A 72,089-nucleotide genomic window follows, 5' to 3' on the forward strand; every position below is an offset into this window, starting at 1 on the left:
ACAGTCATGCTATGGATTTTCCATTTTAGAATCTCCATCTATTTCTTCTCAGAAAAATCAGGCTTGTTGCCTTGTGTGCCATCAAGTTGATTCTGACTCATAGTGACCCTGTATGACAGAGTAGAACTGCCCCATAGGTTTCCTAGGCTGTAATCTTTACAGGTTCAATTTTTTTTGCCTACAGAATCCTTCAATATTACAACTCAAGTCTTAATTTTTTTCTTCTATTCTTTCAGCTTGAAAAATGCTGAGTGTGTTCTTCCCCTCTGGTTTCCTAGAAAGCAAAGATGTCACTTTGAGGACTAAGGTACACCTGACCCAAGCCTTGGTATTTTCAATCGCCTCATATGCTTGCGAAAGCAATGCAGTGAAGAGGGAAGACTGAAGACAAATAGATGCATTTGAATTATGGTATTGGCAAAGAATAATGAATATGCCATGGACTGCCAGAAGAACAAACAGATCTGTCTGGGAAGAAGTACAGCCAGGGTGCTTCTTAGAAGCAAGGATGGTGAGACTTCATCTCACTTACTTTGGACATATTATCAGAAAAGATCAATCCCTGGACAAGAACATGAGGATTGGTAAAGTAGAGGGTCAGCAAAAAAGAGGAAGACCCTCAACAAGATGGATTGGCAACAGTGGCTGCAACGATGGGCTTAAACACAGCAACAGTTGTGAGGATGGTGCAGGACTGGGCAGTGTTTTGTTCTGTTGTACCTAGGGTTACTATGAGTCAAAACTGTCTCGATGGTACTTAAAAAAGAACAGCCTTTATGAGAGCAGATCGCCAGGTCTCCCAAAGCATGGCTGGTGGGTTCAAACCACTGATCTTTTGGTTAGCAGCCGAGCGTTTAATCATTGCACCACCAGGGCTGCTTAAATCATTACCGTTTGGGGGAAGATGGCTCATCTCCCTCCCCACCCCTGCACCCCCCCATTTTTCTTTCTGTTGCCCTGGATTCAATTTGTGTCAGAGTAGAACTGTGCTTCATAGGGTTTCTAATGGCTAGTATTTTTCAGAAGTAGATAGCCAGGCCTTTCTCCCAAGATAAACTTAAGCCTCCAAACTTCTGGTTAGCAGCTGAGCATGTTAACCATTTCCACTGTTTGTACCACCCAAGGACACCCACTTAATACTCTCCTATATCATTTCATCTTCTTCCATGAATTCTATTTACACCCAAATGCTGATATTCACCACGTCCATAGTTCCAGTCCAGATCTTTCTCCTAAACTTTAGACCCATGTATTCAACCACACACAGGACATCTCAATTGGATATTCAAATGTAACATCTGGAGTTAAATTTCACTACCCGTGAGCCTTACCCCTTTACCCCTTTTCCTCCTGAGTTCACTATTTCAAAGAACGACACCTCCCTCCATCTAGCTGACAGCACCAGATACCTGAGAGGCACCTTTGACATTTCTTTCATTTTCACCCCCACCCCACATTCAATCAATTAGCAAGTTGAAGCTAGGTCCTAAATGCATCTTCTATCTTCATAGACATTATGCAAATTCAGACCAAGAGCTCTTGACGGTAAGCAGCCTCCTTCCTATCTGGCATTTCAGTCCTTTCTCCATATTGCCGTCAAGTGATATTTAGAAAGCTCAGATCTGAGCCTGGGACTCAACTGCCTAATATCTTTTTCAGGTTCTCTTTATTCTCAGAGTAAATTCCAAATTCTTAAATGTGCCTTATGCAGCTTCTTTTTCTGTTTGACCTCACCTTTACTCTCTGGAGCACTTTTTTTTTTTAATCATCTCCCCGTTATTCTATAAACTACTTGAATTTCCCTTCCCATGCTATGCTCCTAGCCTCTCACCCTCTTGCATACCCGGTCCCTCTGTCCAGATCACTCCTTGCCCCCCTTCTGCCAAAGCCATTTGCATCTCAATGTAGGCACTCCTTCTTTGGAGAAAGTTTCCCTGTCTTGCTTCAGCTGTCCCTCCAATGCACTCCCAGAATACCCAGAGGGTATGCCATTGGTTACTGTGGCTCTACAGCTTTTTAAGTAATATTTAAATTTCTACATTACCATATTCCATACCAGCTATGTGATGTTAATTGTTGTTGTCTTGTGCTGTTAGTTGATTCTGAATAATGGCGATCCTGTGTGTTACAGAGTAGAACTGAGCTCCATAGGGTTTTCTTGGCTGTAATCCTTTTTTCGAGGGCACTGGGACTGGTTTTAATCTGTTTTTTGTTTTTTTTTTTCTTTTTGGTCTAATGACTCTGTGAATTCTTTTTTTTTAATTGTACTTTAGATGAAAGTTTACAGAACAAACTAGTTTCTCACTAAACAGTACACATATTGTTTTATAACATTGGCTAACAACCCCATGACATGTCAGCATGCTCCCTTCTCAACCCTGGGGTCCCGATTACCAGCTTTCCTGTCCCCTTCTGCTTTCTAGTCCTTGCCCCAGGGCTGGTGTGCCCTTTTAGTCTCTTTTTGTTTTATGGGTTTGTCCAATTTTTGGCTGAAGGGTGAACCTCAGGAGTGACCTCATTACTGAGCTGAAAGGGTGTCCAGGGGCCATACTCTCAGGGTTTCTCCAGTCTCTGTCAGGCCAGCAAGTCTGGTCTTTCTTTTTCAGTTAGAGTTTTGTTCTACATTTTTCTCCAGCTCTGTCTGGGACCATCTATCGTGATCCCTATCAGAGCAGTCGGTGGTGGTAGGCAGGCACCATCTAGCTGTACTGGACTCAGTCTGGTGGAGGCCCTGGTAGATGTAGTCCATTAATCCTTTGGACTAATCTTTCCCTCGTATCTTTAGTTTTCTTCATCCTTCCTTGCTCCTGAAGGGGTGAGACCAGTGGAGTATCCTAGATGGCTGCTCACAGGCTTTTAAGACCCCAGATGCTACTCACCAAAGTAGAATGTAGAACATTTTCTTTATAAACCATGTTATGCCTACTGAGCTAGATGTTCCCTGAGACCATGGTCCCCACAACCATCAGCCCAGCAGTTTGGTCCCTCAGGGAGTTTGGATGGATCAGTGGAGCTTCCATGACATTGCCTTGTACAAGATGGCTGTAATCTCCATGGAAGCAAGTTGCCAGGCCTTTTCTCCTGTAGTACCACTGGGTGGATTTGAACTGCCAACTTTTCAGTTACCACCTTTCAGCACCCAGGCAGCTTCATGTTAATTAAGCCACTTAAATTTGCATTACCTCAGTTTCTCAATCTGTAAGATAGGAGCCGATAAAAACTTTCTCATATGACTTCCATTTATAAGGCCACTGGATAAGCTGTCACTCTGTGTCCCCTCTTATGATCTGCTAACTGATTCCCATGACTAGCTGAATACCAGAGGTTACTGGCTGTTCCCTAGTACACCCTTTGCAAGTGTGCTTCTACCAGTCATGTGCTGATCCATGGTGGTGACAGACCTGTTTTTCCTATAATTACACAACTGAATTAAATATTGTGTAAACCAAAGAAATGCCAAGTGCAATGCAAAAATAACTTCATTTCCGTGCTAATGAATTTGAAGCTTGGGGAAGATGCTCTAAAGGTAGTCACTAAAATTCAATACTCTCAAATTAGATGAGCCCTAGTGGAGCAAGCAGTTAAGTGCCCAGCTGCTAACCAAAATGTCGGCGGTTCAAACCCACCCAGAGGCTCCACAGTAGAAAGACCTGATGATCTGCTTCCATAAAGAGTATAGACGAGAAAACCCTATGGGCAGTTCTACTCTGTCACATGGGGTCTCTGTGAGTCAAAGTTGATTCAACGGCACCTAACAACGAGGTAATTGTAAAACACTGGGGGGTGGGGGAGGATTATAAATATCTAGGTGATTTCTACACACAGATTACTCTGCAAGCATCTTTAAGTTCTTATTCCACTTTAAAGTTATCGTAACTGGTAATCAGTTGGCATAGGATGCATTATAGGTGTGGCTTATGCTTGCTCAGAACTTTACGTAGTTGTTAAGAGAACAAAGTACAAAGACATGGAAAGAATGTAGTACAAATTAAATATGCTTATTCTCCAACTCAATATGTCCTCAGCCATGCAGTCAATAGAAAGAGGAAGTTAGTCCTACACAGGACATTGTCAATCAATGTAATGTCTTCACACTTTTTTGCTTGAAAAGTCCACTTGAGCCAGCAACCAGAGTTTCAGTCTAGAAAATCTGCCTCCTCCAGTTCCCTAGCTATGAACCACAGGGCCAGAAGAAAACCCCCATCGGGAGTCTACTGTAGTAACCAGTTGTCGTGGAGTCGGTTCTGATTCATGGTGAACCCATGTCCATCTGAGTTGAACTGTGCACCAAACGGTTTTCAATGGCTGATTTTTGGAAGTGGATCTCCAGGCCCGTCTTTCAAGGCAGCTCTGAGTGAACTCAAAATTCCAACCTTTTGGTTAGCAGCCAGCGTGTTAACCATTGCAACACCCAGGGACTCCAAGTCTGTAGTTGTTGTCGTTAGTTGCTGCTGTCAAAGTAGAACTGGGACAAAGTAGAACTGCCCCATAGAGTATCCTAGGAGCCCTGGTGGCACAGTGGTTAAGCATTCAACTGCTCACCAAAAGGTCCACAGTTGAAATACATCGCCTGCTCCTTGGAAATCCTATAGGGTCACTGTGAGTTGGAATTTACTCAACAGCAATGGCTTTGGTGGTTTTTTGGGGGAATCTTTACAGGAGCAGATCACCAGATCTTTTTTCCTGCGGAGCCACTGGTGGGTTTGAACCACTTCCCTTTTAGTCAGAAGACGAGCTCTTAGCCATTGCACCACCAGAGCTCCTTTCGTCTGAAGTTATGGGACGAAAAGAACATAAAATCCTGTTTAATCTCCCCCAAATTTTTTAACGGATATCAGTGAATTCAACAATGACCCAGAAACAACCTTGATGTGTCACAGAATTTTCTGATACACATACACACACACACACGTGCACACGCGTACACACACACACACACACACAGAGTACAGTAGTATTGAATGTTGATTCTCAGTTCTTGTGGCTACTGTCCCATGCATAAGAATTTAGTGTGAGGTAGTTAAATGCCTTCTGACTAGAGATCTCTTGACAGTTGAATTAAAATTAGGCAAGGTGTTGAATTTTTACAGTCCTTCAGAGGTTTATACTGGTTAACCAGGTAGTTGAAAATGTGCTTTCCTTTGGAAGACACCGAAATTGCGCCAGTTTCTCATTTATAACCCTGTCCCAGTGAATGGCATGTCCCCTACATTTTCAGAACAGCCTCCTACCACCCATTTGTTGGTTAGTGTAGCTCAGCCCCAGTGTTCTTTTCAGTTTTTCTGTTTTTTTCTCCCTTCTGGCAAGTGTGAGACTTTCTTATCTTGAGTGCTAGCAAGGGCAATGACTCACAGATAAAAAGTAATAGAGGTGCTAAGCTGTCAGTTTTAACATCCAAGGACAAGCATGAAAGCTAAACACTCAGTACTTGCTTTATCATTACAATGAATGGCACAGTTTGTGTAAGTGTGAACTGTGAAAAGGGAAAAGAGATAAGGCAAAGGCGCAAGAAAAGCATGAAAAATCCCCAGATAATGTTGCCAAAAGCAAATGTTATTGTACTCAGTAACCTAACCATATCTTTTCCCATTCATGAAGGTATTTTAGAAGAAACAGATAACCCCTTTTACTCACACACACACACACACACACACACACACACACAAATTGCAAAGCAATTGGAGAGCAAGAGAGCAGACTCTGACTTTACAAAACTCCTGCTATGACACATGCCTTAACTCGTCAGAAAATATTTAGAAAAATGAAGATAGCCACCCATCTGTTTCTCTCATGTTGGCCAACTATAAGATATGGCTTCAATTGAAACAAACATTGTTATCTGAAATTCACTTAACCAAAAATTAAACATATGCTATCTCGTATTTCACTCATTTTTTAAGCCACTCTCTAGCAATAATTTAGGCTCTGAGGAAAACTTATACTCTGGAAAAACCTGGATACCTTAGAAATTACCTTGGTGTCCTGGAGGTGGCAGTGAGGGATGAGTGAAGGCTAAGGGTGACTGTGACCTCCCCCAGATTCTCCTCTGTGTTGAACATCCTTCCCTAGCAGTCGATCCTTCCAATGGTCTTCAGTTTCTCCACTCTTTTGAGGACCTCAGACCACGTTCTCCTCTTCTTCCAATCCCACTTCCGCCTTTTTCTGTAGCCAACAGCAATACTATGACCCCACCGGGAACCTTAGCACATCAAAAATGGCCCACTTTTTCAGGAAACAGAAATCCTGATGTTCAAGAATTTGTTTTAGAGGAAACGGGGTGGTCAGCATTTTGACAGTGAGACCAGAAGGCCTAGCTTGACCAGCTCTGTAACTTTGACTTATTTAACAACTCTATGCTCCATTTTCTTCATCTGTAAAGTGAGATTAAGAACGATACATTGCCACACAGACGTGTTTTGTAAGCAGCTGAGCACTTAAGCTTTTGTGCCACCAGGGCTCCTTATTCTTCTGCATACATATTTTCCGATAGAGAATGAAGATGAATTTTGGTTGTAGGGGATCAGTTTCAACATAATGTTGTGCTCCTATCATGGTAAAAATAGTACAAGTGCTTTCTGGCTAAAGTATTAAAATTGTAGCCCAAAGCTTTACACACTTTGTTATGTCTATCCACTGATACAAACAGATTTCCACTAAAATCCTGCCATAGAGCACGAAGCTTTAGAGGGCACCATGCCCATTCACTTGCCCCAGGCATGACTATGTCTGTAGCAGGCGGCCTGCTCCATTCCCATGGCAGGTATTTCAGACTGGAACAACTTTTTCAGTCAGAACATTCGTCTTCACAGCCCATACAAATAAATCCCTCCTCATGCTCTCCTGCGGCTATTTAGGCTATTCTCCTTTCCTAGGCAGAACAGAGACTATCACTGGCAATATATTTCATAGCAGTTTTCTTGAAAATCAATAATTCCTTAGCCATCTCTTTGCAAATTAAGTATATATGTATATATATTTTTTAATTTCTCACCCATAAAAAACTCATTGCTGTTGAGTTGATTCCAACTCATAGCAACCCTATAGGGCAGAGCAGAACTGCCCCATGGGGTTTCCAAGACTGCCATGTCTTTCTCCTGAGGAGTGGCTGGTGAGTTTGAACCGTGAACCTTTCAGTTAGCAGCCAAGTGCTTAACCACTGTGCCACCAGGGCTCTTAAATTTCTCACAAGCACTATTTTCCTCTATCTAACACCCTCATGAGAATCAGGAATATCTCTTTTCTGTTTATGTGCCCTGTGTAGATAGATGTGTGTGAAGAAGTGGAGGTTAGAAACCCTAAAAATCAAATAGCCTGTTGCCATTGAGTGAATCTGGAATCGTGGAGACCCCACGTGTTATACCCTGCTCCACAGGGTTTTCTTGGCTGTAATCTTTACTGAAGCAGATTGCCAGCCTTTGTTAGTAGTTAAGCACAAGCTTTGTGCTGTCCAGGGAAACCTCACAGCTTCACAAATGAAGATACTCAACATTTCTTGAGCTCTTACTTGTACTACTATTCTCTAAGTGTTTCATATGCATTAGTTCACTTATTTCTTATAATAACCCCATAAAACATCATTCCATTTTACCAGATAAGGAAACTGAGGTACAGGGGTGCTAAGGAGTTTGTCTGTGGTTCCATGATTAATGGATGGTTGAGTTGAAATTCAAGCCCAGTCACTCTGACTCCACGGTGTACACTCTTAGCCACATGCTATACTGCTTCCCACTAGAGTGAGAAGCAAGAGTTTCCAAAGTCTTCCCTATCTGTTGAGAAGAGGTCTTTAGCCAGTAGATCAGAATCCATTAAGAAAAGAAAACATGGACCTTGTCTGGGAAATCTTATAGGTAGTTGATTACAGTCATCCCCTCTCCTTATTTCCTCCCTCTCCCCGCCTTTCTTCATTGACCCAAGTTTAAGGGAAAAAAAAAAAGATTTGTCTTATGCAGATGTATAAATCAGTCCCACCACCGGTCTTTCAGTGTGTTGTACTATGGTGGCTTAAGTGTTGCTATGATGCTGGAAACTATGCCACTCGTGTTTCAAATACCAGCAGGGTCTCCCATGGTGGGCAGGTTTCAACGGAGCGTTGAAACTAAGACAGACTAGGAAGAAAGACCTGACAATCTACCTCTGAAAATTAGCCAGTGAAAACTATACGGGTCACCACAGAATATTGTCTGATGCAGTGCTGGAAGATGAGTCCCTAGGTTGGAAGGCACTTAAATTACACAGTGGCTGCAACGACGGACTACCAACACTGATGAAGCTGGCACAGGACTGGGCAACATTCCATTCGGTTATATACAGGGTCACCATGAGTTGGAGCCAACCTGATGGTAATTAACAACATGAATCAACCACTTTATGGCCTTCTTTGTAGTGCTTGAAATATAAACATTAGAAATTAACTCTTTGGGCTCAGCCATTTCTGTCTCAGTATAGTTCTTTTTTGCAGTAATACACCCCCCTACCTCCAGGAGTGTTGCGTCAGATGGCTTTGCAATTTTAGGGTTACATGAGGTATAAGTCAGGGTCAACTTGACGGCAATGGGTTTGGTTTGGCTTTTTGGTGGGTATAAAACCTCATATGACTTGTAGGAGAATTTAGGTGGTTGGCAATCAGAAGAGGAAAAGGAGGCAGAAAGGAAAACAGGCTTTACTTTCTTTACAATTCTGTCTAGGGCTCTGCCTAATTAGAGGGATCATGAATGGGATACATCTGATCCAAGAAGTCCAGAGAAATGAAATATTAATGCTAGAGATTGTATTTCAACTGTTGAGATACTTTACATTTGGTAACAGAATTTTCTTTTTGCTTATGGACTAAGGTTAACATTTATGCTTTTGTAAAAGTATTAGGAATAACTCCCACAGAAAAATGTGTCCCAAATGGGCTGTACTTAAATTATAGATACCCAAGCAGTATTTTTAAAGACTACCTTTCAAATCCATCGCCCCAGGAACATCTGGGAGGCTTTCCTTCTTTAGGATAGTCTACCAAAGCCCGCTCCCTGATGCTTGAACTAGAGCCTTTCCCCAAATGCAAAGACCCAATCCAAGTTATAAAATAGTTTAACTTTTACTATAGAAACCCTGGTGGTGTAGTGGTTAAGTGCTATGAGGTCTGCAGTCACATCTGCCTAGGCACTCCTTGGTTCTACTCTGTCCTATAGGGTTGCTATGAGTCAGAATCAACTCGATGGCAGTGGGTTTGGTCTGGATATTTATGCATAATTATTAAGCCATTCAGCACCATGACAAATAATTTCTGCTCTGAATAATATAATAAACTACAAAAAATAATATAATAGACATAAGAAAAATAAACTGAAAAAAATTTACAGTTTTTAATATTATAAGAAAAAAGCTCTAGAGATGCATCCTACCCTGTGTTAAAGTTGTGAATTCATTTTTGAATTTTCGAGATTCAAAATGTGGTGCAGTGGTTAAGAGCTCAGGCTGCTAACCAAAAGATCAGCAGTTCAAATCCACCAGCTGCTGCTTGGAAACCCTATGGGGCAGTTCTACTCTATCTTATGGGGTTGCTATGAGTCAGAATTGACTCGATGGCAATGGGTTTGTTTGTTCGTTTTTACTTGGTTTTTAATATCAAGAGCTCTCATTTATGATTTTATGAGCCTGCCACAAAAGTAGTTCATATAAGAGTGTATTTCATTTTTTTTTTAGATATTTCTTAAATATTATAAAGCCAGTTTATGATATTTGGCCAGTTTGCCTTAGAACGTTCAATTATTTAACGTAACGGTGATATTTCAAAAAGCCAAAACCTACCTTAAAAACAGGATTTCTGACAAAACCTTTATTTCACCTAATGAAGGTAAACTGTGGGAAGTTAATAGAAATATGAATAATTAATTACTTTACATGCTGATGGGGCTGTTCCAAAAGGATTCTGATCACATGAAAAGTTGATGAGCATTTTCCTGAAGTTTGTGATTACTCATTGAAATTGATATGCTTGCGAAAGAAACAATAAAACGTACTGTGCTTTTTTTTTTCCCCATAACCTTGGATCTTTTCCTATGGTGTTAATGAGAGTACAAGCAAAATGTCTCAAGGTGAGGGTAGAATTCTCCATTTTGTTAGTAATTATACTTGACTTTTCATGATCCAAGACGGGAATGGTGGAAACAAAATTATGCATAATTTGAACGTACTGATTGCAGCCACAAAAGCTCTTTCTAAAAGTTTTGCCCTAGGCAAAATTTTTTGTTTTAAAATCAGCTTTTATAAAATCACTCAAATGGAGCATGCTTGCCTCCATTAAAATAACTTACATATCCTAAGGCAAATTTGGTTACATCTTTAAGATGGGTTCTCTAAGTGACTGGATCTGAAATTAAGAGCAATCAGCTCCTTAAACCTATGAGTAAAGGTCAGAGGATCCTTAAAATAGCTTTTATCTTTCATAATTCTTAGTTCCAAACATTTTATATTGGATATGACTCTTGTATGTACAGTTTAGAAGGCATAGTATAAAACTAACATATAAATGACAGTGTTTCTCCGGGAGTGATCAGTGTAACTCTAGTCTCAGACACAGGGGAAGATTATTAAACATTAAAGATCACTTGGCCCCTTTCCCAAATTACCAAATCGGAAATTCTGTAGATGGGTTCTGGGCATCCGCATTCTAACACGCTCTCTAAAATTTGAGAATCTGCATGTTGCTACTCTGGAATTGGGGAAGACTAATTCTTCTATCCACCACTTGTCTATGAGTTTGTCATACTGTGGTGGCTTGCATGGAAGCTATGCCACCAGTATTTCAAATAGCAGCAGGGTCACCCATGGTGGACAGGTTTCATCAGAGCTTCCAGATTAAGAAAGACTAGGAAGAAAGGCCTGGCAATCTGTTTCCAAAAAGTAGCCAGTGAACACCCTGTGGATTGTAGAATACTGTCTGAGACTTCAACTTGCTTACTTTGGATGTGTCATCAGGAGGGACTGATCACTGGAGAAGGATATGTTTGGTAAAGAGGATGGCCAGTGAGGATAAAAGAGACCCTCAGTGAGATGGATTGACACAATGGCCACAACAATGGACTGGAAGGTACCAATGATCATGAAGATGGTGCAGGACCAGGCAACGTTGGTTCTGTTATACATGGGGTCACCATGAGTCAGAGCCAACCCAAACGACAACTAACACCACCAGTTCTCCTATAACCATGTAGATCTGCTTATGGTTTCTTTCCATGGGCTGATGAACCCTTACTGTGGGTGGGAAACTCCTCTTTCCCCACCCTGTTCTGTCAAAAAATATAGATGAATGTTAAGGAGTCCAGAAAAAGGCGCTGTGATTCTATCTTGAACAGCCATGGTAGCCTCGGACCAGCATAGAAATTTTGAAGAAAAGGGAGGATACTTTCCTGCATATTTACATGAACAAGAAGTATACCCCCTGTGGCATGAAGAACTGGTATTTATATGGTGCATAACTATAAAGGATATGCTGTTGTACAAACTAATGTGTACAGTCAGCCTGTTTATATAACCTGGAGAAATGGTGCGAGAACTGAAATACAAGATATTCTAACAGGCCACACTATTTAGTTGTCTATTCATAGGAAGGGCAAAAGGGGAAGCACTGAAGTAAAAATTATGGAAAATCCAGTGATCAGGAAATTCCTGTGTATATTTCTGTTAAAGCATGTTTCACACATAGTGTGTGTATGTGTGTGTGTATGTGGGTGGGTGTGCATTTGTTGGCTTCTTCAGACTGGTATGAGTTCCTTGAGGCCAGGGACTGTCTTAATTATCTATGAATGCCCATCTCAGCTAGTTGCACTACCTTTCAGCTAGTCGTTTGGCCTGAACTCCTAAGAGTCATCCTTGACTCTCCTCTTTTTCCTTCACTTTACAACCTACCTCCCACACCAATAAGTCCTGTCTTTCAAAATATATGTTAATTCCGACCATGTCTCAATACTTCTGTGACCACCACCCTATTCCAACTTCCATTGTCTTTCTCCTGGACTAAATATAAAAGTGTTTTAACTGATGTCTCTGATGCCATTCTTGAATTCCCATAATCAGCACTGCACAAAGGGACCCAGATATTCATTTTAAACATAAACCAGATTCCTCTATTCTTCCACTCACACTTGGAATGAAATCTAAGGTTTTTGCCGTGGTCTCCAAGGCCCCACAAGATCTGCCCACTCCCTCAACCTTACCTCTCACCACCCTCCCCTGATTTCTCCCTCTGCAACAACACACTTGCTTCTTTCCTTTTTTTTTTTTTTTTAACCCAGGTTACTCTCACCTAAGGATGGTTCCATTTGCTGTTCCCTCTGCCTTTTCTACCCGGAGCTTGCTTTTCTGATCATTCTCAGGGCTCATTCTTGTCTTCTTAACTCTCTGCTCAAATTTTATCTCCCAGAGACACTGATTTTTTTTTTTTTTTAACCACATCCACTTAATAGCCTCCTTCCCCTCCCTGCCCCCAGGCAGTCTCTAATCTTTACTCTATTTTTCTTCTTCGTACATGGGATCGTGTTATGGATTGAATTGTGTCCCCCCAAAAGACACAATCCTAACCCCTATATTTGTGGCTAAAATCCCATTTGGGAATGGATTTTTTTGGTTATGTTAATGAGACAGGATTAGTGTAGGGTGTGTCCTAAATCAATCTCTTTTGAGATATAAAAGAGGTTAAACAAGTAAGCAAGAGACAGAGAGAGAGGGCAAGCCACATGAAGATCCACCAGGAACAGAAGCTCAAAGGAACAAGGGCCTTCCTCCAGAGATGATACAGACAGAAAGCCTTTTCCAGAGCCAGCATCCTGAATTGCTTATGTCCTCCACTAGAATGTAAGCCTCCTCAGAGTGGGAACTTGTTCCCATTTTACCACTGAATTCCACTCCTAGAATAATACCTGGCACGGCATAGTAATCAGTACACCTTTCCTGAATGTCTGAATCCTGAGCAATACACATAATCAAAACTTTACAAGATTTGTTTCTCCAGTTGCAAATATTCCCTTGAGCAGAAAGTGGCCCTTGTTGGCTGGTACCCTTACCTAGTCCTCTTTACCTCCTTGACCATATTCACCCATCAGAACAGATTTATTTTCATGTGTTTACCTGAAGGATGTCAAGGAGAAGGCAGGACAGAAGAAGGCTAGTTCTTAATAACTCAAAAGCAGTTTGGGGCTTATTTAATCCTGTAAAAGAATCGTAAAATTAGTTTTACTTGATTACGAAAGATATAAGCTGACATTTAAGTTATTATGAAGCAAGTTAATATCAGAGACGTACTAATGGGCCTTCTCCACTTGTTTCTATAGAGCAATCCACCTGTCACTGGTATGCCTCCCATTACAATTTCCGATTCCTCATCAGATTCCCAGAGAACGCTGATGTAGATTTTAGGTACTAAACGCTTCACGGTCACATTGCTGAACAGAAAGCCTTTCTTTATGGAGCAAAAGCTCCTCAAGAGAATGTGTAATTGAAAAAGTTAAGGAATCTTTTGGGAGTACATTGGTCTTACGAAAAGGTGTCTTCCTGTTACTGCCTTAAGAAGTGCCTTAAAAATATCATCTGCTGTCAAGAGAGAACCATGGCCTCTGATAATATTATTCAAAATGTTTTAGAAAAAGACACTAACGATGAATGCAAATAGAATTATCAATTACTTTGTGTTATAGTTTTCTCCCCTTTAGACTCAGTTTGAGAATAATTTCAGATTTGTAGAGTGCTGCTTCCCACATGTGAATTATATTTCAATTATACCGATGATGTCATTGACGTGGAATTAAAAGTGCTGCGATTTTAGTGATGGCTATTTCACCGCGGCTGTGAGCAACGTGTTCCGTAAAGACTGGTATAATTCTCCCAGGAGCCATGTCAGAGCCTCACTCTTGCAACTCTTTTATGCTTAGAGATGGATGCAAATGATTTTTATCCACAAGGTCAATATTTTACATGTTTCTTAGTTAATAAGTTAAAAAAAAACTCATATTATTATACACATTCTATATTAGGCTAAAGTCCAGCACATGCTTTGTTAAATAAGCAAGTCTGCAAATTAAAATGAGAGGATGATCAAATATAATAAGTGTGATTTTCTGGTTTGAAATTAAGAGTGTAAGCACATGGTGCCTTTGACCTTTAAGTATTTCAAGAAAAATAGCCAGGTTCAGAGTCAGAACTAGATTTTTCTTTAAAAGCTGTAAGATTGCCTGGCTTAATTTTGCTTGGATTAAAGCACATTGTTAGCCTTACTGTAACGGGGTCAGTGCTGCCCTTGCGGGGGGGATGGCTGTGTGCCCAGCTGACCCGCTCTGCCAGGATCTGCCATGGTGGCCCTCTCCACAGGTGTCCTCCACAGAGGGCAGTTCTCTCCTTGTGGGGTCTCAATGATTCACTACTGAGTTTTCTTTGAAGATAGAAAATTTCCCAAAATGGGAAAAGGAAAGCAACACCGGGTACCTAAAAACAAGCAGTTGTATTTAGTGTAGAGAAAGTGAGATCACATCTTCTGTTTGTAATCCTTTACCTGTATGTCCCAGAGCCAACGTGATGAGACTCTTAGCAGATCGCAACCTCTGTTCAAAATATCCCTCTGGGTCCTGCTGGGCCATATTTTCCAGAAGGACTGTTTATTGGGGTCATTGACAAAGTAAAGACTCCCAGCTTGGGGTTGTATGTGAAAGGGTCATTATCTAGGGTGGCTGAAGGCTGAAAAGTGAATCTTGATAGTGCTCTTATTGTCTGTGTTCCCTGCTATCTATGAGCTCTGTAAAGGCAGAAATTATTTCTAAATTATTTATCACCGTATCCTTAAAACCTAGCAAAGTGCCTGCTGGCTAAGATATTGTATGCATTCAAAGAATTTTTTTTTTTTTTTTTTGGTTTTTTGCATTTATTGTTGTTTGGGGAAGGGGGATGAATAAAAGGGAAAAGAAGAAAATTAAAGCGGGAAAAGTGAAATTTTTGCTGCATATCAGGTCCAAAAAATGATGTGTGGCTATTTTTAGAGAATTACAGACAGCCCCAGGCCAAAAAAAAAAAAAAAAACTAGGCTGTCGAACAGAGGACAAGTCAGTATGGATATTCAGGGCTAGGACTGCAAACTCTGTGAGGATATCAGGTGCCATATAAAAGGTCCCCACAGTATAGAAGCAAGGCTGGCCTCATAGTTTACAGAAACTGTTCATGACAGCCACAAACTCTCCAGTGGACACATTTTCTCCCATGGTAAGTCCTGCTCAGTAACACCTACCTCACTGCCTAGTACAGGTCTTCCTTGCAGTATCTCCTCCTTCTACCTTCCCTACTAGCATGTACATAAATCTTAAAAGCACCCTGGATTAGCCTATAGGCCTGGAAGACATAGTATGGTTTCCAAAGACACTTAATTTGCAATCAGGATGTAGGTCAGACATTAAGCTATTTTGGTTAAATTAAGAAAAAAGATCTTTGACAGCTACAAGTGGAAAGTTCTTGGGATGGGACAGCCTTTAATAGCCTCAGACTTGGCAACGTTCAGAAGAAATGCTGCCAGTTCTTAATTTAAAAACTAGGGCTATATTTATGCAACACCAAAACAACTGGTTAATTCAGTGAAACTATTGCCCTGATTTAATTTGATGTCATGTAGATGAACAGACTTTTTATTATCTCATTCACCTTCCAACCAGTTGTCAAGATGTTGCAAAAGTGGGCTGATTTCTCTTACACACAGGTAAGATTTATGCTATCATTAAAGAGCTAAGGTTAAATGACTTTAAGCTATGCTTTAATTATGATTTAAAATAATGTCTTACATCAATCATGGTGGGTATGATGGTTAAGGTTGTGTGTCAACTTGGCTGGGCCATGATCTCAGTGGTTTGGCAGTTACGATATAGATTGGCAGTTATGTAATGATGTAATCAGCCCCATGATGTAAACACCTACGTGATGAGATCTGCTATGAGCAGCCAATCAGTTGAAAGAGAGTTTTCTTGGGGGTATGGTCTGCATCCAATATATATGGACTTTTGACAAAGTTCACTGGCTTTTGCTCACTCTGGATCCTACATCCAGCTCATCATCATCTGACCTCAAGTTCTCATCAACTTCCTTAGCCTGTGAGTTAGCAGCCTGTCATCTGACCTGCCAGTCTCGGGTTTATCAGCCCCTGCAGCTACGTGAGTCAAGAGAAGCTTCCAGCCTGATGCCTGGCCCCACGGACGTGGGACTTACCAGCCTCTACAACTGCGTGAGCCATTTCCTTGATGTAAATCTCTCTCTTTCTGCATATATATAACTCATTGCTGTTGAATCAATTCTGACTTATAGTGACTTACAGAGTATCTTATACTCTGTAAGATAGAGTAGAACTGCCTCACAGAGTTTCCAAGGAGCACCTGGTGGATTAGAACTGCCGACCTTTTGGTTAGCAGCTGTAGCTCATAACCACTACGCCACCAGGGTTTCCTGCACACACACACACACACACACACACACACACACATCACTGGTTTTGCTTCTCTAGAGAACCAAGCCTAATACAGTGGGGGTATGAAGATTTGCTTTCAAACTCAGTATGACATTTTTGGCTTTTATTTTACTGATGTATTTATGAAGGGCAAGTATGTGCCAAGAGCTCAGATGCACCTTCGGTCATACTTTTATCTTCTCGTTATGAATGAATGTTTGATTTTATCAAACTTTTTAACTGTATTTATTAATACGAAAACCACAGTAGCCTCTTTTTTTTGTATCTTACAATATTAATCTCTTTCTTCTAATTTATCTTCTACTACTAAGGAAATCTCCTTAAATATTATTTCATAATGTAATTTTCCTCCTTGAAAAATTTCAATCCTTCATATGTGTACAAATCTCATTACACCCAATCAAATTAAATACATGGAAAATAATGTAAATATGGGCAGGTTACACCAAGGTGATGACCATGAAATATGACATAGTTGAGATTATAAGTATTGAGAACTCAATAACAAAAATATTATATACAAAAAACTCGTGGGTTGAAACTAAAGCCAATTTTGGAATTAATTTTATATCCTTTAATGCTTTCCTTATACAAGAATTCTCAAAACCGATGAGCTAGACAGTTTATCCTAGGAAATACAAGGTTTGTTTACTAGTAGAAAACCAATTAATAAAATTTAGTAATTAGTATGTTAAAGGGGAAAAGGTAGTTAGTCATAGTAATAAATATAGCTTAAAAAGTCTGATAAAATTCAAAATTCATCCAAAATAAGTGGTCTTAGCAAGGTAGGAATAAAATGGAACTTCCTTAACTTGCAAAAGGTTGTTTACAAAAGCATACAGCAAAGGTCATACTCAATGTTGAAACGTTAGCATTCTCTTTATAATCCAGAACAAGCTAAGATGCTCACTATCATCACTCTGACCAGTGTGAAATCAATAAGAGTTTTGCAAGTTTATTGGATTCCAAAATCAATACACAAAACTCAATTCTGTATCTATGTACCTGCAGCAATCAATTACAAGATGTAATTAAAATAAACAAATGACTTTCTTCCTAATATCTCCAAAACCATCATAACCACAACTACCCGGGAATAAATCTATCAAAAGACACATGTCCTTTTAAGGAAAAGAATATGAAATTTGAATGTAAGACATTAAATAAGACCAAGATAATAGATTACTCTGTTCTTGAGGACCAGTATTATGAAGTGAATTCTCCCCTATTTGATCTAAAAACTTGAAGTAATTCCAACAGGTTTTTTCATGAAATTGGACAAACTAATGCTTAAAACTGTATGGAACAGCAGAGATGATCACTGTGGGGCTACTTGCCCAACCAGATAGTGTCACATAATGAAGGACAATTAGACCACTGGGACCAAATAAAGAACCTAGACACTGACCTTTTCTACTTGGAATTACAGTCATTGTAAATCAGGGGAAAGAAAAGAATAACTTAACAAATGGTGCAGGGAAAAGTGATGATCCTTGTGGGGGGAAAAAAAATTGGAACCTTATACACAAAAATCAATCCCAGGTGGATTAAAGACTTAAGTGTAGAATGCAATATTTTTAAAAAAGGTACTTGGAGAAGAAGGTATAATAGAATATCCTTATGGTGCTGGGGTATGGAAACCTTTCTTAAAATATTTAACCTGCATATAAGTAAAGAACTTCTGTTCAGCAATAAATATCAAAAACAAACAACAACACCAACAAAAAGTAAAAGATCAGTCAGGAAATAGGACATTTCCAAGACATGCCATTGAAAAAGGAATGCTGACCAGAACGTATCAAGAACTCCTATGGCTCGAAAAGAAAACAAAGTGAAACCTAACAGAAATACTCAGGCCGGCGGCGGGGCCGGGACCATCCCAGGTTGTAGGGCAGGTCCAGTTTCCGCCCCGGGGTGGTGCTGCAAGGCCAAGATGGCGGTCTCCAGCTGGGCAGGCGTGGCCGTGCTCCTGCTTTCTCCTCTGACCTTCTGTTACTGAGGCTGCTACCACCTTGGGTTTGCACCACTGCGCACCCGGCTGGAGCACCCAGTGAGGCTACCGTCGCCCCAAAGAAGGATATTCGCATTTACAGTGATGCGGGCATGACGGGGTTCCTGGAACAGTGGGAGAACGATGATCACATGAAAGGAGACCTTCCAAATCACAAAAGACCTTCAGCACCTATCGACTTCTCACAAATCAATCTGGGCAAGCCTGAAAGCACACTGAAAATTATTAAAATAGGCAAGACTGATGATGTTTGTTACCGTCTCAGGAAGCCCCACTGAGAAGGAGATGAAGGAAATCACCAGCCTGTGACAAGGCAGTTTTTCAGGGCCAACTACAACGTCCAGAGTTTATTGTGGGATTTGACTGTGCCATTTTCATGGTGGGTGAGCAAAGACTTCTTGGTCAGTAACACGGGTGTGCCGATTTAACTCTGGAGGGACAGGTATGCACTGTCAAAGGAGAAGGAGGTAAAGAGAAAAAGCCAAGCAAGAGGGAAAAGAAAGGGGAAGATCCGAAGTCTCGGGCTTCAAAGGGAGACAGTGGGGCTGGGAATAAAAGAGAAGACCTAGAATGGGGCAACCATGGTGCCCTGTGGGTGAGCAGTAGGACACAGAGAGCTGGGCATGGGCTGGTGAGAGTGGAGGCAGGCTTGGGAAACAGTGTACTGGATGAAATTCTAGTTTCTTCTAGAAGAGTCTGCCACATGACCAGTTTGCGCTCAATATAAGAATTACCATTTAAAAGGCTTCAAGTGGGAAGACAGAAATTTTCTAATTAACGTTGGACACTGACAAATTAATGTTTGCCTCAAAATCACTTTAAATGGAAACTTGAGTGTGTTGCTTTTCCCCGCTTAAATTTGGCAAGTCATTAATTTTACTGTGGACTTCCCGCCCTGTGAACACAGCATTAGGACCCCTCCCTCTTCGTTGTACCTGCCCTGATTGGATGACCTGCTGGGTCAGGGCTTCATATTTTATATTAAGCAAAAGGATACCAGATTCTAATCAGACAAGCTTTTAAAACTCCTAACATAAGTGAATCAGACTCATCATGCTACCAACATCGTTTTCACGACTATCTGATGTAGAGAGCATGTCTAGGTGTGGAATTAGAACATGCCATCAGAGCACTGCAGGGAGCCCTAAAATCTAAGTATACAATCAGGATGTGTAAATTCAAAATCTATGTGGAAAGTGCAGAGAACAAAAAATAATACAACTTGGAAATCTTAAGTATTTACTTTGAATTTTGTTGACTTGAATCCCTCTCGCCAGTTAAAGAGAACTCTTGGTACCTGGCAGGTTTTACGTGGTCTGTAAAGTTCAGGCTTGGTTCTGGTCTGTTTCCTCAAGTTAGGAAAAAATAATGGTGGTGCCGAGGGTTCAGATGTTCCATTTAATGTGACAATTTTAAAGTGTAAATTGCGAATCAGCAGAGTTCTTTCAGGGTGTGGCAGAGGACTGGATGACCTCATTTATTTCTAAACATTTTTCTTTGTTAAAGTGCCTAAAACCATATCATTTTGTATGGTGCTAACGTGATGTGCTACCTTTAATGTCTTGTTTTGCTGTGGACGAGTTGGAGTCTACTCTGAATAAATGTCATAGAATTTATATACAGGAGCCATTTTAAAACTGAATTGTTTGAAAAAATTCAGTTGTGATTTACAAAAAACTTAAAAGTAACACATGTACCTGGGTAGACAATTGAATGGTAAAAAATGGTAGAAAGTGGAAAATACATGCCAACTTGTCCCCACTCCTTTGTCCGTTGGAAGCCACTGTTAACAATTTCTTTTTTTTAATAATGTACATTTACCGGCTTCAAAAAAAGAAAGAAAAGAAATATTGGCAAAAGGCACGAATAGATGTTTCACAGAAGAGGAAATAGGGAAAGGTGATAAACAAATCAAGAGATGATCATCATCATTAGTAATCAAATCAAATCCAATTTAGTCTATTTGCATGTAAAACCACAAGATATTTCCTATCCACCATATTGACAAAGATTTTAAACATCAGAACATACTGAGTGTTTGAAATAATGCAGGCCAGCCCTGGTGGAGCAGTGGCTAAGAGCTCAGGCTGCTAACAAAAAGACTGGCAGTTCGAATCCACCAGGAGATTCTTGGAAATCCTACAGGGCATTTCTGTTCTGTCCTATAGGGTCGCTATGAGTTGGAATCAACTCAATGGCAAGAGGTTTTTGGTTTAGGAGTTGGTAAATTTTTTCTGTAAAAGACCAGTGTCTTAGTTTTCTAGTGCTGCTATAACAGAAATACCACAAGAGGATGGATTTAACAAAGAGAAATTAATTTTCTCACAGTAAAGTAGGCTAGAAGTTCAAATTCAGGGTGTGAGCTCCAGGGGATGGCTTTCTCTCTGTGTCAGCTCTGGAGGAAGGTCTTTCTCATCAATCTTCCTCTGGGCTAGGATCTTCTCTGTGCAGGGACCCTGTGTCCAAAGGACAGGCTCTGCTCCTGGTGCTGCTTTCTTGGTGTCCCCCTCTCTCTGCTCGCTTCCCTTTCTTTTCATCTCTTGTAAGATAAAAGATGGTACAGGCTACACCCCAGGGAAAGTTTCTTTACATTGGATCAGGGATGTGACCTGAGTAAGGGTGTTACATCCCATCTTAATCTTCTTTAACATTATCTAATCCTGCCTCATGAACCACCGGCAGAGATTAAGATTTACAACACGTAGGAAAATTACAATCACAAAATGGAGGACAACCACACAATACTGGGAATCATGGCTTAACATGACGACTAGATAGTAAATCCATGACAACTAGATAGTAAATAGTTCAAGCTTTGCAGGCCATAAAAACTCTTATAACTACTCAGCTGTGCAATGGTAGCGCAAAAGCAGCCGTAGACAATACGTAACCAAATGAATGTGGCTGTGTTCCAATAAACCTTTATTTACAAAAATAGGGAGCATATTGGATTTGGCCTTCATGTTGTCATTCGCTGAACTCTAATGTAGAGGACAAAAACCTAGTGGTGTAGTGGTTAAGAGCTACAGCTGCTAACTAAAAGGTCAGCAGTTTGAATCCACCAGCTGATCCTTGCAAACCCTATGGGGGCAGTTCTACTTTGTCCTATAGGGTTGCTGCGAGTTGGAATTGGACTATGTGAAGAACATGGCATCAGGATTAGAGGAAGACACATTAACAATCTATGATACAGAGATGACACAACCTTGCTTATTGAAAGTGAAGAGGACTTGAAGCACTTACTGATGAAGATCAAAGACCACAGCCTTCAGTATGGATTACATCACAACATAAAGAAAACAAAAATCCTCACAACTGAACCAATAAGCCACATCATGATAAACTGAGAAAAGGTTGAAGTTGTCAAGGATTTCATTTTACTTGGATCCACAATCAAAACCCACGGAAGCGGCAGTCAAGAAAACAAATGTCGTATTGCCATTGGACAAATCTGCTGTGAAAGACCTCTTTAAAATGTTAAAATGCAAAGATGTCGCTTTGAGGACTAAAGTATGCCTGAGCCAAGCCATGCTATTTTCAATCACCTGATGTGCATGTGAAAGCTATACAATGAGTAAGGAAGACTAAAGAAGAATTGATGCGTTCGAATTAGGGTGTTGACAAAGAATATTGAATATTCCATGGACTGCCAGAGAACGAACAAATCTGTCTTTGGAGATGTACAGCCAGAATGCTCCCTAGAAGCAGGGATGGCGAGACTTTGTCTCATGTACTTTGGACATGTTATGAGGAGGGTTCAGTCCCTGGAGGAGGACATCATACTTGGTAAAGTAAAGGGTCAGCAAAAAAGAGGAAGACCCTCAACAAGAGGGACTGACAGACACAGTGGCTGCAGCAAAAGGCTTAAACATAGCAACGATTGTGAGGATGGTGCAGAACCAGGCAGTGTTTTTGTTCTCTTGTGCCTAGGGTTGATATGAGTTGGAACCGACTCAACACCACATAATAACAACAACATACTCTTGGATATGTGATATTGATGTATTTTGTGATAGATTATCAATTCAACTACAGTGTATGGTCAAGGTAAGTAATGATTTAGGAAGATCTTTCCAGCTAACCAGAAGAGGAGGAAAGTAATAACAGAATAGTTAGGAGATTACAGTACTCCATTATTAAGGAGCAGTGGTCAGGTAATTGGAGAGAAGAGTAAATTTAAGAGACTTTCTGAGGGAAGGATGTAAAGATCTTGGGTAGAAATGATGGGATGAATGGATAAGCCTAGGGAATTTTTGTTGTTGTCAACGGTTTAGTCTTTTTTGTATTTTTCTGAGTACTTCTTGAAAATATTTAAGAAAATGAGGAAAACACTAACGTAAGTACTTTTTGAGTGATATGGCCAAGTAATTTTGCCTGCAGAGAAGCCTAAATGAAATATTTACTGGAATGAACAAAATAGCAAAAAAAAAAAAAAAAAAATTTGTTATAGATATCTCTAAGAAATGTTGAACAGCATTTATTTTGATGTAAAATAGTGAAAAATAGTTCATATTAATATTATTTTATCAATAATGACTGAATGCCTGTCACCAAGCAAATAGTAGCTGACCAGAACACGAAAAGATTCTACTTACCTTTTTTTATTTTATAGATGGCAGAGAATAAAAACTTGCAAGTGGTAGACAACAAAAATACAATGATAAAAGAAAAATGAGGAACAACTATATCTTAAAAAAAAAACAAACTACTAAATTTTTTCTCTAACGTTATCTTGGCCTGTTTATAATGTTTCCTGCTTTGCTCTGCTGGTGGTGTTCTCTTCCTCTGTCACTTTAGAGGCACAGTGGATAATATAGTTGAACTTATTTTCACTCATACTTTGATAGATCTATTTTCTCTGAATCACTTTTGAGGGGAACAAATTTGCTTAGTAAGGCTAGTTGTGCTTTCACAGAATACATCTCACACTTGTATGATTTGGGGTGTTTCTTGAGAGAAAATACAAGCTGAGCACACATACTTTACTCTTAGCCATTTGCAAGGGATAAATGGGTAAAAGCTGTATTTACATGCATTTGAATTCTGAATCCCAAGCTTCTCTTTCCTGTGAGTTATTTTTATAACTTGAAAATAGAATGGGTGAGAGGAAGGAGAGTGAAGGCCGTTGCAAATGAAGGAAGAATGTCTCTGGGTAAATAATTTAAACCAACTGCCTATAAAGCCCAAATCAAGCTGTTAATGGCTGAATTTCCTGATTTTTTTTTTTATAGGGTACATTCAACCTTTAATGGTTCAAAAAACATTTTTTTCCATTTAATAATAAGAATGATAAAGTCATGTCTTAACTATATGAATGGGGGTTACTTGAGAATTTTTAAAATATGCATTGCCTTGGGAGAAAAATACATAGAACCTTTAAGGTGAAACTTGAAATATTACCTTTGAATTATTTATTATTTTTATGGAGATACTGTTTCAATCTTAATTGACTTTTGAGTTACATTGTTTAAAGCTTGAGGCCATATAGAGCTGTAAGAGGTTAACTTTAGAAATATTTTAAAAGACTACAAAGACAAATAAATTGAAAAGTTTGCTTCTCTATAAAAACCTGAAAAATATCTCTAGTTATTTTCTCCAACTGATCAAGCAGGTGATCAGTTAATTGCCATATTTGTAATATTTTAATGGTAAATTACTAATCATCAACATAGCATGTATATAGGGCTTTATTTGCAAATGGTTTTGCTGTTTTACAAAAGTTAAAAAGTAAAGTTTTCCTAAGAATATTGCTAACCTTTTAAAACTGGGGGTAGGTTGAACACTTCTAATTATATTTTGTTTTTATTCACTTGTAACCTGACAGTCAAAGGTCTGCTTGGCGCGGCTGTGAAGAAACAGGGAGCTGATGAAAGCCAAAGAAGCTTTATTTAGCTTGCACAGTAAAGGAGAACACCGGAACTCGGGACTTGGGTTGCCAAAGTGTCTCCCTGAACAATAGCCCAAGGGGTTTATACGGTTAAAGTAAATCGGGCCTGGGGTCCTCAGGAGCACCCCAGGGTGGGGCCAGCTTGCTGATTGGTTTGACATGAAAGGGCATTCTTGGGACTATCCAGTCTTCTATGCCTGTTCAGTCTGAAAGGGGTGCTACAAAGATGGCATTTTGCCCACGTCCGGAGTGTAAACGGGGGTGTGTTTTTTGTCCTCTGAGGTCAATAAGTTGTCTGAGGAGCAATCATCAGGATTACACAGTTCAGGAGGCCTGAGCTGGTCCAAGACCGGTTTTAGCTGGACTGAAGACCCGAATCTCTTGTTTTCTTTAGCTGAGTGGGAACTGGAAGTATGCCTAAATAAGGAGATACTCTAAAAGCAGAGGTTAGTTCCTGCTTTGCCTAATATATCCACGCTGGGAGTTAGTTAACTGCCTCTGTTACTGAAGATGGCAGTCTTGGCCCTTTGGCACAGCCCCTTGTTTATTCAACATGGCTGGTGTACTGCCAGCCTCATACTTGCTCTTACGTAGATTTTCATATGTCAACATAAGTACATAATGAGAAGAGAAAAAGATCATGAAAATACACATGGAATATTGGATATTCTTGCCTAGGAACTTGTTTACTAGAAAAATTTAGCAAGAAGATGTCACCACTTCATTCAAAACTAGGGGAAAATAACTGGTGACTGAAGCCATGTTTGCGTGAGATTAAAAGCACTGATACATTCAATCTCAGCAACTTAAAAAAAAGTCCGGTTTGGTAAAATACAGTCAAAGCAACTTCTTGTCATCTCATAAACAAAATAAATGATCTAAATGCATGTTCTGCCTGTCAAGAGATATGTAGAGAGGAGCGAACCTCAGCATCAGTTTGGTGGACTATGGTACCATTGTAAAAGTGAATCAAATTGTTAGATGCCTGCAGCTCTCTCTAAAGAGTGACACAAGTTAGGGTCAGTGGTGGAATGAGTTGGAATCATTATCCATTCAGACTATTTGCTACCTCTCAATGATGAATGAAGGATAGAGGATTGTGACAGGCAGGCTTATTAACTTCATAGCAATAAGAACATCAATGACAGAGTCCAAAATGTACTCGCCAGGATTGAGAATTGATGTTAATGTCCAGTACTTTTCAGTGCTAGCTGTCCTAGACACTTGATTAAGAACTTCCTATGTGGTTTTTGGTATGTCTTATTACCATCTCTTGATTCTCTTAACATTATATAGTAATTGCTATTATTATTGCCATTTTATAGATGAGGAAACTGAGGTAAAAAAAAAGCTGAATAAATTGACCCAAAGTCACCAGCTAGGTAAATGAAGAACGTGCATTTTGAACTTAGATCTCTGATTCTGGAGCCCGTATTTTAAACTGCATTCTGTGGTTCTTGGGTGAAAGAGGACTTTAAATGGCTTCCAGTGTAGGAGATTCTACTGAGAGACCAAGATAAAGTGAGAATTTGTGTTAACATACTAACATTCTTGGTCAGTTTGATTTGAGAATCTGTTAACAATACTTACGTTCCCTGACTGACCAATGTAAATATAAAAAACCTGATAAATATTTCCTGGTATAACTGATTGTTTTTGTTAGGTGCCGTCAAGTCAGTTCTGACTCATAGCAACCCTATGCACAACAGAATGAAACACTGCCCGGTCCTGCACCATCCTCACAATTGTTGCTATTCTTGAGCCCATAGTTGTAGTCACTGTGTCAATCCCTCATTGACAGTCTTCCTCTTTTTTGCTGACCCTCTACTTTACTAAGCATGATGCACTTCTGCAGGGACTGATCCCGCCTGATAATATGTCCAAAGTATGTGAGATGTAGTCTCGTCATCCTTGCTTCTAAGGAGCGTTTTGGTTGTACTTCTTCTCAGACAGATTGTTCTTTTGGCAGTCCATGGTATAGTCAGTATTTTTCACCAACACCACAATTCAAAGGCATCAATTCTTCTTGAGCCTTCCTTATTCATTATTCAGCTTTTGCATGCAGATATAACTTAGATAAGTTTAAAATATTCTTCAAAAGATCCATCTGTTTGCTAGACATTTCCTTATGAATATCTTTCAAATTTCCAACTGCCTATGGAAGTTTAGCAAGCACATCAGACTAAAGGTGTCCCAAAATAATTAATTTTAGGGAAGCTGTAAAATACATATAGAACATGCAGGAGGTAAATTATCGCAGCATATGTAGTAACAAGAAACCCTAGAGGTGTAGTGGTTAAGTGCTACAGCTGCTAACCAAAAGGTCAGCAGTTCGAATCCGTGAGGCGCTCATTGGAAACTCTAAGGGGCAGTTCTACTCTGCCCTACGGGGTCTCTGTGAGTCGGAATCGACTCGATAGCAGCGGGTTTGGTTTTTTTATGTAGCATCATGAAAAAAATGATAAAAATATTAATTGGCATATGCAGAATGTAAGTTGCATGTGCATTATAATTATGATTATATTTTTAAAAGATCAGAAAGAAATACACCAGAATGCTAACAAATGGCTTTGTCAGGTTGGTGAGATTTTTTTCCTTTTTCTAATTATGGATCTTACATAAAAAACAAAAAACCAAACCCAGTGCCATCGAGTTGATTCTGACTCATAGCAACCCTATAGGACAGAGTAGAACTGCCCCATAGAGTTTCCAAGGAGTGCCTGGCGGATTCGAACTGCTGACCCTTCAGTTAGCAGCTGTAGCACTTAACCACTATGCCACCAGGGTTTCCAGTTAAATCACTTTCATAGTAGAAAAGAACGAATAAATAGGCAACTGAAAGAAAAAAGCAAGAATGTAGTTGAGGGAAACATTTAAGGGTTGTAATCAACAGTGTCTCGCCCCGTGATGTGGCTGATGATCATGAAGGAGGGGCTGAGGATGATTCTTTTCCACAGAGTCAAATGCATTCTCCAAGATAAGAGGAGGAGCAGGTTTGGGGAGGAAGATAATTCAATTCAGTTTAGAACATGTCGAGTGTTGCAATTAACCCAAATGAAGAATGTAAAAGGAGGAGGAGATTTTTAGAGACGAAAATTTGTTGAGTTTGGTAAATACTGAATATCCAGCAGACAGCTGGTAATTTTACACTAATGTCTGAAGCAGAAGTTGGGGCTAGTGATTATTAGTAGGGAAACTACTTTGTGATGTGTAATCACTGCAACTCTAAAAGTGTATGGAATCTCCAGGAAAAGATCCCAAAGTGAAAACAGAGCCAAGGCTAGAACCTTGAGAAACTTGGGTAGAAAAAATGGGCTTGAGTGGGTGAGACTGGGGACGTGGAATCTACTTCAGAGACTAATACTATATGTCTTCTGTGAGCTATTGAGGACATTGGGAATGGAGTTAGACACGGAAAGTAAAAACTATTTAGGGTTCAACTGAGTTTGAAGGAAAGAAAGAGAATGACTCCCAGGGAACTACTGGTTTGAGTGACTGTGTGAATGGTGGTGTCACCAACTGATTATTGGAGCAAAGATAACAAGCAGGTTTAGGGAAAGATCATGGGTATAGATTTTGTATCTCAGATGTCTTTGTTACATCCAGAGCAAAATAATCAATCACCAGATAAATCTTCTGATGGGACCTCATAAGTGATATCAGGCCAGTGATAAAGATCAATGTGGAGGTGGTGGTGAAAACCATGGTGGTGGGTACAATATCCCAAAAAGAGTAGGTCAAGTAGCATCAAATGCTGCAGTGAGGCCAGGACAAGGACTGAGAGGTAGCCACTGTTTCGGCTTTTGGGAGGGTCATTGGTACTTTGGTAGAAGGATAGGACTAAAAGTTCAATTGTGGTAAGTTGAGTAGTGGAGTGGTGAATGGGAGATGAGTCTGCAGTAACCACAAATATAGACCTCCCTTTCAAGGACTTTAGTAGATATAAGGTGTAGCGTCTTTTAGACAGGGAAGAGATACATAGCATGCTTTCAGAGAGTAAAAAAGGAGCTAGAGAAGAAGAAATGATTGGAAACACATGAGTATAAGATGTGGATAAAGAGGTCCTCAAGAAAATCTAGGAGTCCTTGGATGGTGCAAACAATGTACTTGGCTGCTAACTGAAAGATTGGAAGTTTGAGTCTATTCAGAGATTCCTTACAGGAAAGGTCTGGCAACTTACTGAAAAACCCAGCCATTGAAAACCTTATGCAGCACAGTTCTAGTCCGACACACATGGGGTTGCCATGAGTTGGCATCGACACCATGGCAACTGGTACTGGTACTAGAGAATGTCTTGGGGTGGGGGTGGAGTTACATGGAATGAATAGTTTTATGGACTGAATTGTGTCCCCCCCAAAAAATGTGTGTCAACTTGGTTAGTCCACGATTCCCAGTATTGTGTGATTGTCCATCATTTTGTCATCTACCATGATTTTCCTATGTGTTGTAAATCTTACCTCTGTGATGTTAATGAGATGGGATTAGAGACAGTTATTTTAATGAGGCAGAACTCAATCTGCAAGATTAGGTTATATCTTGAGTCACTCTCTTTTGTGATATAAAAGAGAGAAGGGAGCAGACAGACATGTGAGTCTCATACTACCAAGAAACAAGAGCCGAGAGAATAGCTCATCCTTTAGACCTGGGGTCCCTGTACTGAGAAACTCCTTGACCAAGGAAGATTGATGACAAGGATTTTCTTCCAGGGCTGACAGAGAGAAGAAGCCTTCCCCCAGAACTGGCATCCTGAATTCGGACTTCTAGCCTACTAGACTGTAAGAGAATAAACTTCTATTTGCTAACGCCACCCATTTGTATTTCTGTTATAGCAGCACTAGATAACTAAGACAGACAGGGATACCTCTTGCTCTGAGGCAACTACCCTGAAGTGCTTTGCAAATGTATGTTGAAGCAGTAGTTCTCTCCCTCCCCACCGTATGTATATATATTGATCTATCTATCTGTCTGTCTGTCTATCTACCTGTCTATATACAAATTCACATGTATGTTAGAACTAATCTGGCATTGTTTCAGGAAACCATTAGCACTCCTTGGATTAATTCCTCTTGCCCTTTACCCTTGACTAGCTGTTGGAGTTTCCCAGTAAGAAGCACCTTATCACTAATCAACTACTGAAAGTTGGATTGTCTGCCCTTTTGACTTTGATATCACAGTCTATTTCCTCTCAATCCTTTGGCAGCAGAGACTGTCTTACTTTTAAAGTGTCACTAGGGTTCCAAAGTGAATATTCTAGTGAGCTTGTATCTTAGATTATGTAAAATGTCCTCCAAATTTGGTAAAAATCCATCTACCTTTTTTTTTTTTTAATCCATGATGCAGTAATAGAGAAAAAGTTAATTTCACTTACATATACTTTAAGCACATATTGCATATTTTGCACATATTACCCCAAGCCTTTCTTTTTGGAATGGAGGAAAACACACACACACACACACACGCTCAAATGAAAACAAGGCTCAGAGGGATGAAATAACTTGCCCAGAGTCATAGAGCTGCTTGACAACACAACACAGGCTAGAAATAGGCTTTCTGGTTTGAATTCTAGCATTTCATCCTATGGTGTGTGGTTGCCAACTTATATCAAACGTGTGGTCTTCTGTGGACGCTCTTTCTTTCTTTCCCTTTTTTTTCTTAAAAGCACAGTAAAACTTGCAAAAGCCAGAATCTGTGTAAGGCGGAAACCTCTCAGAGAAGGAATATTCAAATATTTTCCACTAATAGAGAGCGATAGAAAAGTGGTAAGACAGCCACCATGTCAAAGGCAGAAAACCAGTGAGACTCAGAAAAAACGAGGCAGTCCTGTCGAGTTCCGGCTCTCACAGGTTTCACTATATACGTTTTATTGTATTTTGCCTCAAGCAGTAGGCCCATCTTATTACTGTGCATGGTCTAATCTGAATCTGTTTGAAAGTTTTGTTACCTACATATGTAACAGGATTTAGCTGCCAAATAAGTGAAATACTGCTTCCGCTTGCCTCAACTGTGATCTTAAAAACCAGCTGTATAATTGGCTTATTTTGTAATTATCCCCTTTGTCAAGAGAATTAGTTTGAAGTACTTCTTCAGCTTTTAACATTTGCACGGTACAATGTACCATGTCCCGAGTAATGCATCCGTAATAATAATAAAAAAGAAACAAACAAACCTATCTTAGAACTGGTCTATTATTTGTCCCAGAAGTTGGTGGTTCTAGTTTTATAGATTTAAATATAAAACATATGAAAAGATCCTTTTGAAATTGAGCATTTAAGGTTTTCTTAGAAGGGGACGTTCTCTATGTATCAATTGAATTAAACATGACATGGGATTCCCAGGGTGGAAATTTGAGCTCTTCGGAGAGTGTTAGGTAGTTGGACTGAAGGAACAAATAACTCAAAGATTTGGAAATCTTAGAGGTCTTATCAAATCTTATTTACACTCTTAAGGGTGGCAGCTTGTGAAACAAATTAAGATGTGTCACTCTCAGTATCTAAATCCCAGGAGAGTTTTTCATTTTTTTGCCGGTGGTAATAATCCTACTTCCTTACTTTGGGTTGATAGCGTTTTGTTTCAGAATTGGAAAATCTTTTCTATACTATGGATCTTTGTCTTTTATTAGAATGACGTTTTATGATTACAGAGACCTAGCACAACTAAAGAAAACAAACCAATACCCAGTCCTGACTATGTTATATTTAAGGGTATTCCTTCAAAGAGAAGACATAAATAAAGTGCATCAATTAGGAATGGGTTGGTCTAACTTCAACAATTATGTGGGCAAGAACAGACTAAAATTATAGCTCAGCACTTGGGGAAACCCTTCTTATTCTATGAAGCTGAGGTCAGTAACTTAGAAATAACCCCAGTGTGTTAGAAGGCAGTGTGTGTCCTGTGTTCCTCATTTGCAGTGGGGATTGCTGTAGTGTGTACACTTGAGCATTTCAAGGTTTGAAAATTGTCACAGCAATTTTTTTTTTAAAAAGTTCGCTGCAGGTGATTTTATTTTTTGTCATTTTTAAAAGCCTGGCATGCCTCTTGTTCTAAACTTATGTAAAAAAATGGAAAAATATAAAAAGAAACTAATCCCCCCCATATTAAACTCATTGTATAGAGGCAGGAGTCCTGGTGGCACAGTGATTAAGCACTCAGCTACTAACTCAAAGGTCTGCAGTTCTAGCCCACCAGCTGCTCCTTGGGAGAAGGATGTAGTTGCTTCCAAAAATTACAGCTTTGGAAACTCTATGGGCCAGTTCTACTCTTTCCTATCAGGTTACTATGAGTCGGAATTGACTTGATGGCAACAGTTTTTTATGTAGAGGTAACTACTGTGAACATTTGGGTCTTCTTCCCTCCTGTATTTTAACACATGTTAATAATAGTAACATAATAAAAATAGCAGCTAACATTTATTGAGAATTATGAACCAGGCACTACCTTACATGCTTTGTATATATTTCCTTATTGATAGTCACAATAGGGGTAGTTAATAGTACTATTTCCATTATACAGGGAACTAAGACAGAGAGAGGTTAAGTAACCTAACCCAAGAGCACTCAGAATGATGTGGTGAGTGCCTGGATTCAGATTCAAGCAGTCTTACCTCAGAGCCAGAACTCTTGATTTTTACCTTCTGCTATGCGTTGAAATTGACTTGACAGCAACAGGTTTGGTTTTTCAGTTTGGCTGCCTCATATACGTGTTCATTTATACTAATTTTTCATGCTTTATAAACAATGTAGCATCCTGCTTTTTTCTTTTTTACACACTTGTTACCATAAGGATTTCCCATGTTAAGAATTCTTTATAAATATAATTTAAGTAGTTACTTAATGTAACAATGGAAACCCTAGTGGTGTAGTAGTAAAGACTGCTAACCAAAAGGTCGACAATTTGCTCCTTGGAAACTCTGTAGGGCAGTTCTACTCTGTCCTGTAGGGTCGCTATGAGTTGGAATCGACTCGATGGCAACGGGTTTGTTTGTTTTAAGGCAACATTACATGACTGTATTCCAATATATGTAATTATCCCCTTTCATCCATGCATTTAGGTGCCTGGGTGGCACAAGCAGTTTTGTGATCAGCTGGAAACCTAAAGGTTGGCAGTTTGAACCCACACAGTGGCTCCATGGTAGAAAGGCCTGGTGGACTGCTTCCATAAAAATTACTGCCCAAAAACCCTATGGAGCAATTCTACGCTGTAACACACGGGGTTGCCATGAGTTGGGGACTGACTCAATGGCAGCTAACAACAGATATGCATTTAGACTGTTTCCCAATCTTTGTTGTTATAAATAATACTATGATGAACTTATTTTAACATAAAACTTAGCATTTCTGATAATTTTCTTAGGACAGATTTCTAGGAGTAGAACTATTACTTGCCATGAAGCCCTTTTAATGTCACATTTTTCTATAAGGAAATTGAGTCCAAGTCAGTTTGGAAAAAAAGTACCACATATACATGTATACTTCAAATCATTTTTAAAATTTAACTAATAGGAATGTCTTAAATTTTAGGAGATTTTATCATGTCATGAGAGAAGGCAGGAGGCTAAGCAATGGGAAAACCATTCTCTAACTCAAGCCTGACCTTTGTTCATTAATAGGTCTCTGCCTTAGCTTTGTATGAAACCCCTGGAGCTAATCCACATGTGGAGTGCCCATTGATTTTGAATAAACTATGTTCACAGCTTTTTAGGGGGACATGGCAAGAAGAGAAATTAGGCCAAAGGTTGCAACAATGTACAGGTAATTAAAAGGTATAACACAGGATATTGTTTTTAATCACAATTCTTACAGACTTCTTTGTAACACACATAAAATAAAATAAAGTTCTGTTCCAAAGTGGCATTTAACATGAATATGAGAATTTCAAGGTACATTATAAAATAAAGGCAGAATGAGGCCTCCACAAGCAATGATGAGAATGGGGCTTAAGTGATGGAGTCACTGAGTCGCTGAAAATGAAGTGTTTGCTTCCTTTGTTAACCCACCTGCTGTTCACTCTTCCCTTGCTTAGTGCTTCCCTTTTTTCATCCTGGTCTTACCAACTCCATCCTCAGACCCTGACCTTATTTAGTTTACTCTCTGTGTTTCCCTCGCCCTCTGGTAGGATCCTCTTATTCTATCTTGTTATCCACCCTTCCTTGGACTCTGTCAGAAAATCATCCATTTGATGTGGCTCTATCTGTTCATGCATATATATATGTACGTGTGTATACACACTGAAACATATACGATGAAACCCGTGAAAGCCGGAACTTGATGAGACTGCCTTGTTTTTCCAAGTCTAGTAAGTTTTCCACCTTTGAGAGGGTACAGTGTTACCACTTCCCTATCACTCTCTATTAGTGGAAAATATTTTGAGGTTTCCTTCTCTGTCAGTTTCCACCTTACACCGGTTGCAGCTTTCATAGGTTTTACTTTTAGCGTATGTGTATATTTTGTGAGGGCTTTTTTAAAAATATATATAAAAAAAGAAAACCTGTTGCTGAGTCGATTCTGACTCATAGTGACCCTATAGGACAGAGTAGAGCTGCCCCATAGGGTTTTCAAGGAGCAGCTGATGAATTTGAACAATGACCTTTAGGTTAGCAGCCAAGCTCTTCACTTCTGTGCCACCAGGGCTTCTATCTTTATTAACCAACAGGCCTGGCCTCTGGGTGAAAATGTAAACCGCTGTTCAATGTCCCGTCTTTTCTGGTTGTCTTCACTCATTGCTTTCATGCTGCCCTGTGTTCCAGGCAGGCTCTCCCACCTGGGCCCAAATTGTCATGACTATTTTCTGAAAAATGACAACCAAGTAATCAAATGAGCAAACTCATGCTGAATTGAAGGGCATGTTCTTGGCTCTAGTAAACTGAAAAATGAAAGCAAAAGGATTAAATACAAAGTGATTACCATGAGAATACATAAATATATAATAACATTTAGAATTGGCTAGGAGATTAAATCCCTGCGGTTAGACTTTTCCTTAAATAACATATAAATGCCCCTTTTCCACTGCTCCCTCAGGGAAGGTAGAACTATGTACAATGTTACCTATTATAAAGGGTCTTTTGGTGCTTTATTCAGAGGCTTAGGTTGAAATTCTTGACTTTCAAGAAACACTGTAGAAAGAACCCTCCCTCAGTGAGGCTCTAAATACTAAAGAACAGTGGCTCCCAAGTTTGGCTGCACATCTGAATTACCTGGGGAGGTTTATATAAATTCAGTGAGGCCTGGGAATTTTTATTTTTCAAAAGCCCTCCGATTGATTGGAGTGGACGGGGGGTACTGCTGTTAGTGTGGCTGTTTCAACTTATCTGAGCCAGGTTTTGTACCTTCCATGGGCATTCAGTAAGTGGCTAACAGTTCTTTTGAGTACATGCTGCCAGACACCATGATGTTTCATAGCCTAGGAAATTTGTCCAAGTTTGTGAGTGGCAGAAATTAAGTTCAAAACCAGAGCTGTGTAACTCCTGAGTCTGAGCCCTCATTCTTTGCTGGGTCTCAGCAAGATGTGATGATTAAGACACCAAAAACGTGTAAGGAATAGATGGAAGAAAGTTACAAACTTACTCTTTAACTCTCCATCTTTCCTCACCATAAAAGGGAAATAATATCTTTCTGAGATATTTTATTTAACTTCATTTTGAAGTAATTTTAGAAGAGTGTTGCTGTCTTAGTCATCTACTGCTGCTATAACAGAAATACCACAAGTGGATGGCTTTAACAAAAACAAATTTATTTTCTCACAGTCTTTTTTTTAGTAGACTAAAAGTTCCAATTCAGGGCCTCAGCTCCAGGGGAAGGTTTTCTCTCTCTGTCGGCTCTGGAGGAAAGTCCTTCTTGTCAATCTTCCCCTGGACTAGGAACTTCTCTTCGCAAGAACCCTGGTTCTAAAGGATGTACTCTGCTCCCAGTGCTTCTTTCTTGGTGGCATGAGGTTCCCAACTCCCTGCTTGCTTCTCTTTCATCTCTTAAGAGATAAAAGGTGGTGTAGTCCACACCCCAGGGAAACTCCCTTTACATTGGATCAGGGAGGTGACCTGAGCAAGACTGTTACATCCCACCCTAATCCTTTTAACCACAGGCAGAGATTAAGCTTTATAACACATAGGAGAATCATAAAACAGAGGACAACCACACATGGCCTACCCAAGTTGACACATATTTTGGGGGGACACAATTCAACCCATTACAGTTGTAAAACCAGTACAGAGAGTTCCCATATATCTTTACCCAGCCTCCTCTAATGTTAATATCTTATGTAATATACTATTTATTGCTAACATTTTATAATACCATGGTATATTTATCAACACTAAGAAATTAATGTTTGGGTTTCCCCAGTTTTTCCACTAATATCTGTATTTTTTTGTCTGTCCCAATGTCCAATCCAGGATACTACGTTACATTTAATCATCATGTCTCCTGTCTTCTCCCATCTGTGACAGTTTTCCATGAGCTTGATACTTTGGAAAAGTAGGGGTTGGGTATTTTGTAGCACGTCTTTCCTTTTGGGTTTGTCTGATGCTTTTTTGTGATTGCATTGTGGTTATGGATTTGGAGGAAGAAAACCACAGAGATGATATGCCCTCCTTGTCACACCATATCAGAGCCTTTGTAAGAATTTTGCCAGAGGAATTCATGCTTTCTTTCTTGTTTGAGGTATTTAAGCAAAAGCTGGATGACTATCTGCAATGTTGAATAAATCCCTGTATTGGGAAGAATCTTTGAGACCTCTTTGAATTGTAAAAGTCTATAACTGATAAGTGAACACTGTAGATAAAAAGTCACACATAAAAGACAAATGAGAGAATTGGGTAGAGCTCAAAAACTAGAGAGAGTGGACTCCCCCATCTTAAAGAGTATCAGGTTTACTTACATGAATTCAAAATCTGATGTCTTCATTATACTGGGGATTTTCTTCAAGGTAGAGCCTTCATTGTAGCACCAGAACAGGCATTTGTGAGTGTTTGCTGTAGGTAATTGAAGCCACTGGGTTGCTCTTGTGGTTTTCCTCTGTGTTACTAAAAATTAAATTGATGTGTAGTTAAGTAGAAAGCAATCTAATTTGAAAGAAAGCAATGACCTGACTCTAATGTTTCTGTGGTTTGTATATGTTTTGTAACCTTTTAATGATTTAGTTTGTCTAACTGAGAATCATAATTTTTACTGAAATATACTATACTGCTTTATTTGGACTCAAGACATATCTCCAGAAATATAATGATTACTTCTAGAAAAAATCTGATGTAACAGAGTTAACCTAAAAATAGTTAATTATACATGTCAACACATGCATTATAAAGGTGATTCATTATAATGTATAACTTTAAAAATGAAGACACCAAACAAACTAGTTTATTAGAAATGTGTTGAAATTCCTTTGGAGAAGTGAACACACAACTGCAACACTGTAAATGCTATGTTGAATGTTGACTACGCATCTAGGAAAGACAATAGTGTTTTTAAAAATCAGGATGCCTGGGTTAGTCCCAGGGCTATAGCCACCTACCCTATGTACGACCCCCAACAAATCACCTAGCTTCACTATTTGACTTCTTCATTTCTTATGTTAGAGGATCAGACATGATTCTAAGACTCTAGCTCCTCAATTCAGTAGTTCCACTTTCATTGTTTTAAGATTTCATCCTTCATGTCCATAAAGCTGTTGATTCTGTATTTCTAGTATGCTATATATAATTTAGGAAACCCTGGTGGCGTAGTGGCTAAGTGCTATGGCTGCTAACCAAAGAGTTGGCAGTTCGAATCTGCCAGGCGCTCCTTGGAAACTCTATGGGGCAGTTCTACTCTGTCCTATAGGGTCACTATGAGTCAGAATCGACTCAACAGCACTGGGTTTATATGTAATTTACATAATATAAATGTATTCTGCTGATGTTCCTTTGATAATTCAGGAAATGCTTGGTTATCCATTTTTCCAACTTGAAAAAGCAACTCTTAAAAAGCTTATACTGCTTAACCATTTGTTTGAAAAATTGTTGTATTTTTTGTTGCATTTCTTAACTAGATAAAACAACTGCTTCAGTCTCAAAAGAGAGAAAATAGTTCAACTATGGGATCTAATAAGATTTGAAAGAGAGAATGATCTCATAAATGGATATATATGGAATTTAATGATTAGATTTCCTATCTGCCCAAGATGTTCCAAGTTCTTTATTTTATTGGTTTGAAAAATACAAAGATTTTGGAAAATAGTTTCATTGTGGTAAGTATAATCAACACATTTTCTGTACTGTAGCTGTAGACCTGTTCATGATCAACATTAAAAAAATAAAGTGACATAATGTCTGAGACAGAATTCCTAATAGAAGCAATGCATGTCCCTGAATCAAGTGTTTGTCAAGTTCACAATTACTTTATGAGACCCTCTTGACATATTTGCCCTGGTGGTAAAAGGAGGGTCTATCATTTAGCTGTATACAAAGGCCATGTCTCGTCAGTGTGTTCTGGTCCATTCTGGCATCCTTGCTGTCTTAGGCTAGGTTCTGTACAGAAGCAAAACCAGTGAAGTGCACACATACACACACACACACACATGCAAATGTGTATACATGTATACATATGTAGAGAGAGAGAGAAAGAAAATCCCAAATCTGTGGGTCAGGCATCAGGTTGTAGGCATCACCTTACTCATGTAGCTGCAGGGGCTGATGAACCCAAAAGTGTCAGGCAGTACAGCAGGCCACTGACTCAAATTCCAAGAACTGGAGGTCAGATGATGACGAGCCGGATACAAGATCCAGGGCAAGCAAGCGAGCTTTGCCAGAATGTCCATATATATATATATTGGATGCAGGCCACACTCCCAAGGAAACTCCCCTTACAACTGATTGTCTGATCACCTCAGATTCCATCACGGAAGATGACTACAACATTATATAACTGCCAAACAACATCATTACCAAACCACTGAGAATCTTGGCCCAACCAAATTAACACAAAATCTTAACCATCATACTTGCTGATCAAAGAGGGTTAAGAAGATTCCCAAACAAACTCCAAACTATGCTACAAACTCAATAGTTCCTTCATTCTAGAATGTTTACCACTTCAGCTAACCCTTAAAGGCATATCAGGAGATACCCTTTGAGGGTCTTTAATGACACCTTCAGTAAATCCCCCAATTTGCTGAGAGAAAAATGGAGCTTTGTGATGGGCCAGAAGTGTCCTGAATAAGCACAAAGTTAACCCTGTGATCAGCCCCAACCTTGAAAGTTATTTGTTTTCAAAAATAATGGAGAATCAAGTTCTTCATTAACACTTTTCTGCCTAATGGTAAGAACCATATTCAAGTAAACATGTGGAATGTTTTGGTGATTACTTTTGAAGTCATAATAGTTATAATCTATGTAAAAAAAGAAAATCAAACACTTCCACAATGGCTCTAAAACTTGCCTTCACACTATAAATATAGATATAGTATTTTATACCCAAGTGTGTGGGAAATGTTTAACAACCAGTTCTCTGAGGGATAAAGCACTAGTGTTTGCCCATATCTGTGGTGTAATTACTCTTACCTGTCTAATTTCAAGCTACCGAGGTTACCGTGGTGGAACTGGGAAAAGATAAGCACAATCAGCTCTCAGGAGCTAGCTGAAGCTGGCTGTAGCACACCACTAATTATACCCATTGCATGAATGAAGAAAGATGAAGACCAGGTGACAAATTCAGGGCCGTAGAGTCATAAACAGCCAGATAAATGCCTATTTCCCTGATTCAGTCAGGCAAACCCAGCAATCTCACAGACACACCCACCTACTTCAGGACATTGTTAAGAATGAATTGCTGTACAAAAGTCGATTAAAATCAAGACGTAATTCTTTTTGATAAGGCTTTTACTGCTGTTTAAAATAATGGATTTTTAGGAATCGTGTGGTATTCATATAAAGTTATGTATATTAGGGTTCCCCCAAGACTGTTCTTGGGCTGTTTGGCGCACCAAGCAGGAAAAACCACATATGAATAGTGAGTGGCCTGTTGCTCAACTCTTTAAAGAAGGCAGCTCAGGAGATCTTAGTTCAACTTCTCGTAACTTTGAAGAAAAGAAATTTGAGAGTCAGGCCTTTCCTCCTATGGGCTGTGTGATATGACCTGGGTGTGTTTTTTGCGATGGTTTAGAATAGCCAAGTTCCCTTTCTTACTTTGGGTCACAATTGAGCCTTATACCTATGTACTTAACTCAAGAGCAACTAAAACTACGACTCTGACGTTTGACAGGAAGAACTCGGAAGATAAACTTGATGAATGGTGACTTAATAATCTTAGTTATGAAAATAACTGTTTTATGGTGTTTGCTATAAACGAAACACATATAATGCTCACACTCCTTTTAAATACTGGTATTCCTTAAAATGTCCACTTAAAATATCACTTCCTCAGGCTAAGGACTTTGTTCTCACTAGTAGGAGGGAGCTACAATTAAATTTTAGCTTCACAAATCTTTTAATCACTTTGTGTTTCTCTCTGTCCTTTTTTTCCTTCCTCCCTCCCTCCTCCTCACAACCCCTACTTCTTCTCATGAAGAACAGGAAAAATAAACCTAGAAAATGAATTACAATTGAAATTCAAATACAGGAAATTCCACAGTTAAGCCTCATATGGCAAAGTTAGCTTAGCCACCAATATGTTACATTTTTTAGTTTTCTCACGTCCTGACTATATTAGTATAAGGTAACCAGATGTCCTGCATTAGGCAAAACTGTCTTAGATTTCAGCTTCTTTTTCTCCTGACTATATTTCTCCTCAAAATTTCCTACCAGGGCCAGTCTGCTGAGTGGCTTATTTTGATTATTAAAAAAAAAAAGAAAAAACTAAATCCATTGCCGTGGAGTTGATTCCAATTCATAGAGACCCTATAGGACAGAGCAGAACTGCCCCATACAGACTCCAAGGCTGTGAACCTTTAGGAAAGCATACTGCCATGTCTTTCTCCCACAGAGCCACTGCTGGCTTCCAACCACCAACCTTTCTGTTAGAAGCTGAGCACTTAACCACTGTATCACCAGGGCTCCTCATTTTCATTACAGAAATGCTAAAAGCCTCTCTGACTAAAATTACCTTTTGAAGTCCTTGAAAGTGGGCATTTGATCGGAGATAAGCTACAATAATGCCCAAGAAGCAGCTGCAGAAAACTAAATCGTTGACCAGTAAGATCCCGTCATGTAATGAATTGATTACCACTCATTGCCATCTACCAGGAAACACAGTTCATAGAAATAGGCCAGTTTTTTTTTTTTTTCCTTTTTCTCTTGAGGGGGAGGATGGTTTGTACCAGCAGCATCAGGGCAAGCAGCTACTGGGAGCAGGGGGGAGAGGAAGGATAGGTAATGGAGAGCTGAGGGAAGCATGTCTGCTCCATTGTTTTCGAAAACCTCTGCTCCTGCCCCATGACGTGAACTTCCTTTTCTCCACCCATTTCCATTTTTTTTTTTTTATTAATCTCATTTGTTTTTGCTGCTCAGGATAACATTTACTTGCTAATCGATATGGCATTTATTTCTCTGATTTCTTCAAGTAGGGGAAAAAGCCTATCCACCAGGCTAGATTCATTCTCCATTCTCCGACAGTGCTTATTTTCTGATTTTAGACATCTAGCATAAGATGGGCTTCTTCACCCAGAACTCTGCCAACCCTGTCAGTGAACTTGCATCTTATAGCCATGTCGTGAGTTTCTAAATAGTGTCTGAAATACATGGTGATTTTAAGCCAGTGGTCCACCACCTGTCTGTTTGTCAAACTGTGGTGGCTTATGTGTTGCTGTGAGGCTGGAAGCTGTGCCAATGGTGTTTCAAATACTAGCAGGGTCACACATGGTGGACAGGTTTCAATGGAGCTTCCAGACTAAGACGGATTAGGAAGAAAGACCTGGCAATCTATTTCCAGAAATTAGCCAATGAAAACCTCATGGGTCACAATAGAACTTTTTCTGAGGTGCTTGCTTTGGACAGGTTATCAGGAGGGATCAATTGCTAGAGTAGGACATCATATTTGGTGAAGTAGAGGGCCAACAAGGATGTGAGAGAGCCTTGGTGAGATAGATTGGCATAACAGCCAAAAGGGTGGACTCAAACATGCTAACAATTGTACGGAGGATACGGGGCCAGCCAATGTTTTGTTCTGTTGTATATAAGGTCGTGATGAACTGGAGCTAACTTGATGGTAGCTAGTATATCAGTAATGAAATTCCAGGTTTTAAATTTATGCCTTCAGATAGTTAAGCAAATACAGTATGGTCAAATCATGTGGAACATCCAAGCCCTTCATGAGCTGATCCACTCTTAGGTTCCTAGTCTGACCTCCTGCCATTACTTTATACCCCTAAACCTGTGCTCCTCACATGCAAGACCACAATGAAACCATCAGACATACTGTGTAGTTCCTTTTTCTCCATCTCTGTACAATTTTTTCCTTTTGCCTGGAATACACTCCTCTCCACTTCTTTTTTCTTACCTCTGCTTGCAATAGGTGTACCTTTTCATAACAAGTAAGGTAAAGCACAGTATTTTTTTTAGAACTAGGTAAAATTATGCTAATGATAATTTTATGAATTGACTGTGATCCAGTGGTCAATTTTCTCAGCAAGAGGTTCTAGAAAATTTTTGAAAAAGAATGGTAACAAGGTAGGAGGAAGAGATTACCTAGTAGGTATTGATAATAATGAATATTTTCCTTTGGCATACCAATATATTTTTTCCATCTTAAAAAAAAAAAAAAATGTTTCCTGACCCTGCTTCATTCACCTGTAGCTACCTAATTTCTTTGTTCCCTTTTATAAGCAGGGCTTCAAACTGGTTCCAACGGGTTCGGTCGTGTCTGATGAAGAGAAATTGGAACATACCTGAATTTTCAAAATTTGGATGAAGCAGACCAATAATTGGAACAGGAAAAATTATGACTAAAGCCCTGGAATGAGAGACTCAGAAGAGGCGTAATGCAGCCTTTTAGGGGCCAGGCGTGGGATACTGAATTATTGCCAGGATTGCCAGGACTGTAGAGAATGACACATTCAAAGTGGTGTGATCACCACTATCTTTGAGCAGTACACCACTGTTTCTGACTCTGTGGTCAAGAGTTTTAGTTGCTATGCAATGTGCACACTGCCCTTGTTTTCTAAGAAGGAGATTAAGTTGATAGCAGGGCTTTGACTGGTAATTTTTCTCATTCTAGGTATCGTTCCAGTTCACCCACATTTTAAAAATTCAGGTCCATTTGGGTTTCACCTCATCAGCCATGACTGAACTGGGCAGAACAATTTTGAAGCCCTATTTATAACAAAGCCCATTGTGGTTGATTGATTTATTAATTGTCCAATTTTTCACACCTGCCTATATTCTTTGGTAGTGCCTTGCCACATTGACTCTGGGCTTGACCAAATGATCTGCTTTGGCCAATAGGAGAGTTGTAAACTTTACATAAGCAGAGTCTTGAAAAAGTACTTGCATACTTCCATATTCTTTCTCCAACACCTACCACTGTTATGCAAATACGTCTTGGTTAGCCTGCTAGAGAAATGTGAGAGATACAAGAACCAGTGACAGATGAGGCTGTTCTTGGCCAGCTTAGGAACCAGATCTGTCACCAACTGATGATGAATGTGTGAATGAACCCAGCTGGGATCAATTGATCTTGGCCCAGATAGCACAACCGCCCAACTGGTTGTTTTAAACACAAAAAATTTTGGAGTGTTTTGTTGTGTAGCAGTAAGTAACTGATACACCTTCTAAAGAGTTGTTTATTCTCAATGTTTCTAATGTCTTCATTCCACTAGCTCTTAAACCCACTCCAACATGACTTTCATTCCCACTTCCTCTACTCTTGTTAGTCACTAATGATTTCCAAGTTGCTAGATCCAATGGTCAATTTCAGTCATCATTTGACTTGATCGCTCAGCTTCATTTGGCACAGTTGATCATTCTCTCATCTTGACAATCATTTTTCATTTGGCTTCCAGGATTTTACTCAGCTCATATAACCCACCAGCACAAATTAAAAATTATAATATAAAACAGAAACCATAAAACATTGGATAAAAACGGTAAGGATTATTAACTTATTTTTACATATGAAAATAATCCTAAAAAAAAGTGGGGTCTGGTTGAATGGACACGGAGAATACAGGGTGCAGAGAAAGAGTGTGCTGTCACATCAGGGGGAGAGCAGCTAGGGTTACATAGCAAGGTGTGTGTAAGTTTTTGTATGAGAAATTGACTTGAATTGTAAACATTCCTTAAAACACAATTAATAAAAAGGGGGAACATCACAAAAGGAAAAAAAAAAATAGTTTATTCAACTCAATTACTAAAGCATTCCACACAGAATTTAAAGAAAAAAATGAAAACTGGGAAAGTATTTCCAACAAATAAGATCAACATCTATATCCTTAAATAATAAATAGCTCTTAAAATCAATAAAAAGTGAAAACACTAACATTTCCTGCGTTGAAATGGAAGGCAATACACAAATACAATTCACAGAAGAATAAATATAAAATAAACTAACACATATTTAACCTCAATAATAATAGCAAACGCAAATTAAAATAATAAAAGTAGATTTTATCTATTTTTCAACATGATAAATGGAGAACATATTGAAGTTGTCAGGATTTTATTTTACTAGGCTCAATAAACAATGCCCACGAAAGCAGCAGTCGAGAAATCCAACAATGTTTTTGCCTCGGGCAAATCTGCTGCAAAAGATCTCTTTAAAATCTTAAAAAGCAAAGATGTCACTTTGATGACTCAGGTGTGCCTGACCCAAGCCACAATATTTTCAATTGCCTCATATGCATGTGAAAATTGGACAATGAAAAAGAAAGACCAAAGAAGAATTGACACATTTGAATTATGGCATGGGGGAAGAATATTAAATATACCATGGACTGTCAGAAGAATGAACAAATCTGTCTTGGAGGAAGTACAGCCAGAATGCTCTTTAGAGGTGAGGATGTAAGACTTTGTCTCACTTACTTTGGACATGTTATCAGAAGGGGCCAATCCTTGGAGAATGACATCATTCTTGGTAAAATAGAGGGTCAGCAAAAAAGAGGAAGACCATCAATGAGATGGATTCACACAATGGCTGCAGTGATGGGCTTCAACATACCTACTACTGTGAGGTTGGAGTCCTGTTGGTGCAGCGGTTAGATGTTCAGCTACTGACCAAAAGGTCTGCAGTTTGAATCCACCAGCAGCTCCTTGGAAGCCCTGTGGGGGCAGTTCTGCTCTATCCTATAGGGTCGCTATGAGTCAAAATCTACTCAATGGCAACAGATATGGTTTTCTGGTTATTGTGAGTTTGGCACAGAACCAGGCAACATCTCAGTCTGTTATACATAGGGTTGCTATGAGTCCAGAGCACTCAATGCACCTCACAACAGCAGCAATTATTACGACTTTTACTGAATTCCTAGAAATTACTAAAAAGATATCACCACCACCAACCTCTAGAAAAAAATAAAACAAAACAAAACTACACTGGAAGCAAGGAATGACCTCTCTATGGACAAGAGACTGAGGAATTCTTAAGAGATGGAATATAAATGGAGAAAATTATGAAATTTTCTTAAAGCCTAGACAGACTTAAATAAATATAGACATGTATCATGATCATGTACGTGAATACTCAATCATGAAAAAAATGTGAAATCCTCCAAAATTAATCTCTGAATTAAATTCTATACCTATTCCAATTTCAAATTATTTGAATGTGAATTTATAAGCTGAATCTAATTTGGAAAAGGAAATGTTTAAAAGTAGACATTTTTCAAAAAAGAAGAAGAGGCATTTGGTATACTATATATCAAAACATTTAAAAATGTAGCATTTGAAACAATGTAAGGGTAGAGATTAAAAAAAAAAAAAAAAAACCAAACCCGTTGCCATCCAGTTGATTCTGACTCATAGTGACCCTATAGGTCAGAGTAGAACTGCCCCATAGAGTTCCCAAGGAGCGCCTGGTGGATTTGAACTGCCGACCTTTTGGTTAGCAGCTATAGCACTTAACCACTATGTCACCAGGGTTTTCAGGGGTAGATACAGGTCAACGAAATATAGTAGAGTCCCAGAAATGGAACATATGTAAACCAAAGTTTGACATGTGGTAAATATGGCATTTCAAATTAATGGGAGAAGGTATGGGAGCACTCTATTTTGAAAAAAAAAAAAATTGTTTCTACTTCATGCCATTAAAAGAATAAAATTCAGACATATTAAAAACCTGCAAGAAGAAAATACAGAATAACATGTTTAATGCCTTCAGTTAGAGGAGGCTTTCTTAAGCAAACAGAAAACAAATTAAGAATTAGTCCAAGAGAGATCATCAACAAAGTTTAAAAAAAAAAAAAAGACTAGAGAAATACATGATCCACATATAACAAAAGATTGGTATCTATATTTCACATTAAAATAAAAAACAAAACACTGCTAATACTAAGAAAAAGACAAACCTCTAGAAAAAATGCCAGGCATATAAACAATAGGAAGACGTGGTGGTGCGCTGGTTAAGCGCTTGGCTGCTAACTAAAAGGTCGGCAGTTCAAACCCATATGTTGTTCCACAGGAGAAAAGACCTGGCAATCTGTTCTTATAAAGATTATAGCCTAGGAAACCCTATAGCGCAGCTCTATGAGTCAGAATTGTCATTATGAGTCAGAATTGACACAACACAAAGCAGCAGCAACATATAAACAATGCACAGAAAAGGAAGTGCAAAAAAAAAAAAAAGTGTGGAGTCGATTTGGACTCATAGCGACCTATAGGACAGAGTAAAACTGTCCCATAGGGTTTCCAAGGAGCACCTGGTGGATTCAAACCGCCCACCTTTTGGTTAGCAGCTGTAGCGCTTAACCACTATACCACCAGAGTTTCCAAAGGAAGTACAAATAGGCAATAAATGTATAGAAAATATTTTAATTCATTTATAATCAAGAAAATCAAACCAAACCAAACCCACTGCCGTCGAGTTGATTCTGACTCATAGCGATCCTATAGGACAGAGTGAAACTGCCCCATAGAGTTTCCAAGGAGCATCCGGTGGATTTGAACTGCCGAACTGTTGGTTAGCAGTGGTAGCACTTAACCACTATGCCACCAGGGTTTCCAATCAAGAAAATACAAAGCATGAATTAGATGCTACTTTTTAGCTACCAGTTTTAAATATTGTTAGTAGCATCTTTTGACAAGAATGTAGGGCAACAATGGACACTGTCACGTGGCTGAGGGAGCAATGTGGCCTCATCTATTAACTTTTAAAATGCTTATAACCTTTGAGCCACCAGTTTCATTTTTCAGTAGAAAGAGAAACAGAAGCATTTGCAAGGATATTCGATGAAACATTATTTGAAAGACTGAGAAACTTTCATTTTATCAGCAGAGGAGTGTCAGAACACAAAGGAGCTGTGGAGTATTGTGTAGCTGTTTCAAAGAATGTGGTAGCTGTACCTGAAAGGCATGAAAATACATTCATAATATACCATTGAGAGGGAAGAGTACATTTAAGTAAGAATAAATAATATGGTACAACATTTTCTTAACAACGTATATGTATTTTCTGTGGTTTCCTATATATGTATGCATATGCACAGAAAAAACATTTGGAAGGATCTACACCAAACTGCTAACAGTGGTTGGGTTTGGGAAAGTGTCTTGGATTGGGGGGTTAGGTGGCAAAGGGGGCTTTAGTCTCATTAAGATTCTTGCTCAATCTCCCTCCCTATCTCTCTTTCTCTGTTTCTCTACCTCTCTATCTAGGGGAATCCATTCATGAATTACTTGTTCAATAAAAAATTAAGTTAAAATTTAACGTTATATATTGTTCCAGTCAATTCTTTTTCTAGTAATGTATTCCACGGAAATAGAGATGTACACATTTATTTGCGAGAATGTTCACTACAAAACCAACCAAATGCATAACAATACGAATACCATCTTATATGGCTCCTCATATTTTCTTATCAAATATCATCTAATCTCTTACTCAAGTAGAGCTCTGTTTTTCTTCCCTTTTTAGGAAAACACTACTATTTGATAAAAGAACTCAAACTAAGGGACAACTGATTAATGGTGGGAAGTGTGTCCTGATACTCTATAGACTATTTACATTTGAGCAGATACCAGGGAGCAGTTTTCCCAGAGAAGAAATCTCTAATGGTCAGGATTTCAGACATGAGGATATGTTTGGGGCAAGCCAGGTGCAGGAACTTCTTCACACACTACTTTACAATCAGTGTCCTACTTTTTAGATATGACTGGAGGTCTTAAACCTTAAGAAATTCCATTCCCACAAACAGGAATTTGTGTTATAAGGAATAGCTGAAGGTACAGGGGATGTCTGATATAGAAAAGCAAAAAATGGAGTAAACTGGGTAAAAAAAAAAAAAAAAAATTTTTTTTTTTTTTTTAACTGGGTAGCTGTCTTGAAATGTGTGAAGGGTTGACATATAGAAGGTGTTGTTGTTGAGTGCCATTGAGTCGATTCCAACTCACAGCAACCCCATGTGACAGTAGAACTGGACTGCACCTCAACATAAAGAAAACAAAAATCCTCACAACTGGACCAATAAGCGACATCATGATACACGGAGAAAATATTGAACTTGTCAATGATTTCATTTTACTTGGATCCACAATCAACACCAGTGGAAGCAGCAGTCAAGAAATCAAACAATATTATTTATTACTTTGGGCACATCTGCTGCAAAAGTCCTCTTCAAAGTGTTAAAAAGCAAAGAAGGAAGAAGTCCAAGCTATACTGAAGGCATTGGCAAAAAACAAGGCTTCAGGAACTGACAGAACACCAACTGAGATGTTTCAACAAATGGATGCAATGCTGGAAGCGCTTACTTGTCCATGTCAAGAAATTTGAAGACAGCTACCTGGAGAAGGACAACATGCTTGGTAAAATAGAGGATCAGCAAAAAAGAGGAAGACCCTCAACAAGATGGACTGACACAGTGGTTGCAACAGTGGGCTCAAGCACAGCAACAATTGTGAGGATGGCACAGGACCCAGCAGTATTTCATTCTGTTGCAAATAGAGTCAACTATGAGTCAGAACCGACTCAATGGCACCTAACAACAACAATGATGACCTGGGCAACTGACTGGAAGAAATCTATATTTGTGCCCATTCCAAAGAAAGATGGGTTGGAACCGACTGGACAGCATCTATTAACAACAACAAAATGATGTTGTTTCAGTATTGCTAGCAATATAATGGGTTGCCAGGAAAAATTAGTGACATCCCAGTTCCTTGAAATATTAGTAGACATTGGATGAAAATTCACAAGGGGTGGTGTAGAATGAATTTCTGCATTGTGTAGGTATTGGGAATGGACAATCTCTATGATTGTTCCAAATCTTAGATTCAACAATGTATGTAGACATATATTAAGCACTTACTATGTTCTGAGCACTATGCTCTGTAGTAAGAAAACACACAGATAAAACACATGTGGTTAGAAACAGAGAGATCTGGGATGATATTTTCAACTCCATTCTCTCCAGTTTGAGGAAGAATCCACTGAAGAGCTAGATGGAGGCTCAGGATCCCTGTAAGACAATGAATTGTCCATTGGTCTTGATTTGATCTCAGGGGTAGGCTTTGATCAGAAGGCTCAGGGTCTGTTGAGTTTACTTCTTGGTCATGGACTTGAGCAGGGCTTATTTCTTGTCGTGTTTTCATTTTGCTTTCCTTTTTTCATTTTCTGAAATACTGACTTTGGCACGAGGCTATGATGCATTCACGATGTTTATCTTTACACTTTTACTTATTTTCAGTGCCCAGTTCAAGAGGAGAAAATTGTCCCTTCCAATAAAGCTGTGTTTTTTATCTTCCTTGACATGTGTAGACATGTGTTTTAGGATGTGTTTTGACAAGTCAACTTGGTAGAAGCCCCAGAGAATGAGGAAGAAGTTTGTTCAGGTGAATGAAGAAACAAACTGTGGTATGCCCATACAATGAAATATTACTCAGTGATAAAAAGAAATGAGCTATCAAGTTATGAAAAGACACAAAGAACCTTAAATACATATTGCTTGGGGAAAGAAACCAGTCTGAAAAGGCTACATACTGTATGATTCCAGCTATATGATATTCTGGAAAAGGCAAAAGTACAGAGAAAGGAAGAAGATCAGTGGTTGCCAGGGGTTCTGTGGGAGAGGAATGACAGGTGGAGAGCAGGGCATTTTTAGGGCAGTGAGACTACTTCTGTATGATAGCCTAATGGTGGCTACATGACATTATGCATTTGTCAAAACCCATAGGAACTGTGCAACACGAAGAGTGAACACTAATGTAAACCATGAAGTTTAGTTAATAATAATGAATCAAAAGCTAATAGCAAACAAAATAAAACAAGCAAAACTATTTTTATCCTGTAGACTTCTGAGGATCAGTTTTCAGTACTTTAATTGTAGGGGATTTTAAAAAAAGCCAGTCTTTGGTTTTAGAAGATTCTTCTCAGACATTTTAAATGCTTCTACCCCTCCCCCTCTTTTTTGTGGTTCTGTTCCTAAGTCAATCAGGTGGCTGCAATTACGTGGAAAGAGTATTTATAGATAGATGTTCACTTGGGGTAATTGATAGTGACTGGGCAAGTGACCACAGAGATTTTTTCCATTGAGAATCCACGTGTACCCTGAATGCCCTGAGTGTCTGATTTATGTACAAAACCATTGAGATGGATCTGAACCTAGTCTCTGTGATGCATTTGGCCCAGGCTCCCAGTTCACAGTTGAGGACCTTGTATTACCCAGTTAATTGCTTCAATTTCTAACTTTTCTGTATTAGCAGAGACCTGATTTTTTGTGGTAGGGAATGTTATGGCCTTTCATTTATTTGTGGGCCCGATTTAAAATGTCAAAAAGGGTGCTGTTTAATTTTTGGAGTTGGCAATTCACCTATGAGAGAAATGAACAACATTCTTTTCCCTGGACTATTTAGTATTTAGTTCACAAAACACCACCACATATACATCCGCTAATTTATATTAAATATATAATTTATATTAGGCTCAGGTTATATATTATGTCAGGGATGAGATTAATTATGGTGAAATTTCCAATAGTTTAAATTATCACAAATTAACCAATTGCTGGCAAGACAACTCTGAGGGGCCAGTTTATGTTCGTTCAGTGTAAACTGAAATGCTTGGAAATAGCCCCCTTCTTCTTTCTTTGTGTTCTATGACTGACTATGTAAAGTTAAAAACCTTGGGAACTGAAAAATCCCCTTGCGTCTTGATTTATAATAAACATCAATTACTCCTTCATCTTTATGTTGACAGTAGCTTGTTTCTGTTGTGTTTGTCTGGCTTTATCCTGTAATTGCATCTCACTTTGTTTGCAGTTTTATAATATGTAGTGTTTATGACAGTAGCCTGTGTGGAAAGTCCGTGGACTTTGGCGTTAGGGAAGTTGAACTTCAAAGCCTAGCCTTTCCACTTACTAGTTGACTTGTGTGACTTTGGACAAGTTTCTTAACTGCCACATTTTTTTTTCCATAGCGATAACATGTACGTAGAAGAACCTTATAATAGTTACAGAAAATTTTATACATGCTCTTTAGAAGATGAATTTGTTTAGTGTATTAAACTTTTTAATGTGTGCATTTGTCTCCACTTTGGACTCTGATCTTCAAAAGGGCATTCACCATGTATTATTCATTTTGCATTCTCATTTTTTTTTCTTTTTCTACAGTACTCATTTTGCTGATTTGCACAAATTATGTATCCTTTAAACATTTACTTAATGGAATTATTGAGCCCCTTTTCTATAAGAATAGGGTTGTTTTTTTTTAAGAACTAAAATCTAAGGTGTATACATGCAAGTACATGCAAATTAATTTTCAAAAAATACACTTTAATAAAATTGCATTTTCTCTTTCTCAAAAATATAACATTTTATTCCTAAGGTCTCAGCTTCCTTTTGTGTCTTTTGGGCTGGACTGGGCTGAGAATCAAGTGGGTGACCAGAAAACACAATGCACAGACCTACTCTGGAGGGACCCACAGCCATCCTAGCACCCAAATGTTTGCAATTTTTGAGTCTTGCTTCATCTGTTAGTGATTCAGTTTTGAAGGCCAGGAAGGGAGAAGTTAAAGGTCAAGGTAATCCAGTTCACAGGGGTAGTTTGTAACAATCAGGAGAACACAGAAAGCCAAGGGAAGCCTAAAGTCTTCCTGTTCTGGCTACGTGCACCATATGGAAATCAATCTGTCCTACAAGAAGGGGGCTTTGGGGGTATGGAAGAATCTAAAGAAAAAAAATTATTAAAATTGTAACAAGGAAGACGGAAGCTAAAATGGCAAATGGCAATAATAATTTGCACGTGTGCCAACTCAGTATTTTGAAACTTTCAACCATTGCAAAGAATGGAGACGATCTAAGCGATGATGCTTGTATACCGTTCTTCTAAAGCTCTTTATTTCTTACCGGTGTAAAGACCTCACTGATGTGAACATTCAGCCACCAGAGATAATTTGTGGAAATCTCAGCAGCTTCATTTGCCTAAGTAACACCACAGCAAGGTTGTGTCACAGTTCTGAGTTCATGAGACCACAGCAGCAAGAAGGGGAGAGCTCTGGTTCCTGTGTGTGTACCAGTGGCAAAAGCTCCAGCAGTCTTGATTGTTCCTAAGTAAGATACAGGTATATGTTTATATAAACCTATCATTTATATATAGGATACATTTGAAGGGAAATAGCCTTTAAAGTATTGTTCTTTAATTTTCCAGGGCAGCTATTCCTCTTCCAAAATAAAACTTCTGTAAGACAGAAATGAATAGTAGCAGAAAGCAATACATTTCATTCATTCATCCGTTCATTTATTCAACGGTGGTTTTTGCGTGCCTGCTACGTGCCAGACACTGCACTGGGGAAATAGCATTGAATATGCTATGCTCATAGTTTAGCAGAGAAAGATGGAGAATAATACTAATGATAATAATAATAGTAAGATTAACAACAATAACAAGAATAAATTGTAATCAATATTATGGTGATGGACTATAGAATTATGTCCAGGGCATCTAATCTAACAGGGCAAGGATCCAAGGTTTCGCTGAGAAAAATTTAATTTTTTCATTTTAACATGAAAAGCTTTCAAACAGAAGAAGAACACGATCAAATTTTCGTTTGAGCAAGATCACTCTGTAGAGAATAAATAGGGTTTAGGGCGGGGTGATACAAGGTGAAGGTTGTCCCCAGCTCTTCCGTGAGGGTTTTGCAAGATCAAAGCCTTCTAAGCAGGGCGCAGACACATCAAGGCTTACTGGAAATCCATCTCTGGGCTGAATGTCCACGTGCAGATCGTATGTAGGAGTGTGGGAAGCAGGGCATCTATCAGGCCCTTGCTGAACCTAGGCAGGTGGGATAGAGGAGGCCATACTCCCCAGGTGCCTTGGAGGCAGGTGCTCGGGGTTCCTGAGTGTTCTCCCTGCAGCCAGCAGCCTCTCCTGTGCTTGTCCATGTTTTGACTGTGATTGCCCTTATTTTAGGCCTTCGCCCAGCAAACATAACTCTGTTCTCTGACAGGAAACTTTGCTTTTGCTTTGCTGTTTTAACTCCTGACCCTCAATTCTCTAAGCAAGTTTATAATCCACTTGCGAGTTGTAGAAAAATGAAGTTTTCACATTTATAACACATTCACAATTATAACCTATCTAATAGAAAAAAAAAAAATCCTGAGAGAGCTTTTAAAGAAAAAAAAAAAAAAACAAGCTGTTTGTTGAGGTCAAAGTCCAGAAGTTAATAAAGTTAACAGAAACAGGCTTACCAGTTATTCCCACCCCACCCCCCTTTCATAAATTTAGGTGTACCTTTTAAGCTGTTCATTATGTTGTCGTTGAACCTGGTTGGGTGCCATCTGTTAAGTGCACATTAACTCCTGCATTGCAGGTGGGTGATGCGTTTCCTCTGGACCACAGCACATGCATAACCAGACAGCTGGTGCGTGACTTCATGCCTAATCCTGTGTATGTGGAGAGTAGAGAAATAATAGACAGGGACCAGAAAGCTGCTTCATTCCAGGAATGTCCTAATCCTTCAAGTTCAAAGTGATCATTGAGTGAAATGAGTCACTTCTAGTTTTCAAATGGAATGGAATTTAGATATCCTGAAATTCAACCCTTAGTGTTAAGCCAGACTTAGGAATCATCATTGAGCGTCTATCAAATGCTTGAAAGTTTCTTGCTTTGTTTCATAGCTTTTGATGATCTTTGATACTCAGAATCACAAAGAATTATACTCTAAATAATCACAGATGCACTGTGAGAGAACGGGTTCTCATGCATATTGATATAGTTAGATTTGGCTTTTTCTTTTCGGCAAGATACATAGCATAGTAGCCAAACTCTAAGCTTTCATTTTACCTGATGTGTTTCCATATTTATTTTGTTGGTGAAAGATACATGATTTATGAATGTGTGTGCTTTGCTATGCATATCTTATATGTTCGTAGTTTCTTGAAGATTTTTACTGTTATTTCCTTGAGTAAAAGAAAAAACTACCTTGATTTTTAACTAAATCATATCCCACATATTTAAAGTTTGTGTTCTCTGATAAATTACTTATATTTAATGAAGTAAGTTATAAGGTTTTTAATGAAACGATATTTAAAATGGTCCATTGAAAATGAATGTGTAAAAATTTTCATTACCTAAAAGAGGCTGAATAATTTTACTAAGAGCAAACGTACCTAAATCTATAAATCTGTTTTATTTTTTTCACCTTAATTCCGTTATTGTTCCATTAAAAACTGTCAGATTTTCTGGAGAGTTTACTGCAATATTTGGTCTTAAATAGTCATAACTTATTTTGTATGGGAAGCATAATAGACAGACATTTTTTGGCATAGTCTTCGCTCAGTGTCACTAGATGATGTAATGGATGCCTGTGGAAAGATATGTGCATATAATTGCTTAATGTAAAACCATTTAAAAAACATACTAGGAATACACTGAGAGCAGTGCTGCAGCAAACCTTTTGTAAAGCAAAGAATATTCATACCACGAATACCCACTGCCATCAAGTCGATTCCGACTCATAGCGACCCTATAGGACAGGGTAGAACCGCCCCGTAGAGTTTCCAAGGAGCGCCTGTTAGGTTCGAACTGCCAACCTTTTGGTTAGCAGCCATAGCGCTTAACCACTATGCCACCTGGGTTTCCATACCATGAATAAATAGTGACTATTATATTGGTCTTGTCTTCCTGGATTCTTCTACTTTAGGATTTTCATAAAACAGGGCTGTTGCCCCCCATATGAGGATTGGAGATAAAACGTCTCTCTTCCCTGATCTAATTTCTTCAAGCTGCTGTTCTCCAGTAGCATCTTTTCCCATTTCACCTCAGCAATACAACATCTGGAAAAGCAGCCTACAGGCAAGAAAGTATCTCCTGCAGTGGATGCAATTTTTGGCCTCCTTCTTTGTAAGGAGGACTTCAGATGAGACCCATCCATTTTCATATAGCTGTATTCAGTAGTGCGGAATTCACATGAGGTAATCTTTACATTCATTTGCAAAGGAATTGCAATCTGCTGTGCTTTATTTGTGGTTTCTGAGAATATTTCTGTCTTCCACACTCTTCCCTTAATATTATTTTCCCTGAGCCAGGCTGTCTAGCCTGGTCCTGAGTATAAATAGCTCCATGTTTGCCTATCTTGAGCACTAATGCCCTGCTATTGCTGGGTTATGTTAAATCCTTTCTTGTGTTGAACACGAGAAGCCCATGATTATTGGTACCACAGGTTCTTACATTCTTAATCAGTTCCACCTGGCCAATAAACAGTAAAGCCAGGACAGCTTCTCTTCTGTGTGGGTTTTCTACTTTATGGGTTATAAAACTGTCCTCAGTGTGATTTAGGAATTCCTTTGATGCCTGCTAGTTTACTATATTGATATTTCAGGAGTGTTGGCAGTCACTGTGAGACTTCACTACTGACATCCCTGAACTGTGGCAATGAGGTAGCTTCGGTAAATTGTGGAGGAAACACAGCTGGTAACACATTTGCTTTTATTTGAACCCTTCAAGGAAAATTTTAGAACTGGCTTTGGTGAAGGAAGCAAGGTCAAGGGTGGTAAGATCTCTCTCAATATAGAGAAGGGAAAGAAAGAAAGAAGGAAGGAAAGGGAGAGAGAAAAGCAAGAGAGAAAGGAAAAGAGAAAGAGAAGATACAATGTAATTTTATGAAGCCTGTGAAATTCCAAATTGCTTATTTGCAATGCTATTTTGTTAAAATAAAAACATTACTAGAAATCAAGTTCCTAGTCTGCAAGTTAAGAAATGAAGCTAGGCTGTGGCTAGCATTACTGAACATTTGATCAAAGATTCTATAGGAGAGTCTTTGATCAAAAGAGGGAAAATGCTGGAAAAATATTTCAAATTCTCACGGACTCCAGACTTTCTGGAGACATGGAGGCTGGATGAACCCCTGAAACTAATGCCCTAAGATAATCTTTAAGCTTTAAACCAAGCATATTCCCTGAAGTCTTCTTAAAACCAAATAGTCTAGCTTGACTAGTAAAAAATGTCTGCTTTGAGCATTATGCTCTTTTAAGAAAGATCTGTGCAGGAACAAAGTGACAACAACAACACAAAAGATTAGGCAGGAACTTTAGGAGGCAATGAGTTTATGTTAATGTGAGAGGAGTAACTCAGAAAAGGAGAGTGAGAATGATTGCACAAGCTGATGAATGTAATCAAGGTCACTGAATTGTACGTATGGAACTGTTGACTTGATGTATGTTTTGCTGTGTATGTTCTCAACCACAACAAAAACAAGAAAGAAAGAAAGAGAGAGAAAGAAAGAAAAAAATGGCCTGGGGTGACAGAGTGTTGAGTTGAGCTTAGTAAAGTGTTTCTGAAGGAATAATCGTTCAGCCATTTCCAAAACAATCATCTTTTCCCAGGGCCCTGAATGACCTTAGATGTATCAATAGCACTAAAGCAGACAAGAAACTCACTTTTAATTTGCTGATGTGTTGAGTGAACTAATAAGATAAGCATTTTCACAAGAGTCTTAGTTAAGGAAAATTAGATCAAATTAGAAGAGGCCTAAAGCCAACTCAGAGGTGTGAAAGGAGAAAAACTGAATAAAGGTCAGTAGTCTTACCCATCTCAGTTGAGTCAATTCCACCCTTTCAGTAGCTCAGACTAACAACTTGATAGATGTCTTGACTTCTCCCTTTATTCTTACACTTCATGTCCAATCTATGAGGGAAGCCTGTTGGCTCAACATGTGACATATATCAGAACTTAAACGACTTTCATCACTTTCCCCATTACCACCACTGGCCACCATCACTTCTGTTCTAGACCACTGCAGCAGCCTGGCAACCCCTCTCTCTCCTTTGCTTTTCCTTCTCTTGTCTCAACTTATCACAGTATCACTTATCACCCTTTAAATATAATACTATTTACTTATTTATTTCACTTTTACCTCTACCCCTCACAAGAATGCAAGCTTCAAGAAGGCAGAGTTTTTTTTTTTTGTTTTTGTCTCTTTTGTTCACTCATGTATCCCAAGCACCTAAAATAGTGCCTGGCCTGAGTAGTTATTTTATAGATATTTTTAGGAGATAGTATCAAATTTAAACCTAAAAAGATTTTTAACATGTGTCTTTCTCTTGATTACCACCAATATGACAATGACCTTCATATCGCTACCTCCTGCAAGAACCCTGGCCTGAGCTTCAGACTCATGCAACCAACTGCAGGGATTGCTTCAGAAATGCCTAACAACTACCTAGCACTCTAATTCAGATGTAGTATCTTATTGTTCTTAAGAGCAAGGCCATGCTATCATACAGCTATGGATTTGAAGCTTGTGGCTGAGCAACTTTGGATTAAAGTGGTTTAAATTCTTGGAGACTAGTTTCTTCATCTGAAAAAGTGATACAATACTATTTAGTTACTGGGGTTATGAAGATTAAATGATCTTACTCTACATCTTCATCTGAAAAAGTGATACAATACTATTTAGTTACTGGGGTTATGAAGATTAAATGATCTTACTCTACATCTTCATCTGAAAAAGTGATACAATACTATTTAGTTACTGGGGTTATGAAGATTAAATGATCTTACTCTACACATGACACACAGTAAGGTCTCAAATGAAAAAGAAAAATTATTCTGGTAGTTAAAATTTCTATATTATAACACTGCTGAACGTGTTTTGACTTCCAACAATGCAGTATGACTGGTCTGACCCTATGAAGAATTAGTACATAATTTACTTTTTTCTTGCTCTTTTCTATAAGTGATATTAGTAATAACTCTCCAGAATAAAAGTTATATAAGTCAAGGATCAGTTTGTCATTATTTTATGAATCACTGAGAAAATCCCCTTGAGTATAATTAGTGATTTCCATTAAAAAAAGATGGAAAAGTTAGAGGGTTTTCTCAACCATTTTACATTCCAGGCAAATTCTTAAATGCATTCAAGTTATTTGAAGAGAATTCATGGCAAATAACTGACTTCCTGACAGATTATTTCAATCATTTTTATTGTTCTAATTTGTTCTCAGAGTAAATTCTAAAGGCTGTACCTTTACATGTGGGTCTAGGGTATGAACACTGAATGCCACGCTAGTTGATACAGATATTCTAAGCTACAAGTTGCTGACTAGTACCTACCTGTCACTCAAAGCTACCAGCACCTGTATGAGATAGTCAGAACATTGCTAGAAATGATTCCCTTCACGATGTTAGTAGCTGCTATATAATCTTGGGTAAGTCACTAACATTTCTGAGACTCAGTTTCTTCTCCTTAAATTATGTGATTTCTATTGTTCTTTCAAGCCAAAAATACTATTTTAAGGAGGCAGTGTTGGCTGTCTTTTTTAAAATTTAATACTTTCACAGGATGATTATTAAGATGTAGCAATTCTAAACCATTTGACAAACTGCATATTTCATAAGCCCTTGTTGCTGTTGTTGTTAGGTGCCTTCAATTGGCACAACAGAAGGAAACACTGCCCAGTCCTGTGCCATCCTCACAACCATTGTTATGCTTGAGATCATTGTTGTAGCCACTGTGTCAATCCATCTCATTGAAGGTCTTCCTCTTTTTTTTTTTTATTATTATTTTTATTAACCATATTATTATTTGAAATATTATTATTAAAAATAATAATAATCCCCAAGTTGCCTGTTCTCAGTAGTTTCTGATGATTTCACATTTTTCTATGGGTACAGGACACAAGTGGTCAAAGTCCAGGAGTGGAGATTTCTGAGTAAGCTAAAAGCCTAGCACAGCTAATCCTCAGAATCTGGGATCAGTATACCCAGTAGATCAGTATAGACAGGTATTTAAAGTTTTGTCCTAGGATCTAGATTAATCAAAGCCAGGTCATGTTTTGAGATCTGGCCTAAAACTTCAATAATTGGCAAGACAAAAACCTTCCTCATCATTTCTTCGCATTCAGGCTGTGGCCCCCTGGTTGACTGCCTCAGAAAAAACTGCTGGGCCAGCAAGTTGTCAGAGTTAACACCAAGGGAGCTGCAATGGCAACTTTTTAGCTGATATTATTGACTTCTACAGTTGGGAAAATACAAAGGGGTAATTCTTTGGTTTTTCTTTTTTTTTATTTTTATTGTGCTTTAATTCAAAGTTTACAAGTCAAGTCAGTCTCTCACACAAAAACTTATATATACCTTGCTACATACTCCCAGTTACTCTCCCCCTAATGAGACAGACCACTCCCTCCCTCCACTCTCTCTTTTCATGCCCATTTTGTCAGCTTCTAACACCCTCCACCCTCTCATCTCCCCTCCAGGCAGGAGATGCCAACATAGTCTCAAGTGTCCACCTGATCCAAGAAGCTCACTCCTCACCAGCATCCCTCTCCATCCCATTGTCCAGTCTAATCCCTGTCAGAAGAGTTGGCTTTGGGAATGGTTCCTGTCCTGGGCCAACAGAAGGTCTGGGGGCCATGACCACCGGGGTCCTTCTAGTCTCAGTCAGACCATTAAGTCTGGTCTTTAAATGAGAATTTGGGGTCTACATCCCACTGCTCTCCTGCTCCCTCAGGGGTTCTCTGTGTGTGCCCTGTCAGGGTAGTCATCGGTTATAGCCAGGCACCATCTAGCTCTTCTGCTGTCAGGCTGATGTAGTCTCTGGTTTATGTGGCCCTTTCTGTCTCTTGGGCTGGTAATTACCTTGTGTTCTTGGTGAACTTCATTCTGCTTTGATCCAGGTGGGTTGAGACCAATTGACGCATCTTAGATGGCCGCTTGCTAGCATTTAGGTCTTCCTCTTTTTTGATGACTTTCTACTTTACCAAGCATAATGTCATTCTCCAGGGACTGATCCCTCCTGACAACATGTCCAAAGTACGTGAGACAAAATCTCGCCATCCTTGCTTCTAAGGAGCATTCTGACCATACTTCTTCCAAGACAGATGTGTTCTTTCTTTTGGTAGTCCATGGTAGAGTCAGTATTCTTCACCAACACCATACTTCAGAGGCGTTGATTCTTTTTCAGTCTTCCTTATTCCTTGCCCAACTTTCACACGCATATAAGGCAATTGGAAATACCATGGCTTGGATCAGGCACTTCTTAGTATTCATGGTGACATCTTTGCTTTTTAACACTTTAAAGAGGTCTTTTGCAGATTTTCCCAATGCAATGTGTCATCTGATTTCTTGACTGTTATTTCCATGGGTGTTGATTGTGGATCCAAGTAAAACGAAATCCATGACAACTTCAAACTTTTTTTTCATTTATTATAAAGCTGCTTATGAGTCCAGTTTTGAGGATTTTTGTTTTCTTTATGTTGAGGTGTAATCCACACTGAAGGCTGTAGTCTTTGATCTTCACCAATAAGTGCTTCAAGTCCTCTTCATTTTCAGCAAGCAAGGTTGTGTCATCTGCAGAAGGTAGGTTGTTAAGGAGTCTTCCTCTAATTCTGATGCCCTGTTGGGTTCTTCTTCATATAGTCTGGCTTTCTGATTATTTGTTCAGCATGCATATTGAATAAGTATAATAAAATTATTCAATCCTGACCCACACATTTCCTGACTTTAAATCACATAGTATCCCCTTGTTCTGTCTGAACAACTCCTTCTTGATGTGTGTACAGGTTCTACATGAGCATAATTAAGTGTTCTGGAATTCCCATTCTTTGCAATGTTATGCATAATTTGTTACGATCCACACAGTTGAATGCTTTTACATAGTCAATAAAATACAGGAAAGCATTTTTCTGGTATTCTCTGGTTTCAGCCATGATCCATCTGACATCAGCAATGATATCCCTGGTTCCACATCCTCTCCTGAATCTAGCTTGAATTTCTAGCAGTTCCTTGTTGAGGTACTGCTGCAACTGCTTTTGAATGATCTTCAACAAAATTTTACTTACATGTGATATTGATGATATTGTTCAATAATTTCTGCATTCTTTTGGATCACCTTTCTTTGGAATAGGCATAAATGTGGATTACTTCCAGTCGGTCGGCCAGGTAGCTGTCTTTAAAATTTCTTGGTGTAGGTGAGCGAGCACTTCCAGGGCTGAATCTTTTTGTTTAAACATCTCAATTGGTATTTCGTTAATTCCTAGAGCCTTGTTTTTCACTAATGTCTTCAGCGTAGCTTGGACGTCTTCCTTCAGTACAATCTGTTCTTGATCATATACTACCTCCTGAAATGGTTGAATGTCGACCAATTCTTTTTGGTACAGTGATTCTGTGTATTCCTTCCATCTTCTTTTGATACTTCCTGTGTCCTTTAATATTTTGTCTGTAGAATACTTCACTATTGCAACTCGAGGCTTGAATTTTTTCAGCTTGATTAATACTGAGTATGTTCTTCGCTTTTGGTTTTTTAATTCCAGGTCTTTGCACATGTCATTATATGACTTTACTTTGTCTTATAGAATGCCCTTTGAATCTTCTGTTCAGCTTTTTTACTTCATCATTTGTTCCTTTAGCTTTAGCTACTCAATATTCAAGAGCAAGTTTCAGAGTCTTCTGACATCCATTTTGGTCTTTTCTTTCTTTCCTTTTTAATGACCTCTTGCTTTTTCATGAGTGATATCCTTGATGTCATTTCACAACTCATCTGGTCTTCATTCATTAGTGTTCAATGCATCAAATCTATTCTTGAGATTGTCTCTAAATATACTCAAGGTTGCACTTTGGCTCTTGCGGACTTGTTCTAATTTTTTTCAGCTTCAACTTGAACTTGCATATGAACAATTAATGGTCTTTTCCAAAGTTAGCCCCTAGTCTTGTTCCGACTGATGATGTTGAGCTTTTCCATTGTCTCCGTTTATGTTGTTGAAAAAAAAGGTATTTGGAATAAGAAGTTGTTGGTCTTGCAAAATTCTATCATATTATCCGTGGCATAAATTTCTGTCACCAAGGCCATATTTTCCAACTACCAATCCTTGTCTTTTGTTTCCAACTTTCACATTCCAGTCACCAGTAGTTATCAGTGCACCCTGATTGCAGTTGAATCAGTTTCAGATGCAGAAGATGGAAAAAAAATCTTCAGTCTCTTTATCTTTGGTCTTAGTTGTTGAAGTGTAAATTTGAATAATAGTCATATTAACTGGTCTTCCTCGTATGAATATTATCCTATCACTGACAGCATTGTACTTCAGGATAGATGTTGAAATGTTCTTTTTGACAATGAATGCAACACCATTCCTCTTCAATTTGTCATGCCCAGCATAGTAGATGATACAATTATTTGATTTAAAATGGCCAATACCAGTCCATTTCTGCTCACTAATGCCTTGGGTATCAGTGTTCATGCATTCCATTTCATTTTTGATGATTTCCAAATTTCCTAGATTCATACTTTGTACATTCCATGTTCTGATTATAAATGGATGTTTGCAGCTGTTTCTTCTCATTTTGAGTTGTGCCACATGAGCAAATGAAGGCCTTGAAAGCTTTACTCTATCCACATCATTAAGGTCTACTCTATTTTGAGGAGGCAGCTCTTCCCCAGTTGTATGTTGAGTGCCTTCCAATCTGAGGGGATTATCTTCCAAGTACTATATCAAACAATATTCCACTACTATTTATAAGGTTTTCCCTGGCTAATTTTTTTCAGAATTAGGTCACCAGGTCCTTCTTCCTAGTCTGTCTTAGTATGGAAGCTTCGATGAAATCTGTCCACCATAAGTGACACTGGTGGTTATTTGAAATACTGGTGGCATAGCTTCCAGCATCACAGTAACATGCAAGCTCCCACAGTAGACTAACTGACAGATACATGGAGGCATAATCCCTTATTACAAATAAATAAAATGAAAAGAGTGAAGGGTGTTTATTAAATTATGATGACGTGTTAAACTCCCCGGGTTAAGGACAAGATAGCCTGGGAACCAATTAATTGAAGTTTAGGAAAATTAAATCATGTGATGCTATTTCCCTAAATTGTCTTTTTATAGGATCCTATGTATTGTAGCCCCAGCTTTATTTATTCTTTCTTGGTTGGTCTCCATTTTGGGTTCATTCTACCAATTAAGCATGAGAGGCACATGGCTTAGGTCCTAGCAGCTTTTTTAGGCCCTTCGAAAAAATTTGAGGTTAAGACAAGGAAAAAAAAAAGACGTGCTCCAAAATCTGAAAGAGAAAACCATAAAAGGAAAGTTGATAAATATTTAATTAAATGTCTAAAAGCATAACGTTATGTCAACTTCATTAATTGTTAAAATTAGTATTCATAAAATTTTCATGACATTTGGAAACAACCTGTACTTTAGTTACTCTTTTTGTAAGAATTCCTGAGTATGCTACATGATTATCATAAAATTATAATCAATTGTAAATTCAGTGAGATGCCCAGCCAAAGAATTTCAGAAGCAAAATGATAAAAATCCTTTCATAATTTTGTAATAACAAAATGTCATCTTTAATATGTGATGTGGGTACATATTAACATGTCATATAGTAAGTATAATAATAATAATTATAACATTGACAACAACATGTATCAGATTCTCATTGTGTGCTAAATATTATTCTAAACTCCTGTTAATTATCTGTGTGCCATTGAGTTTTTGTCCTCTCTCTCTGCTCCATAGCTAATTAGTCTCCAGTCCTACCATTTTATCTGTTAATTTTCCTGTAAATTTGTCCAATTATTTTTCTCCCCATTGCCACTTTCCCTTTCCTACTCAAGGCTATCACTGTCCCTTGACTGAACTACTGCAAGTCCCCTTGTATTCGCTCGTGACTCCCCAGTTCAGTCTCCAATAGTAGTGATCTTTGAACCTTAAAAGTCTGCTTAAAACCCTTTAGTGGTCTGGTTACTACTATGATTAAAATTAAGAATCCTAAACATGGCTTACATATCACAACCGTTTTACAGCCGGCCTTCTTGGGGTCCCCCCGTTATGCTCTGGCTGGAGGAACTAAATGTGTCACATAGCGTCCTGCCTCAGGGACCAGGAGAGAAGCCCTGATGATTGCTCAGGAGGGTGTGTACTGTACCCCAAAAACCCAAACCCACTGCTGTTGAGTCGATTCTGCCTCATAGTGACCCCATAGGATAGAGTAGAACTGCCTCAAAAGGTTTCTAAGGAGTAGCGGGTGGATTCTAACTTCCAACCTTTTCGTTAGCAGCTGAGCTCCTAACCACTGCACCACTAGGGCTCCATTTACTACAGAGGGGTGTATGTAAGACTGAAGGTCCCTGTGTAGTGCAAATTGTTTAAGCTTGAGTACTAGACTAAAGATTGGCAGTTCGAACCCACCCTGCGTCTCCAGAGAAGAAATCCCTGGCAATCTGTTTCCGTAGATCAGAGTCAGGAAAATCCCATGGAGCAGTTACACTGTAACGTGTGTTGTCGCTCTAAGTCAGAATCAATTCTATGGCAACAGATTGGTTTTGTTTTTATACAACACTGAGATTTTTGGGGTAGTGCAAGATCTATATAAAACTGAGGTTACTAATAACATCAAAGATACGAGTCATTACTGAAGAAGGAAAGGAAGAAACAAACATTTATTGAGATATTATGGTGCATGCTGGCCTGGCTAGGTGCTTTACATGCCAATCTCATTGAATGCCCATAACAGCCTGTGAGGTTGACATTACGAATGAGTGCAGAGCACCAATGAAGAAACTGATGCTCACAGAGGTCCAGTTGCTCAAGGCAGCACAGCTAGGGACAAAGAGTGAGAATTTGGAGCTTGACTCCAAAGCCAATGTTTCTTCCCTCTCACCACATAACTGTGCTTTACTGGTTATTTATAACTTTAGTCTATCACAGAGCCTCAAGACAGCAAGTATCTACCTAATAAATATTATGTGAATTGAATCTTGAAGTAGATCATCTTTAGTCTAGGGACTTCTCCTTTGTAGTTTTAAAATTGCCCTCCTTTGTTCTGAGAGTTGAAACTACTGTAGTGGCTGAATGACTTTCCTCCTACATATATACAACTGTGTTCTAGAGGCCTGAGACCATATTAAAAACCTGTTGCCGTTGAGTCAATTCCAATCCACAGCGACCCTATAGGACAGAGAAGAACTGACCCCATAAGGTTTTCTAGGCTATAATATTTATGAAAGCAAATGGCCAAGTCCTTTCACCTGCAGAGCTGCTGGGTGGGTTAGAACCAACAGTGTTGTTCCCTGGGTGATACCAATGATTAAGCACATAACTACTAGCCAAAAGGTTTGCAGTTCAAACCCACCAAGAGGCATCTTGGAAGACCGACATGGCAATCTGCTTCCTAAAGGTCACAGCCTTGAAAATCCTATGGAGCCCAGTTCTACTCTGTACACGTGTGGTTGCCGTGAGTTGGAATCAACTCAACAGCAACTAACAACAAATATATATATATATATTTTTCATAATTTTGTAATAATAAAATGTCATCTTCGGTATGTGATGTGGGTACATATTAATAATGTGTTTTATAGTAAGTATAATAATAATAATAACGCCAACAAAAACAACATGTATCGGTTGATTTTTTATATTATACATAAGTTATTCTAGCATGACTGCTAGAAAGCATTGTTGCCACAGAAGTAAAATTTAGTAATTCTCTGAAAAGTATCACACTGTATTTCCGTAATGTTAAAAGTACCTGAGTACACTGTTCTGTGTAGCTTTTATTAGCATGTATATATAAATATTTTAAACATTCAGTCGAGCGAGGCAGGTAACTGCTAGGAGGCTTGCTTGGCAGCTGCTTACCACGGGTCAGCGTATTTCTCATGCCGAAAGTTCCTGGGGCTTGTTTGCTTTCGCTGAAGGAACAGATGAATGTCCAGATGACAACCACGTGTGTAAGAGGTAGACTGTCAGCCTCCATCAAATTTCCTCAGAAGCTCATCCATAATTCCATTTTTCTTTGTTGCTTTCTCTGTGCATGGTTTAAAAAATCTGTTTAAAGATATAACAGAGACTTATGAAACTTTTAGATTAGCTTTTTGACTGAAACAGAAACCAGTAATGGATTCAAACTGTCCTCCCAGAATTGTTTCCTGAATTTTTAAGTAACAGCTAAGAATATTTATTTGCAGAAGCTACATGTTTCCTTTGTATTGAAAATTTTCCATACAGACCTTTTGATTATAACTCATTTTCCATAAATCAGAATTCGGCAAGTAAAACATCTCATTTCAAATTAAATATGGGACAGGCGGGGAGGGTGTAGCTTCCCAGGAAGTGAGCATGGGCACACATCTGGTGTGAAAGGAAGCTAAAGTTGATCTGTACTTTGGTTTATTTCTGAACCTTACCTCTCTAACCCAAGTCAGATGCTGATCGGACGTTTAGCTCACTCAAGATGATGGCTAAAACTGGACTCCCCAGGATGGGTGAGAATACTTAAGCAGAAAATGGGGCCCATGATGATGAGTAGGGTGAGGATGACAGTTTACTCCAAATACTCAAGGGTGTGATGTTGTCTGGGTAAGAACATGTTTCTGGGAGGGAGAATGGAGCAGGGAACAGGATTCAGAGAAAACAGACCCCAATGGAGCCCTGGTCCTGTTATTTTCTAGCATGTGACTTTGACCAAGTTTGTAGAATTCTCACATCTTAGTTTTTTCATTTGTCAGTGCAGATCATAATAGTTTTCACAGTGTTGCTGTAAGGAACAAACTAGTTGTTATTAGCTGCTATCAAGTTGATCATGACTTAACTGGATGGGATCATTGTGACCATAGGTTTCCATTAGCTTATTCCTCTGGAGTAAATCACCAGGCCTTTATTCATAGTATGTCTTAGTCTGGACGCTCCACTGAAACCTGTTCAGCATTATAACAAAAAACCAGCCTGTACTGAAAGACAAATGACAGCCACACATGAGATGCATTGACTGAAACTGAACCTAGGTTTCCTGCATGGAAGGTGGGAATTCTACCAATGAACCATTAATGCTAAAGTGAATAAAATGCTCAGCATAGTGATCAGATATATAAACATTTAATATCTGTCTTAGGCTGGGTTCTCTAGAGAAGCAAAACCAGTGAAACATATATACACACTCACACATATACACACATACGCATACACACACACACACATATATATATTTATATATATATAGAAAGAGAGAGTGAGAGAGATTGATTTATACCAAGGTCCCAAGTCTAGAGGTCAGGCTAAAGGCTTCTTCTGACTCATGTAACTGCAGAAGCTGATGAGCCCAAGATTGGTAGGTCAGACAGCAGGCTGCTGTCTCAAGTTCCAAGAACTGGAGGTCAGACAAAGGCAAGCCAGATGCAGGATCCAGAGCAAGCAAAAGCCAGTGAGCTTTGTCAGAAAGTCCATATATATTGGGTGTAGGCCACACCCCCAAGGAAACTCTCTTTGACTGGCTACTCATAGCAGATCTCATCATGGAGGTGATTACATCATTATATAACTGCCAAACTACATCATAACTGCCAAACCACTGAGAATCGTGGCCCAGTCAAGTTGACACACAACCTTAACTATCACAATAGTCTATTATATTTTCAATTTTAAGATATATAAAAAATACATATTGATATTGGAAAGTATCCTTTTGGTTCCATGTTGTTGTTGTTAGGTCCTGTCAAGTCGGTTCTGACTCATAACAACTTTATGTATAACAGAACAAAATGTTGCCCAGTCATGCATCATCCTCAAAATCATTGCTGTGTTTGAGCACATTGTTGAAGCTACTATGTCAATCCATCTCCTTGAGGTCTTCCTCTTTTTCTCTGCCCAAGCAGGATGTTTTTTTCAGTGATTAGTCCTTCCTGATACCATGTCCAAAGTAAGCGAGATGGAGTTTTACTAACCTCACTTCTGAGGAGAGTTCTGGCTGTACTTCTTCCAAGACAGATTTTTTATTCTTCTGGCAATCCATGGTATACTCAATATTCTTCATCAACACCATAATTCAAATACATCAATTCTTCTTTGGTCTTCCTTTTTTCATTGTCCAGCTTTCCCATGAGTATTAGGAAATTGAAAATGCCATGACTTGGGTCAGGTGCACCAGTCATCAAAGTGACATTTTTGCTTTTTAATGCTTTTAAGAGATCTTTTGCAGCAGATTTCCCAGTGCAATATATTATTTGACTTCTTGACTGCTGCTTCCATGGGCATTGATTGTGAATCCAAGTGAAATGAAGTCCTTGACAACTTCAGTATTTTCCCTGTTTGCCATGATGTTTATTGGTCCATTTGTGAGGATATTGCTTTCTTTATTTTGAGGTGTAATCCATACTGAAGGATCTAGTCTTAGGTCTCCATCAGTAGGTGCTTCAAGTCCTCTTCACTCTTAGTAAGCAAGCTTGTGTCATCTGCATATCACAGGTTATTAACGAATTTTCCTCGAACCCTGTTGCCACATTCTTCTTCCTATAATTGAGTTTCTTGGATTATTTGCTCAATATACAGAACGAACAACCAAAAACCAAACCCATTGCCACTGAGTCAATCCCAACTCCTAGCAACCCCATAGGACAGAGTAGAACTCCCCCATAAAGTTTCCAAGGATCACTTGGTAGATTTGAACTGCTGATCTTTTGGTTGACAGACATAGCTCTTAACCACTAAGCCACCAGGGTTTCCACAGGTTAAATAAATATGGTTAAAGACTACATCCCTGCTGCACACCTTTTCTGTTTTTAAACGAGGCAGTATCCCCTCATTCTGTTTGAATTATGGCCTCTTGGTCTATGTACAGGTTTCACACGTGCATGATTAAGCGTTCTGGAATTCCCATTCTTCACAAAGTTATCCATAATTTGTTATGGTCCATACAGTTGAATGCCTTTGCATAGTCAATAAAACACAGGTAAAAATCCTTCTGGTATTCTTTTCTTTCAGCCAAGATCCATCTGATATCAGCAATCATATCTCTTGTTCCATATCCTTTTCGGAATCCAGCTTAAATTTCTGGGAGTTCCCTGTTGATGTACAGCTGCAGCCATTTTTAAACTATCTTCAGCTAACTTTTGCTTGCTTGTGATATTAATGATATTATTTGATGATTTCCACATTCTGTTGACTCACCTTTCTTTGTATTGGGCATGCATATGGATCTCTTCCAGTCAGCTGGCCAGGTAGCTGTCTTCCAAATTTCTTGGCGTAGACAAATGAGCACTTCCAGCGTTGCATTCATTTGTTGAAACATCTCAGTCAGTATTCTGTCAATTCCTGGAGTCTTGTTTTTCACCAGTGCCTTCAGTGTATCTTGCACTTCTTCCTTCAGTACCGTTGATATTTGACCATATGATACCTCTTGAAATGGTTGAATGTTGACAAATTCTTTTTGGTACAGTGACTCTGTGTATTCATTCCATCTTCTTTTAATGCTTCCTGCATTGCTGAATTTTTTGCCTGTAGAATTCTTCAATGTTGCAATTTGAGGCTTGAATTTTTCTTCAGTTTTTTCAGCTCAACAAGTGGCGAGTGAATACTACTTCACTTTTGGTTTTCTAACTTCAGGTCTTTGCACATTTCATTATACTACTTTACTTTGACTTCTCAAGCCACCCTTTGAAATCTTCTGTTCATCTGATTTACTTTCAGTTCAGTTTAGCTATTCTACATTCAAGAAAAATTTCAGAGTCCTTTCTGACATCCATTTTGGTCTTTTCTTTCATTCCTGTCTTTTTAATTACCTTTTTTTCATTCAGGTATGATGTCCTTGTTGTCATTGAACAACTCTTCTGGTTTTCAGTCATTAAGTTTAATGTGTCAAATTGGTTCTTGAAATGGTCTGTAACTTCAGGTGGGATATATTCAAGGCCATGCTTTGGCTCTTATGAACTTGTATTAATTTTCTGCAGCTTCAACTTGAACTTGCATAGGTGTAATTGACAGTCTGTTTCATTGATGGCCACTGGCCTTGTTCCAACTGATGATATTGCACTTCCCCGCAGTTTCTTTCCACAAATGTAGTCAATTTGATTCGAGTATATTCCATCCAGCCTGCTCACATGTGTAGTTGCTATTTATGTTGTTGAAAATAAGTATTTCTGATAAATAAGTAGTTGGTCTTGTAGAATTCTTTCATATGATCTCCAGCATCATTTCTATCACCAAGGCCTTATTTTCCAACTATGAATCTTCTTTGTTTCTAACTTTTGCAATCCAGTTACCAATGAATGCATCTTGATTATATGTTTGATCAATTTCACACTGCAGGAGTTGGTAAAAATCTTCAGTTTCTTCATCTTTGGCATTGGTAGTTGGTACACAAATTCGAGTAATAGTTGTATTAACTGGTCTTCCTTGTAGGCATGTGGATATTATCCTATAACTGACAGCCTTGTACTTCAGGATGGATCTTCAGGTATTCTTTTTGACAACAAATGTGGTCCTGTTCCTCTTTAGTTTGTCACTCCTGTTATAGTAGACCATGTGATTGATTCAAAATGGCCAATCTTGTTGTTAGGTGATGTCAAGTCAGTTCTGGCCGTAGCGACTCTATGTACAACAGAATAAAACACTGTCCAGTCGTGCAGCATCTTCACAGTCATTGCTACGTTTTAGCCCACTGTTCAAGCCACTGTGTTAATTCATGCCATTGAGGGTTTTCCTCTTTTTTGCTGACCCTCTACTTTACCAAGCATGAGCTAGGGACTGGTCTCTCCTGATAGCATGTGCAAAGTACATGAAACAAAATCTTGCCATACTCACTTCTAAGGAGCATTTGGCTGTACTTCTTCCAAGAGAGATTTGTTTGTTCTTCTGGCAGTCCATGATATATTCAATATTCTTTGCCAACACTATAATTCAAATGCATCAATTCTTCTTCAGCTTTCCTTACTCATTGTCCAGCCTTCACATACATATGAGGAGATTGAAAATAATGCCTAGGATATCGATCTTCAAACACTGCACGTCATTTTTTGGGACAACTTCCAATTTTCTGTGATTCATATTTCATACATTCCATGTTCCAATTACTAATGGATGTTTGCAGCTCTTTCTTATTTTGAGGCATGCCACATCAGCAAATGAAGGTCCCCAAAACTCCATTCACATTATTTAAAAAAAAAAAAGTTCCTATAGAAATCATTTTTATGAGCTTTAGTTTGTTTGTATTATCTTTACTTATATGCCATGGTTTTGTAGTGTTGTATATTCCCACTTTTGAGGCATCAGAGGCACTGAGTACAGCTAACACAGCTAACTTTGAAATATCTTCTATAGCATCTCCGACAAGTTGTTGTCTATCTCCTGCTTGTATAGTTACAGGACAGGGAACTTAGAACGACGCAAAGAGCCAGTTGCACCAGTTGCCAACAAGTTCTTCCATAGTTTAAGTCTAAATCTATCTAGTTGTAGTCACTAGTCCTTGGCCTATATCTGGAGACAATAAAAAGTACATCTAATTCTTCTTCCATATTTCACATATATGAAGTGAGTTATCAGGTCCGCTTGATTCCTCGTCTTTTTTGCTAATCAATTCAGTTTCTTCTTCTGGGCTTTCTTTGCTATGGCTAAAAGTTTCCCCAATACTTTGGTTATGCTCTTGTTAATATTCTTCAATTTGTCTAAGACAATTAAGGTTGCTTTCCCTGTCAGAACAAAGAGTGGCATGGAGTCCCTGGGTCTTAGATCTGAAGCATGGTCATGAAATGGATGACAACAGTAGTTCTCTAACAGAGGAGAAGCAACAGAAGTAGCCAAATCTAAGCAATAGATTATAATGAGAATCTGAGAGTGGAACTGAGGCTAAGCCATCATGGGTGACCACTGGGTCCAGAAAGGGGGTCAGGAGTTAGCCAACTGCCCCAACAGCATCTGTGGTTTGACTCATATTTCAAATAATGCAAATAAGAAGTACATACTTAAATAAACATTGATAGTTCTGACCAATTTAGAAAGGGACATTTATATGGACAAATCATTTACACTTTGTGGTCCTACATTTCTGCAAGTGCTAAATGATAGTACAAGCATAAACTCCTTTTGCTATCCAAATTTCTTAACTCTGCTTTTTTTTTTTTTTTTTTTTTTTTTGCTAATACTGTCTACTAAAGAATTATATTTTTGGTGGTTATTACTTTTTATCCACTGATTTACAAGTTCCTGCCAATGTCCAAATAATGCGTGAATTCACCAGGGTAATTTTCATTTATATTGTTACCATAATACACTTAATGAAAGACTACTGTGTGCATGGCATTGTGTAATTCATAATCAGGATACTGGATATGATTGTGTAATCAGGATTTTAACTCACACAAAATAACATAAAATGTAGTCTACAAAGATGCGGTGCATATAAAAAAGCTAGC

General features: G+C 38.8%; 1 pseudogene; it reads left to right on the top strand.

Annotated features, from left to right (window-relative positions):
* Window positions 1-18,410: 18,410 nt before the first annotated feature.
* On the top strand, window positions 18,411-19,215 carry LOC126076447 (LRP chaperone MESD-like; annotated as a pseudogene).
* Window positions 19,216-72,089: the final 52,874 nt, after the last annotated feature.

The sequence above is a fragment of the Elephas maximus genome, chromosome 4 (genome assembly GCF_024166365.1).
Source record: "Elephas maximus indicus isolate mEleMax1 chromosome 4, mEleMax1 primary haplotype, whole genome shotgun sequence".
Classification (NCBI taxonomy): domain Eukaryota; kingdom Metazoa; phylum Chordata; class Mammalia; order Proboscidea; family Elephantidae; genus Elephas; species Elephas maximus.